Source organism: Physcomitrium patens, chromosome 6 (genome assembly GCF_059467195.1).
Source record: "Physcomitrium patens ecotype Gransden chromosome 6, ASM5946719v1, whole genome shotgun sequence".
NCBI lineage: Eukaryota > Viridiplantae > Streptophyta > Bryopsida > Funariales > Funariaceae > Physcomitrium > Physcomitrium patens.
Window position 1 is genome coordinate 9,259,523 of NC_143415.1, and position 72,089 is coordinate 9,331,611.

General features: G+C 32.8%; 4 protein-coding genes across 29 annotated transcripts; 2 read left to right on the forward strand and 2 right to left on the reverse strand.

Moving 5' to 3' along the window:
* Positions 1–16,354: 16,354 nt before the first annotated feature.
* LOC112283443 (F-box/LRR-repeat protein 4-like) lies at positions 16,355–24,225 on the reverse strand. 17 transcript variants are annotated; one of them, XM_073534599.2, is made up of 7 exons: positions 22,193–22,799; positions 21,561–21,654; positions 21,010–21,106; positions 20,645–20,786; positions 17,463–20,202; positions 17,004–17,215; positions 16,355–16,729 (listed from the first exon to the last, which is right to left on the reverse strand). In XM_073534599.2, the coding sequence occupies exons 1-3, from the start codon at positions 22,325–22,327 to the stop codon at positions 21,093–21,095; spliced, it is 243 nt and encodes an 80-aa protein (XP_073390700.1). In that variant the 5' UTR covers positions 22,328–22,799; the 3' UTR covers positions 16,355–16,729; positions 17,004–17,215; positions 17,463–20,202; positions 20,645–20,786; positions 21,010–21,092. The 17 variants fall into 17 exon arrangements, 8 of the variants coding, with proteins under 8 accessions (XP_073390700.1, XP_073390701.1, XP_073390699.1 ...); XR_012217664.2 differs by lacking the exons at positions 21,010–21,106; positions 22,193–22,799 and adding an exon at positions 22,822–24,225 and having other exon boundaries at positions 21,561–21,651; XM_073534600.2 differs by having other exon boundaries at positions 20,645–21,106; positions 21,561–21,651; positions 22,193–22,802.
* Positions 24,226–30,921: 6,696 nt separating this feature from the next.
* Positions 30,922–36,362, forward strand: LOC112283176 (uncharacterized). 9 transcript variants are annotated; one of them, XM_090251169.1, is made up of 13 exons: positions 30,933–31,362; positions 31,538–31,667; positions 31,820–31,931; positions 32,087–33,367; positions 33,484–33,587; positions 33,847–33,966; positions 34,149–34,250; positions 34,398–34,525; positions 34,744–34,806; positions 34,915–35,104; positions 35,231–35,269; positions 35,456–35,563; positions 35,799–36,362. In XM_090251169.1, exons 4-13 carry the CDS (start codon positions 32,143–32,145, stop codon positions 35,946–35,948), a joined length of 2,229 nt encoding a protein of 742 aa, XP_090107295.1. In that variant the 5' UTR covers positions 30,933–31,362; positions 31,538–31,667; positions 31,820–31,931; positions 32,087–32,142; the 3' UTR covers positions 35,949–36,362. The 9 variants fall into 9 exon arrangements, with proteins under 9 accessions (XP_024377351.1, XP_024377345.1, XP_090107295.1 ...); XM_090251171.1 differs by having other exon boundaries at positions 30,933–31,066; XM_090251168.1 differs by having other exon boundaries at positions 30,937–31,066; positions 31,318–31,667.
* Positions 36,363–41,276: 4,914 nt separating this feature from the next.
* LOC112283903 (uncharacterized) lies at positions 41,277–45,930 on the reverse strand. Of its 2 annotated transcripts, none has more exons than XM_024523248.3 (5): positions 45,750–45,930; positions 44,666–45,080; positions 44,040–44,100; positions 43,618–43,750; positions 41,277–43,456 (listed from the first exon to the last, which is right to left on the reverse strand). In XM_024523248.3, the coding sequence occupies exons 1-5, from the start codon at positions 45,892–45,894 to the stop codon at positions 41,622–41,624; spliced, it is 2,589 nt and encodes an 862-aa protein (XP_024379016.1). In that variant the 5' UTR covers positions 45,895–45,930; the 3' UTR covers positions 41,277–41,621. The 2 variants fall into 2 exon arrangements, with proteins under 2 accessions (XP_024379016.1, XP_024379017.1); XM_024523249.3 differs by having other exon boundaries at positions 44,666–45,152; positions 45,750–45,888.
* A 3,082-nt stretch (positions 45,931–49,012) lies between these two features.
* LOC112284060 (uncharacterized) lies at positions 49,013–53,355 on the forward strand. The gene is made up of 7 exons (XM_024523567.3): positions 49,013–50,392; positions 50,830–50,868; positions 51,052–51,122; positions 51,311–51,375; positions 51,537–51,626; positions 51,802–51,897; positions 52,102–53,355. Exons 1-7 carry the CDS (start codon positions 49,902–49,904, stop codon positions 52,537–52,539), a joined length of 1,290 nt encoding a protein of 429 aa, XP_024379335.1. The 5' UTR covers positions 49,013–49,901; the 3' UTR covers positions 52,540–53,355.
* The last annotated feature ends 18,734 nt before the right edge of the window (positions 53,356–72,089 follow it).

Genomic DNA, 72,089 nt, shown 5'->3' on the forward strand with positions numbered 1-72,089 from the left:
TTTTAAGATATTCGAATACATGGAGTTGTAGAATGTAGAATAATCCAAAGATTTGAATTTATGTTACATTATCAACCATTATTCTCAAACAAACTTTAACTTCAAGGATACAAGGTTGATAAAAGAATTCAATGTTTAGAAAGACAATATCATTGAATAGAAGTGTAGATTGTAATAGTTTGAAGACATAGTAGAGTATTGGTGTAGTGAAGTAGCGGTACATTATATTGTGATAGATGAGTTGTAAGGCAGGAAATTTCTTCTAAAAAACATATTGCTGAAATAATCCAAAAATATGGAGTTAATAGAAACAAAGTTTTGCTAGAATAAAAACATCTCTGACAAAAGATTAAATTGATGCATTAGAATGTAGATTGTATTGTTTTTATTTTACCTTGTATTGAAATTCATACATCAATTAATATTTTTTTATTTTTTTATTTTTGAACATATGTAACAAACTTGTTAGATATGGCAAATTGACACAAAAAAAAAGATCAAGACAAGACACAAATAAAGAAAATATAAAAATAAATAGACAAATTGGTTTTGTCACTGAATTATTTCAAGGTTGCTTTAGCTTCAGAGTTGTTCTATTCAACACCATCTACAACAATCTCACATACAGTTTGGCTAATGTTTCTTCAAGAGGGACCATATGGAATTTGCTTACTCTCCATTTTTTCCTCTTCTTTTCCTTACTACTTTATTTTGAATGTTGAAAGTTTTATCATTTATTTTTAGAAGTTAAGCTCTATCACTTATTCTACCTACTTATATGATTATACTATGGTACTACCAATACCATATTCATATACTAATTTCCGATTCTTATGTCAAACCTCTTCTTGCTTACTCTGATTGATTTACATGTTGGCTTCCAAGTCGAGTGATGTCTAGAAGTGATATATAGAATGGAGCTTCTCTATAAATCTAATATATTTGGTAGATTGGTTTTGCTTAGACTCTTTGTTTTTATAAAAGGTGTGATGTGATAAGAAAGTAATTCATTTCAATGGCATGGCAAATTTAAGTGGATTTTTTTTATTTGTCTTCTTTTATTTTTGTACCTATTTTTTTTGTTTGTGTTCTTTTATTTTTGTACCTATTTTTTTTGTGGAATTTAAATACTTCTCATGTAAGAAAATAGTTTGAGTAATATTTTATTAGTCAATAAATACATTCAAGTTATTTATAATATATAGAATATATTCCTTAAAGAACAAAATCAATAAGAAAGAGTATGAAGATTTGATAAGATTTGGTAAGAAACACAAGCATAATGATTCACCTATCAAATCATGTAATTAAAATAATGAGTTCATTAATTTGAAAAACCTCTTGAGTTTTTAATTGGATGTTTAAAAACTCCTTAATATTTATAAAAGAGATGAAACTTGTGAACTTTAATAGCTTGAAACTTCTTCTATAAGACCCTCTCATATGGCTTTGATTTGTTACAAATAAGAATGATGTTGATTTCTAGTATTATATGTCTTTTTTAATTTTTTGATTTACATAAAGTCTAAATGTTGTTATAAATTACTTACATTATTTATTTTTTTGATTGTCTAAAGAACAATATGAAGGCACCATTATATTTAAACATTTGATTCATCACTAGTAATCACTTCTTTGGAGATGTACAATAATATCTTATGCAATACAAAACTTTAAAAGCATGAACTTAGAAATGTCAAGTGTTCAACAACTAGGATTTAGTAAAAATATAATTTATTAAGCTTATATTATTCATGACTGATCCTAAAAATAAGACTAAATTCTCTCTAAGATCTAAAACCCTTCCAATCTACAAAAATATAAATTCCATCATAATGTAGAACACAGCAGATCAGAACAAAATTGAATAAAATTGAATGAAATGAAATAATTAAAAGACAGAACAAAAAAAAAGATAATAGAATAGAATAAAACAAAAAATAAATGCAAACCAAATATTATTGAGAGAAAGAGATCAAAGCCATATTTAATCAAATATCTAAATGATCTTGTCTAATCCTATTTATACTTTTTTTAATCATCTTAGAACTTTCTAAAATATTCCTAATAATAGATCCTACTAAGATAATTGCCCCTTTTAAAAGATCTAAAGGTAGATTCTACTTATATAACTATCCTAAGCCTTACTAGAATATTCTATGGTGGATCCTACATACACTACTAATCTAGTCTCAATTCTAGAAACTTCCTAAAAATGGCTCCAACAATCTATTCCTATGCTTGAATAATATGAATATCTTATTCATGCCATGTTATACTTAATCTTCTTCCACTTATATAAAACGTCTTCGTTTTGCTCCTGATAGTATCTCTAAATTATTTCTTAATAATAGGTGAGATTTTGTGTAGGTTCTCACATTCCATCATAGATAGGATAACCTTTTTAGAAGACTTTGCATTAAAATTGCAGACATCCATTGCCATCGCAAATGTAGCGATGCTCTAAAATATTATCTACTTCATACTTTTATTGGTCATGAATCAAAACTAGTGGTAGTAGTAGTAGTAGTTGGTGTTGGTTTGAGAAGCACCTTAGTTCAATATGAAACTCCTTGAGCTACAAAACATAGAAGATTGGATGAATCTGAATATGTGACAAAAGCTTGAAGTAGTATCTAACATCAAAAATCACTATAAAAATATAGAAATGTTCAAGCTATCGAGGTGCCAACTTACGAACTTGAGTTGATGTAGCAAGTGGAAGGTTGGTGATAGAGAGTAACATTTGGTCACCCTCCCAAAAGGTCTTATATTGCCGTTGGTTATCCGCATACTACTTTTGTCAATTCTATGTGGTAATGAGGTAAAGTCATGCATCTTGCAAGGCTATTATAAGCCGATGTATAAATTCCTCCATTATTAGATTGTTGATGTTGATGGAATGATGAAGAGTTGTTGGTATAATCGAATATTGACCGATATTAAGGAAGAATGATAAATGACTACTATTTGCTTAAATACTATCATTATAAGTAAATTCTAAGACCATCAAATATTGATCCTAGTCATTATTGTGAACCACCACAAATGTCCATAGCATATTTTTTCAAGGTCCAATTTGCATGCTTTGTTTGTCCATTTGTTTGAGGATTGAAGATTGTAGATATAGCAAGTCGTGTCCCTACTAGCTTGAATAAGGCTTTTCAAATACTTTCCATAAAATGCAAATCTTGATCTAAAACAATGACATGATATAATCTATGGTGACAAAAGATAGTATCAAAAAATATCCATGTAAGTATTGGGCATCAATATTAGAGTGCATCGTAGCCAAGTGAAGTTGCTTTGAGAATTGGTCTACAAAGCCAACAATTGTGGTATAATTATGAGGCATCTGCGGCAAACACATAATGAAATCCATGGTCACATACTTCCATCGTGCCATAGATAGTAGAATTGGCTGCAATAGTTGAAAAGATGCCATATTACATACTTTATTACATTGGCATGACTTGCAAGAGTATACAAAAGCTTCAATATTACAATCCAAACTTATCCAAAACCATATTCTTGAGATTTTTTTTTAGAGTCTTTTCACACACTACATAATTAGATATTGGAATGTTGTCTTTGTCTTGAAGTATGTACTTTTGGAATATAATATTGTCATGTACATAAAATATTTTTTTGAAATATAATAAGCCATCATTAAGACAATAATCTTGATATTACACATTGCCTACTTTCAACCAATTGGTAACCATATTAAAATAAGCATCCCAATGTGTAGCTTCCTTCCATTTTGCTCCTTTAGTTAGATTTGAAATGACACTACTAATGATATCAATTTTTACATTGTCTTCTAATTTGATCTTCAAGTTTGGTTTCTATAATAAGGTATCTACTACGATGTGTTATTGTCCTTGCTTGTATTCAAGTTGAATGTTGAAGAGCTGTAATTGCTCTTTGCAATCATGATATTTTGATTTTATATTTTTTAAATACAAATTATATAGCAAAGGCCAATGGTCAGTCCAAATAGTCACTAGCTTGTCCAATAGATAGTGTTGCCATATCTTTATAGCATGTATAATTGTTACTTGTTCTCGATCACATGTAGAGTAATTGTACTCTACCTAATTAAGCTTGTGTGATTCATATGCTACAAGTTGAAGGCCCCTACCAAAGTCTTATTGAAGGACTATACCAATAGCAAAGTTGGAAGCATCAATGTCAAGTGTACAAAGAAGATTGTGTTCTTACGGTTGCAATATTGGAGCAATAATGAATGCTTCTTTTAACTTATTGAAGGTACATTGATGCTTTAGTTTCTATTCAAATAAAGCATCTTTTTCTTAGAAGCTTGTTAGTGAGGCAACAATGTATATCAATCACCAAATGAAATGACAATAATATGCAGCAAGGCCTAAGAATGAACGGACTTTAAAAGCATCTTTAGTGGTTGGCTAATCTTCCATCGCTTTCATCTTATTTTGCTCCATACACATGCCTTTGGAAGACACTACATGCCTTAAAAAGGTGACTTCCAACTTTCAAAGTTTATACTTTGATTGCTTGTAATAGAAGCACCTATCTCATAGCTAACATAGCGCTTTTTATTAATATTTTTTATTCTCTACAAGGATTTTATTATAGACAAGGATATCATCAATGAAGAAAATAACATACTTATCCTAAAGATCCCAAAATAGTCTATCTATATGATCCATGAAGGAGATTAGAGCATTAATAAGGCCAAAAGGTAAAATAAGCCATTCAAAATATCCATAGTGCATAAAAAATGCTCTCTTTTTTATATCCTCTTATGCAATAGGTATCTTCCAATAGCCACTCCAAAGATCCAATTTGCTAAAGATGGTTGCACCTTGAAGTTGGTGAAGAAGATCATCCATGCATGGAAGTGGATATGCATTTTTGACAATCTACTTATTGAAGCCTTGATAGTCAATGCAAAGCCAAAGTCCACCATCATTTTTGGATACAAAGATTATAGGTGTTTCTCATAACAACATATTTTCTCAAATGAAGCCTTTCTCTAAGAGTTTGTCTAATATCTTTTGTAGCTCTTCCAATTCATTTGGTGTTAGGCAATAAATTGGTCGATTTGCCAGTTTGGCTTCAAACAATAGTTCTATTTCGAAGGAGGCACCTTAATCAAGTGACACGTTGTTGTGTTGAAAAGTAGTATAATATGTAAAAATAATATGAAATATTATAAAAGTTTAAATTATAATTAAAAATAAAATAGAATAGAAATCAAAATTAAAAAATAAATATAATAAAATAATTATCTTATTTGTTTAAGTTTATAGTTTAAATTTTGTAATCAAATATAGAAGTTGTGGATTTTTTAATAAGAAGTTAAGAAGGGCTTTCGAGTCAAAGATATAATATTTTGACTTCTAGGACATCCTATGTGCAAAAATAAGGTAAGTGATAGAAGACTTCATTTCCATTGGTTGAAAGTCATGTCCAGTAGGCTTCAAGATGTTATCTTAGATGACACTGGAATTTGAAACCACTTTAAGGCAATCCTTTTGGGGCAAGATAGACCTTTTGAGGGAAGGTGACTCATTTAAAGTTTGGAGATTGAATTCAAAAAGTTTGTATTTTGGGCTAGAATTTGGATGAAATAAATGTGAGATTTGGAGTTGTAATAGAAGAAATATGGTTGTTTGAAGTTAAGGTGTGATTTTGGTACCTACTATTATTCATTGAAGCATATAGAGAGTTATAAGAAAGCTTTAAAGAATCCAAAAGTGAGATTCAAAAGCTAACTTAAAGAATTATGTATTATGTAAAGAAATGGATACATTCCAATTCAAAACAAAGGAAGGAGAGCTATTGCAATTTAGTGTTAAAAATTGGAATTTGTAAGTAAGTTGTTTGTAATGAAGGTTTTGGATTTTGCCATATCCTAAGTTTTTAGATGAATTTTTGGCTCAAAATTTCCATAAGTGTAGATGACTATGTTGAAAAATTGTATATAAAAAATTCATTATATTTAAGCATTAGATTTTTGAGATATGATGAAATTAGTGCATAGGTACTTAGAAATTGACATGTTTAGTATCTCCTAGAGATTGGGCAATATCCAAAGACTTGTAATGAATTTATAGTTGAATTTTTGTGTGGACGTAGTCAAGGATATAAGTTAACTTGTGAAGAATTTTATATCCAACTAGATAGTAATATTGGAAGTTATTGAGTGATATATATATATATATATATATATATATATATAGAAGGAATTCCAATAGGAGTAGAAGTGATTTTAGGATATCTAGTCACATCTTAGGTACTCTTGTGCATCCTAGACTTATGTGTTTGATGTAATTGTCTTCTTAAAGACAAGCTATAAATCATATTTGTGTTTTATAATCTTACAACTTACACTTTATCATCCTTTCAAGTAAGCTTGTTTTTATTGTGCAATTTAACTCTATTGCCTTCAAAGATTTCTGACACATGTCCACAACAAAATGTGTGTATATTCAATATGTGTATTCCAAAATAAATAAGTAAATAAATAAATAAATATGTGAATAAAGCTTTGTATCTTGCATTGGATATAGTTTGTAAGTTTAAAAGGTTATTTGTAGCTATTTTTTCTTAAACCATATATCCTCAATAAAACCCTCGTTACTCCAATCACTTCTTATTCTTCTTCTTTGTCTTTGTCTTTTCTTTTTCTTTTTCTTTTTTCCTTTTTGAAAAATACAAAAAAACAAAAAATAAAAACAAAAGTCTCGTCATTCTTCATTATTGAACAAAAGTTTTCTATTTTCTGGTGTTAGTTTATAATATATTTTTCATAATGAGGATTTGTTATGATGAGCTTAGATTCTACAAAAATCTAAATTATTCACTATATCAATCAAGTGTAACAATGCCTTGGTACTAACAAGTATGAAGTCTGGGAATCATTCAACAATGCCTTTAACAGCAAAGCTGTTGGAGGATAATTTGCCTATCAATTGCAGATTTTTTCCCAAATGAATACCAATGAGTGAAGATATCCATAATTGAGGATTAACCTGATTATTTATTTAATTTTAAGTGGATATTCGAGGAGCCCTACATTTGATTGTCTACATACTTTACTATTTTCATATTTTTGTATGCGAAGTCCGAAGGACATGGAAATAGAAACCATGAATTTATTGGAGTTTGAAATGATTTGAATGCTTGAATATGTCAGAGAAGACCTTCGTAAAAAAAGACTGATGGGCATTATGGAATATTTTTGTGATTCACGGGTTTCACAGCTGCAAAATTTTTATGGGAACCCTAAAATTGAAATCTTGGGAATATGCTTATGTCAGCAGTCAGTGCTCTAACAATCAAAGTCTAAGTAGTAACACAAAAAAGTAAAAGCATCAAAAGATCTTTTGCTTTCTCCTGCACTGTGTACGTGGGAATGCCACGTTGGTCAGACTGTCTGGGAATTCGCAATTGGACCAGTGCTATATTGACATATTAAATATGCTTTTGTTTGTTTTTATTTTTTATTTTTACATTTATATTTTAACTTTTTGTTGTGTTTTTGCTTGCACAGTCTGAATAAGAATGATGGTGTATTCATCCTTATATTGGTAGTTTAGTTTGAGAGAAAAACAATCATAATGTTTTTGGATAGCATTTGTGAATGGAAGAGATCTCGCAAACTTGATGCAAGCATCAAGTCTTTTATCACTGTCCATATTGTATACATTTTATTACTTTATTATAGAAATTTTTTATCACATTAAAAAAAAATAATAATCATAATAAAAACTAACTGTTTCAATTCCAAAAATTGATGCAATTTATGCTAGATGCATCTTTAAAAGGTATGCAAATAATGTATATATTACAAAATTAAAATAAATTATACACGAATCTAATTTTATAATTATTTTCAAAATCACTCATTGTAATAATAATACATGTTATTAGATATCATTTTAAAATTATTTTATTGTAATAAATATTTTAGATATTGTAATTGTTTAAGAATAAAATTTGGATTGTGCAATACGTAAAAGATATTGGAAACATCATGTACATTAGACTATTTCATAGATGTAAAGGTCTGTAAAAAATTAAGTGAATACTTAGTAGCCTCTGAAAGTTAGATTACTATTGGGTAATTATTTGAGATGTGTGAAGTAAATGGTTAGTTAAAAATCAAAATTAAATTAAATAATTTTAATACAAATCATATTTTATCCAAATACAAGTGATTTAATGATTGGTCTTAAATTTTAAAGATATTAATGTAAAGCATGTATATATTTTTTTTGTTTCTTTATTCTGGTATCTTATAAACTTAGAAATATTTAATTTTGAGAAAATATAAAAAATATTTATTACAATTTCAAGATTTGTTATCTCAAATTCTTTACCATTATCAATATCAACAAAAATAGTGGTAATTGCTTTCATTTTGGAGTGTTGACTATTTCATAAAATTTAATGAAGTAAATATTAAAATGTAAAGAAATACTTATTAATTTTAGTAATTAAAAAATACACACTTATATATATATATATATATATATGCATATATTACCTTTGATAGTCTATATTACCAATAAGACCATTATTAAATTGCTGAAGTAGAGGGTGTCTTTCCATGTTGTGCAAAAAGACATAAACCACACTCCATTCCCATCACGCTCCCACATTCCCACATGGCGTCAGGATGATCTGTTTAACTAACTTGTTTTTAAATAGTAATAGTTCTTTAAACATTAATAGATGAATAACATAAAAACTGTAATTTAGTCCTTTTTCTTGACCTGTGATATAGTGTTGAAATTAGTTTTTTTAGTTTAAAAAAACTAAAACAACTTTTTCTTTGTATAAAATTACATACATCCACACATATACTCTTAACACTATCTTTTATATATATATATATATATATATATATATAAACCTATAATAAATCAGAAAATACCATTTTTTTAATAGGTTATGTATTTAAGAATATGCATAGTTTTCTTGATTGTCCTTGACATATAATAATTATAATTGAAAAATACATTATTTGGTTTGTATCACAATCATAATTTGGCTAAATTGAGGTATTTGTAATTTTGCCAAAATTATTCCTAAAATATATAATTTAGTCATATGGAGCTTTCTACCAGAGGTCCTGAAAGCTTCATAATGTCTTACAAGTTTAAATAACCAAATAGGATTTTGGTTGGTTATACAAAGTTATGGAAAATTCTAAAAACATGTGAAAGATTTTAAAATTTGATGAAAGATTCTAAAAGATTCTACAAAATTTTAATATGTGTATACACACACACACATATATATATATATATATATGAGTTTGGAAATTTCAGAATATTCTTAAAGTTGCATTTATTAATTTTAATTTTAATTTTATATTATTAATATCATTATTGTTGTTCATCTAGAACTACATTTTTTTTTTTAGAAATTTGTATAGTTACATAAGTATTAGCTGCATAGTTTATTGAAATTATTGGTTTGCTTATCTATTTGAACACGAATATTTTGTAATCAAATGATTATGTTATTACTATTAATTTTTTATGTAAAAATACAGTAAAATCTTATTACTGTGTAACTTTTTTGATATTTAAAATATTATCAATATTTATTTAAAATATATTATTACTAACTCCTACTGTATATTAATTTCTTACATTGCTTATGTATATGAAACTTGTTTGGATGCTATTATGTATTATTATATCTTACTTTTTTAAAAAAATCCTCTAAATTTTTGACAAGCACTTTATTTAATGAAATATATTATATTTTACAACATATATCTTGAGAATCTTAAGTGCATAGGTAATATATTCTTTTAATAGATTTTTATTGAATATTTTTTTAATTTTATGTGTTAGTTTTATTTACTAAAAAATTAGTAAGGTAAATAATATATAAAACTTAATTTTATCACATAATTTTTTCATGCCTGTTAAAAAATCTCGTAAATTTTTTAAAACAACATTTTACAAATAAAAGTTCAAATATATATAATTGAAAGGTTTATTTTTTATAAATAAATTATATATTATGTATATTTGTTATTTTATAGATAATAATTTTATATTATTTTTAAATAGTATATTTTTAGGCGTACAAACACACACACACACACACATATATATATATATATATATATATATGATTTTTCAAATTAAAAAATTCATTAATAATACAAGATGACAAAAATTAAGGACATAAAATCTAATTATATACATATAATCAATTGTATAGATTTACGTCCAACCAAAATATTAACTTCTATTGTTTGTTTTTAAAAAGAAAGAAAGATGCATTTTGTTATTTTTATCACATTCATGACATTACTGCTTATCCCAATAACCAAATAATAAAATAACAGAGAGGGACGCATACATCTTCATTATTTGTCAAGTTGACAATGTTGAAGCCATACGTCTGAATCCAACATTTTATAATGAAGGAGATTTTTCCATGCTCACAATTTCATGCCCTCATCACATACTTTGGGCTATGCATCCCATGTAATGATTTAAAGCAAATAAAGAGTGCATTTCTAGCACAACCAAATGAGATTTTAGATTGTGTTTTACATGGGATGATATTTCAATATAAGTTTTGTAGTATGGGTTTGGATGAAACACATTTATTTCTCTAAGACTTCTGAAATATTTTGGATAAGCTCCCATGGTTCAAAAGTGTATAAATTTTCCATGTATATTTATACATTGAGTTGTTTATAACCTACAAATGGACTATGTAGAGAAGTAGTAGATATAAAGAGATTTTAAATGATAAGAGCATATAATGAAGAATTTTAGTGGACATTGTCATGGTTGTTTGAATCAACAGGGACCAAAATAAAGGTGTGAGAAAGTTCTTATGTGTAAAGTTTCTTTTGGAATGGAATAGGCTTACAATCCTATTCATTGATCTCAAATTTTTAATCTTACAATTGATTTATTTTATTTTATTTATAAATACTTTTTTAAAAATAAACAAGGTCCCTCTTTTATAGTTTCCACATGATTATGTAGAAAATAAATTACAAAAAATTATTCCTTCTTATTTGTGTAAGATATACCTCACTTATTGGATTTTGGGTCATCTTGCAATTGCCATTCAATTAAGTATTCAAATGTATTGCAACAATTTTTGTGGACATTCTCAATGGTATTTCCATACAAATGGGTCTTGATAAATTTTAGTTTACTTGCAATTTAGAAAGGTTGGTGGTGTAGTCTCTGCTTACCATGTTTCAAGAATGGATAGCAAGGTCCCACCCCATGATTTGCTATGGCTACAATTTGCACATATGTATGTATTGTCAACTACAACAAACATTGTCTTTGTAATCATGTATTTATATCCTTACAAGATGGTCTTAATCTTAAGAATATAGTTTTCTTAGGTTGGACAATATCAACTCCTTGTTGAAAATGATGTCACACTTACATTTAAATCTAAGAAGAAGAATGAGAAAAAAAAAAAAATATGTTTGCAACAAAACCACACACTGAAGATTGATAAAATCTTTTATTTAGAAATATAATGTATAATAATAGATAATTTTTTGGTGTATGTTATCATAAGTATATTCTAGATATTATATATTAGATTGATAAAAGTTCTACTAATTGTGCAATAAATACTAATACTTTCTTTCAATTGTTATAATGTAGAATTTTGCAAGTTATATCTATATCTTACAAATCTTTTTTGACAGTAAAAATCTAATGGACACATCTCAAAAGTATATTTTAATTGTACTAGAAAAATGTGTTTAGAAAAAATAATATTCTCTAACATCTATTGAATACACAATATTTGCATTGAAGACAAAGTACACAAACTATACTTAAGACTAATACAAGGACAAAATTTGTGATAGATGTTGACTTAGATTGTGATGAAATTATCATATTAAACTATTCTAGAATTTAAAAACTAATTAAATTTCTACATCAAAAATTATTACTCTAACAAAAAACAAAACATTGATATATGTAAGAACTAAAATTGAATTAAAATATTAATTTCTGAATGATTATATCAAAAGAAACACAAAATCCAAGAAATGCATATTTTGTTTTGAATATCCTATAAATAATATATATTTTGAAAATATTTTTTGAGACTGAAAACATTTGTTCAATTCTTATGATGCTCCTAAAAATCAATTTATAAACACATAAATTTGGTTTAGATCAAAATTATCCATCATATAAGAGCTTATAGATTCTCTAGTATATTTCTATTGTTACTTGAATTTTTCTTTCTGGAAATGACATTCTATTTACTTCTTGCATAAGATTGTTAATAAATTTTGTTTATTCTCTAATAAAAACGTAATGCTTCTCAACATGTAAATATCTTCAAGATACCTACAAGTTCATGGAAAATTGTCTTAATTGCCAAGTAAAATAATTACAATATTGTAATATATGAACACAATCTTGTAAATTATTATATTAATGTTTAATTGTGTATTTTTAAAATATATGTTTTTTACCATTGCTAATGATGTGATATTTTTTGCACTGATAATTATGCCAAAGAAGTTGATTACTTGTTATATATATTGATCACTTGTGATACAAATTAGATATGTGATGCACATATAAAAAACTTACCATGCAAATTAAATACATGTCAGATATTCTATAGAATGTGGTTATATAGCTCTTAGTTAGATAATATAAAAAGATGCAAAAGTGAGGCCTTCTTCACTCTTGTCAATTCTTTTTTTATCTACTTTCAAGAGTCTCTAGTTTATTAGTCTTTGCCAATTGTCATTCCAATTTTTTTTTTAATATCTTTATATATATATATATATATATATATATCCACATATTTTATCTTTCTTTGAAAAATATCTTATTTGTTCATTTCATTTCTCCAATTCTTGTCTTTGAAAAATTGATAAAAATCTACTTACAATATTAGAGCTTTGTCTTGTCTTGATAACACATAAGCATATTAAAAGTTATAAATTACCTACTTCTAAATTGATATTATTTATATAATTTCCTTTGTTCTTGGATCCTCTCTTTTACTTATATTAAATGATATATATATATATATATATATATATATATATATATTTCTATTGTATTATCATGACAAAGGTTGTATAAATATAGAGTTTAGTAATACAAATGCAACAAAAAATAATAAAATTAATGCTTGCAATGCATCAATTAATTTTTTTACCACAAAGAACAATAAGATTGATAGAATGTAAAGATATAGAATATTTGACAAATATAATTTTTTGCATTTTGGACTTGTTTAACATGTAATTATTTCTTTTTATTGAACTTGTTCTTAAAAAAAAAAAAAAAAAAAAAAAAAAAGAAAAAAAAAGAGGGAGATAATATCAAAGTCATACATATTTACTCTACTAATTATTTAGATTATTTGAATATATAAAAGTAAGTAAAAGTAGGAAAATTTAATAATATCTTATGGAGTAGCTTCTTAAAAGCTTCATAGATACAAATTTGACTTTATACGTGTTTGTAGGTGATTGATAGGTTAAAATCTAGGCCAATATATTAGACATGTAATAGACATACAAGAAACTTACTGTGCAAATTAGATACATTTTTGTGTTATATGAAACTCATACAAAAATATTTTAGATATTTGAATGTGAAAGAATTTAAATTTACCTTGAAGTTTGATTTATAATTCAAATAAATACATAAGATATTTAAAAATATCTTTAAGCAACCTTGAATAACTTATGTAAACTTCTAATTATCTTAAGTACATCCTATCAATCTTAAAATAATCCTAGATATATCTTGTCATATTCTAATTAATTCCAAATAAATCCTAAATAATCTTTAATATACTTTAAACAAATTCTCATCTAATTCCAATCAATTATTAATCAAATATTAATCAAATTTTAATCAAATTCTAAAAAAACCTAAATAAAACCATAATAAAATCCTAAATTCCAAATACTAAGCAAATCCTAAATCTTAACTCTAATCAAATCTTAATAAAATATTAATCAAATATTGAATTCTAAATCTTAATTAAATCTTATTTAAATCATAAATCCTAAATTTTAATCAAATTCTAATCAATTTCTAACAAAATCTTAATTAAATCGTAGGTATTTTAACTAAGCCTATATCAAATTCTAAAGTAAATAAAAATCTCAATAATTAATAATTTAATTTTTTATTTCAATTCAAAATTTACATACATCTAAATTTTTTAGTTGAAAACAAGTACAAAAAATTTAGAGAAGATTGAACTTACAAAATGAGAGATAAACCTCATAATCAGCTCAAGTATTAATTGACTTCCTTTTCCAACATTAATAATGATTTTTGAGCACTAATATCTCTTGATTTTAATTTCCAATCACTCTAAAATTTTACTTAGTTATTGGAAATCAAGTCTATTATTATTTTTTTTTAAAATCATCTCAATCTAATTGAAAATTTGCTACAAATCTTATAATTTTGAGATTCCAATCTGCTTGAGTTTTAATAACCTTCAAATAAACCTTTTGATCAAGCTCAAATTTACAAAAAAAAATTAATTAAATTTAATCAATAATCTACAAATTTTAAGATTCACTACAAATTTCATGAAATGGTTTAAAGTATGAGTTTTTATTTTTTATTTTTATTTTTTATTTCTCAAATACTTAAGTCATTTCAAAACTACCTTAAATTTGAAAAGCCCTTATAAAGTCTTTACAAACTCAATTCAATCAAAATCAATGCCCAAAGAATCTTTCTCTTCTTTGTTCTTGAATTTTATTCTCTAAACAATAATAAAACCTGACATTTAATGTCCCATACGAGTTTGTATCTTGAAATTCGGTTTTAATCCTAATTCAAAATTAATCCTCCTTAAGTATAAAACTAATATTTTTCTAAGAAATATTTGCCACAAGCTACTTTTTACTAACACCTTAAGATTTTCGTAATATTATTTTTTCTAATTTATTTTTTTTTATCTTGTTTATGATCTAACAAAGTAATAAGAAGTATTTTTTTATAAACAAATGGTATTAATACTAATTAATTTTACTACCTCCTTAACTATTATCTACATTTCTAAAATAATTTGTTATAATATTTTTCAAAAAACTTCTATAATGTGATATTTTCTTCTTTTTTTTATCTATTACATATATTATAACATGTCCTACAAATTGGACATGAATTAGAGTTTCTATAGAATGTTACTATATAGCTCTTAGTTAGATAGTATACATAAAGAACTCAAATGAAGCTTTCTTTACTCTTGTAAATTCCTTTCTTGCTTCTAGTCTAGTTTCAAGAGACTCTAGATTACTAGTCTTTGACAATAATCATTCTAATTTCTTATATATATATATTTACTTCTTCTTTTTGTCATCTTTCTTTAAGAAACATCTAACTTTGTTATTTACATTCTTTAAGTTCTTATCTTTAATACAAGATTATACATATACCATACTTATTCTATTACAATATTTGAAGCTTATAATGGAATTATATTTTTATTTATACCACAAAAGAAAAGGTATTTTAATTAAATACCTAATTAATTTTATTAATCTATGCATATGTTGCCTTTGTATTCATATGTAGATTTAAATAGCATGTGGATGATCTTTTGTATTATAAAAAAATATTTTTAAAGCTCAAAAAAAATAAAAGAAGCAAACATTGTTTAAATTATTATAAAATTTGAACTTTTGTTGCAACCAAACTACAAATAATAGAAGTATAGTAGGTCACAAGAAAAGTAATAATTTTTTTTAAAAAAACTACTTAAACACATCCAATTCTGTGTAACATCATCTAAATTGATTTTAGTTCAAAAATATAATATAGCTTTAGATCATGTGCATACATGTTTTAATTATTGAATGCTTTCATGTATAAACATGTTTATAAAGGATCCAAAACAGGTAGATAGTGTAACAAACATTCATATCCTTATAATGCAAATATTATTTGAGCAAAAAAATTCAGTTTCTTTCACTCAAATCTTTGGGACACAATCATCAAATCTATAATTTGTGTTTAGAACTTAATTGCATCAAAACAACAAGACCAAATCCACAATGTTCTTTTGGACTCTGGTCTCTACTTCATCAAGGTTATGCCTACTATATTTTAGAGAGTATTAGAGATTGAAATGATGTATTGCCTAGCAACTAAGAATGATGAGTTCATACAGCTTCACCAACTCAGGATAACAATCACCTAAGAAACTGATTTACTTTGATGAAACATGAGAATCACCTAAGACATCATGACATTGTTGAGAGAAAATGAGAAGCATATTTTATGGAGTGGAGACTTCTGGAGCCCAAGCACTTCTTAGCATTCGCAAATTAATTTCTGCCAGTATCAGTAGGCACGCTGATTGTTAACCTTTGAAGCGGCTAACATAATTATGTGCTCTTCGTGCAAATGTTTCCTTTCTTTGGGTGCACAGCCGTGAATAAGTTTCACCATGAAATGAATAAATTTCACCAACACTATTGATAACAATGGTCATTTTCCAGCTCTTCTTCTCAAGTGTGCAACGATACGAAACATGTCCCTACTTTTTTGGATAAGTGGTGTCTGGACTAAGAAAATGCATACCGCAGAGAATCAACTGTCGAAGCTTCTACCAGGATTCTCCTTCTAGTCTTATTTACCGATGAACCATATAGTAGCCTTGAGTTCGAGCTTGGGTTCTTCCTCGAGCTCTTCTCTAGTTTGAACATTGTTGCGGAATTCTGCACGAAACTTCCCAAATAGTCAGGATTCTGTTTCAAACAATGATCCAAATAAACCTGGTCATCAAAACAATGCAGCTCATTTGAAATAGACCCCTCACTGCGTCAACTCCAAGTCACATTTCACGACACTCAAGCAGATAGAATATATATATATATATATATATATATATATATGAGCAAAGCATATTGTTTGTGCATTGAAATTGGCGGGATTATCAGAAAGCACTAGTTGTCTAAGGACTAAGGGGCTTAAAAGTTGAGGAGTTCCTACTTTTGCACAGCATCAAACATGGATGCACAAAGATAGTCTCGGTTACAATCGTAACATCTCCGCTGCTCCTTTCTATCCCACTTCCTCGTCACTAACTTACTGAAACTCACGAGGGAAACATACCCGACTCAGTTCCTCAGCAATCATGAAGAGACTCGCTGCAAGCGGACATGCTTACTCTGCATACATGCCACTGTTCGGGTCTGCGGTATCTATCAAGAAGAGCATTTCGTGAGTCAACAAAATCTGACCAGGAATAGTGAACACATTCAGTACATCCAGGAGATAGGTTAAGATTTTCATCTGGATTGTGAAGGTCTTTAATTCCACCGCGCTATATGGTAGTTGAAAAATTGTTATGATAATTCAATGACACAATAAGCCGGAGTAATTCTACATATTCGACCACTGTTGGGTTGCATTCTTACATCTCCTTCTCTTTGGATTCCCAGAGCTTACCAATTTGAGCAACAGCTTTGCTGGAGCAGGACTCCTAGGCCCTTCCTCTACCTTTCCATTCTTCGGTTCCAATGTGGCACTCTTCTTCCTGCATGCTTACTTCCCCTCCACGCACGCTCCAACAGATTCAGCACATTCGTAACACACGATCAGGGCCTTCCTCCTAATCAGAATTGCAGTCCATGCATCACAACTCCGTCCGTCTCCTACGCTTCTGCAACATAAAGCTCGTTGACGCCAACACTTGACCACGATGCATCAAACTTTGTCTCCTAGTGGAGTCTGAATGCCTCTACAACTCCAGGATAGGCAATTTAGAGGTCACAAAGCGCCGCACACATCGGCCATTCCACGATGCACGATGAGCATATGAATTCCACGATGCAAGCACAGTCCGAATTAAAAGTAAAAGTAAAATAAAATACGAAACAATGTACAACCAAAACTTTCTAGAGTACAAATTGCAGTACAACATGATTGAAGCACACAAGTTTAAAATTTCAGTGTTAGACTCTTCATCACTTTTATATCCTTTAGACATGAAAAATAAAATAAAGAAAAACACTGTGAATTTCTATATCAAAAATATATCTTCTAAAAATATCATTCAAATCCAAAATTAAGCAAACATCATACTCTTGTTATAAAGCACAACCTAATTCATACGTCATATCAAGTAGACCATTTATTTCTAATTCTTATTTTGATACTAAATTCTTCTTCTTCTTCTTTATTCTTTTTCTATCTTTTTCTTTTTCCTTCCTAGAGTTTTGAGTTAAAAGTCTAACTCCATTTTTTAATAAAGGGATCATTGGCACTAACATCTAATTTTGGTGCATATCATCAACAAATAATTACTAATCCAATGTGGTGGAGTAGAATAAGATTCCTACAAAAAAAAATTGTACTCATGTTATGTAGAATAATATTCTATGAGAATGTGATTGTGATTAAGAAATGCCATCCCATTGTACTTTTTAATTCCCATCATACAAGTACCCATGTCCTTAACAAAGTACAAATTTCAAGGCATTCAAAACTAGTATCACATTATTAAATTAAATTCCCACATGATATCATGATTGTATAATTCTTTGGTATCCATGCTCAGTTTGTACAATGTGAAAAGATGGGTTGTCTTTTTAGTGCATTATTCATCTTTCTATTTGTACAAAATGCTTGAATTTGTTACACATGTCTCTAGTAAATAAACCCTACTCACTAAACTAATTACTTTAGTTTGAAAAAAACTTAAAATGAGTATGCTTTCAAAAAAAAATAAAAAAATTGTTTGATTGTATTCTAATGTAATGGGAAATACTTGATTCTCCATGTGTTTCTTATTTTCTTTTCATGTTTTTAATATTTTTAATATTATTAATTTTTTTTAATTTGATGAGAAACAAATGTGTGTAGGTAATTTGAATGGTATTTGAGGGGGGAAAAAAACTAAAATAAGGACTGCATATGCAAAAAAGACAGAAAGAAAGAAAGAAAGAAAGAAAAAAAAAAAAAAAAAAAGAATGTTCAAAATGGCAAGAAATTTAAATGTTTTTATAAAAGTGTGTATCTGCAAATTAAGGATATTTCACATTTGATAAACAGTTATATGCATAGATACTGTTTATATTGCACATAAAACATATATAATAATAATTTTTAAATTTTAAACTAAAATTTCATCCTTGAAAATTACTGTATGTGTATGTAACACACATTTAAAGTTTGAAAACATCTTAACAACTTACATAAAAAAAATAAAAATAAGTGTGAGACTAATTATTTATTAATAATTTATTTTTTTAATTGATTATATATATCTATATATGTATGTGTATGCATGTGTATGTTTGATGGGTGTATGTTCGTTTGTGTTGTGTTTCATAATACGTTTAACTTCAGTGGATAGAAATTTTATCAATTATGTAAGAAGTATTAATTATAAGATCTAAGTTTATGAACTCAGAACAACCTCCATTCCAACAAATATTATCAAGTAAGAAAGAAATATTAGTTAATGGGTAAAAAATAACATATATATATATACACATATATACACACACTAGTTGTAGCCTATGTAGGACGCTAAATAAAATAATTATGCATTCTATTGTTATTTGATTCCAGTGTTTGCAATCTTATTCAGTTATCTATCTATCTTTAAGCAATTTTCTTCTTATTTTGTATTAAAAATATTAATAAAAATACACATTTCAAAAATTAAAAATTAGTAAATTATTCTATTTTTGTAACATAATTCATGTTGTTATATTTTATAACTCCTCAAATGTAAACACGGAGTGGGTCCAGCATGAGGTTGTGGTGTAAAAGTGGTTGTAGTATGAACAAAGAAACTCTATGAAGAGAGTTGTTTTCGTCTTGTATGAGGTTGCAGTATGAAACCCTTAATCAACTGCAAAACATCTCTTGGAAGTATCAACCATTAGTAATCATCGCTTCATTATAAATTGATGTAAGTCTGAACCTCAACATACGGCATGAGGAATTGAAATATTTTGCGGTGTCACTATATCGTGAAAGAAATTTTTGCTACCGGCAAGAACGGCCCACAGCCTGAAGCCATGCAGTTCCAATGTTATGACAGCGGTTTATTTCCAGTGCTTCAAGTTGGAGACAACCCCCATCAATGGCAACTAGGCTGCGGTCACCCACATAGCATGAGTCACTCAATGTGACTTTTCTTAACTTTTTGTATCCTCCCCCAATAGCAAGCAGACTTCTGTAGATAAAAAATGTATGAATCAGTAAAGGGTATTATGACTGCATAAATAGACCTCGTTCATGAGCATAGATCACTCTGCACTTCTTTTTTAAAATTTAGGTTCTCATGCAAAAGTGATATATTTACATAAAAATATGCATGATAGGAATTTTTGCTATGATTTGTAATTTTTTTAAACTAAGAAATTCAATATCACAAGTGAACAAACTTCTATTCACAATGTTATGCTCTAAAGGAAAATGACTCCTCCAAGAAAGCGTCAAGACATGGCTAAATAGAATAAAATTATATAAACTGTCGAAAAAAAAAATTGTTGATGCATTATGTTAATTGTATGACAAATTGTGTGAATAGGAAACTTGTCGATCTGTAAATTTTTGAAAGCCGTGTAAAGCTAAGGTCTCTAATAAAGGACAATTATGGCCGACTACTTGCAAACCTTCCTTGCACACATTGACACATTATAGTCGAAGCATTTGTAGTTGTACGCAACCTCGGCCTATCACCAGCACACCATCCATCTCAATATACTCGGAGTCTAAAGTGAACTTCTTGAGCATGTTATAGTTGGTCTCCACAGCCTACAGTCGGAAGCAAACGATGACGAGGTGGTCAACTATCAAAATCAAACAATGTGCTTGAGGAGCATTTGTATCATCAACATGCAATCCAAAACTTAATACATCTGGACTTTTATAGACTCTACAATTTCAAGGCTGTGCCAGACAGCTTACCAATTGCGATGAACTAGGTTGAGAAAGCAGGAAATTTTTAGAAAATGATTTAGGTAAAGAGTTGAATGACCTTCAATACTACATTTGTTATACGAGCACAAGCTGCAATTCTAAGTGATTGAAGCAATTTTCCACATCCTTCAGTAATTCCTACTATGTCGATATTGCTAATTCATTCACAAAAATAAAAATTTAGCTCTTCCAGCTATTTACAATATATGCCTATGGCCTTCAAACCTTGGTCCTGATATAGCAGTCTTACAGCAATTCCACCTAATAAATACATCTTTATATAGCTAAAAATTTAATCATGATCATTTACTACACAAACATGAAGAAAAACCAGCCACAAATAAGCATAGGAAACAAAAATTAGAGATCACGACCTTGTTTTGAATTGGGATGATACAACAGCAACATATATAGATAGAAACATTGAAGTTTGGTTGTAGACATGATTATATACATATAAGTCCAAGACCTTTAAACCACTGCAAGCATTTGCTAGATTGACAAGGTCGTGACTTAACACTGCAGAGCACCACATGAGAGACAGACTCTCTAATCTTAGACATCCCTTCGCTAGAAATCAAAGTCCCATATCTAAAAAATTACTCAAACCATTGTCATTGCTGTCATCTTCACAATTCATTATCACGCGGTGCCCACTTCTTCTCGTCTTCGAGAGCAATGTCATACCTACAGCTTTACCCTGCTACAAATATCCAACAAAGAAACATTCGCAATAATTTAGCCATTTAACTAATAGTTCATGCTCAAAATCCTCCAAAGAAAGATTACATTCAATAAAGAACGTTCAAAGTAAAGATCGAGGCATTAAAGAACATTAACAACCTTCTTTATCAGATTCTACTATGTTGTTGAGTGTACCATTCTCAATTCTTTACATATCATTGAAATCTCGAAAGTTTCTCAATTATCACAATAAATGAAATTAGCTACAAAGAAAACTTCAAAAGTGGCTAAAATTGCATTACGTTTGAATTGAAGGGACCATAACTTATCATGAAGTGAACTACAACACAAATTTGATATATGGAGCTAATAAGAAATGGCCGCATCATATGAAGATAATGTATTCAACGATGTAAGAGCCGGCCATTGATAGATACAAGAACAAGTAATTTCTTATCTACACAAACTTGTCGTAGGTTTGGAAATCTTTGAACCATCTTTGCTAAATATGCATCTGACTGCCACATCATGCCTAAGATTAGGGATTGGCGACATACACTCTCCAGCATCCTCCATCTTTTACAGACCAACAAGCAAGCATCTCGGTCGTTGCCTCTTCCATCGACATATTTCATGATTTCTATTAGCTTCTCGTCTGGCAACAAGTTTATCAGATCTTGCCCCTTCACCATGCTCGATGTTCCAACAGTGCGACAAAAAATAACTATAAAGAATATTCAATCAGCATAACAGTGGTTGCATTGTCCTTTCAATTTGCACATATGCCTTTCCTAGCTTTGGTACTAAGCTCAAGTCAAAAATTCACCAAAACATCGAGCCAAATTAACACTCATAAAAGTAGCCATTTTTACATCCTACAAAAAAAAAAAAAAAAAAAAAAAAAAACTAGCCAGAATTTGCAAAACATGAATCCACTACACCGCCAACACACTCTGCCCAAATCTTTCAGCAATCAGGAGCCCAGATTCGGTCTAACAACACGAATCATTTGTCGATCCACAAAGACACATTGCGCCTACCACCCAATACACTTCAAATCCTTACTACTGCACCTTACAAGGACGTAATGCATCGATTCAATCTGCATTTCGGCTCTCGAGTTACCATAGCACCAGAAGTGAGTCATCCCAAATCAACAAGACGTTGGACCTGTTACCACGGTTACCTTGGAAAAGATTTCCATAATCTCTAGTCTTGTGTAACCACCTGCCTAATCTTCCCTAACCCACTCCTTTCAATGTCCACATTATGAACCTCCGCTGGTTAATCCAACTCATGGACTTGCTCCTCCTACTCATTGCCGTGTCACCAAACCATTTTCAGAAGGAACTATCTCCCTGAGCAGCAACAACCAGTCTTCCTCACTACAACGTCCTCCTCATGCCCAAAACCAACCCCCTGCCCCATCATAGCACACGATGCTTTCACCTATCATACACATCTTCTCACTGAGAAGATTGTCACTTCCATTGCATTCACCATTGTCCTGAGCTGAAATCCAAATTGCATCCATGATCGAGTTCCGTAGTGTATGTTGTGATCGATGACTATTGATTTCACGAAAGTTTGATGCACAACATATGCGATGACCGTTTCTCTTGCATGTATCTTAAGTCGGATGCAGAAATGCTCTCAATAGGAACTTAGTCATTGAGATTATTATAGGGCTCCTAAATTTTGAGTGAGTGAATGAGTGTGTGTGTATGTATGTGTGTCATAGAAATAACAGATTGATCAACTGTGGTTTGACTATGACAAAATGGAGAAAAGATGTGTTCGCAATCCACGCCATGAACGAATGCCATGGCATTAAGCTACATTCACACTTTGGCTCCCATGTTTCCATCCACAAGGATATGGCTTTCATGGAGTGTTGTTGTCGTACTCGTTGTCTTATTGCACCCAAAGTGGAGACGATGCATCTTTGAATTGTGGAATTTTTTTGTATCCACAAATGTGGCAATTTTTTCCAAGATCCACTGTCAAAAAGCACACCAAACTTTCACTGTCATACTGCCGTACTTTACGACTCAAAAATATTACATTAATTTCAGAATATAAGTACAAGTACATGCACAAATCAACACACACACACACACACTCTAACACTCTTTTCATTTTGATTCCTTTGATAATATATAAATCTATGTCAACTATCAATGTATGTTGAAATTATATTATATTGTAATGATAATAGTTCAAGAGCTTCTAAAGCAAAATGATTAAAAAATATCTAATATTTCCAATGTTAAAAAGATTCATTCAAGATCTAATAGTGTGTATATTTGCAATTCAAATAAAGCTCAATCATTTCACCGACATTTCATTTAACAAACAAAAAACAATAATGCAGTAGTCTGTAATTAATAAAATTATTCTATTGTTTTGATAATGTTTTAACGATCAATATTTTCTAAATAAAGTTTTTAAGATTTGTGAGGTTAAATCTTGTAACAAATGTAGCCAAATTATCTACAACAAATATAGCATAGATATGAAAAGTACAAACTTAAACATTATTAGAATAAAGTAAGAATATTATTATTATTAATATTATTCTATAAAAATATTAGGAATATATAAATATCCCTTACATATATATATATATATATATATATATACAAATAAAATGGCTAAGTACCAATTTCATGTATTATATATTACATATCACATGCATAAAATACATACACATATAAAAATAATGTAGTAAGAATGTTGAAATAATGAGTATAAAAAGAAGGGCAAGGCCAATTATTTCTTAGTAATTTGGTATTACTAAAATGAAGAAAAAAAACACATTTCAATGATTTTGGACATTTGTGACTTATTCCTTTATAGGATTTAAGTCATGGAGTTTCTAATTGGATATACTATTTCATTAAATGGTAAGCATAAAACAATCTCCATGTTAGAGTTAAATGACTATCAGTACTGATCCTAATTCTTTTAGTACTTATGTCATGTATTCACTTAAAATCACATTGGAATCTTAATTCAATTAATTTCTATTGAACCATATTACACACCAATATGTAATATGTAGAGTAACATTTCACTCCATTTACATGAATTTCTTTATTTCTCTTTTAATATCTTTAGCTTGAACAATAATTACAGCTTTATTCAACTCACTAACTTCATTAGGAACAAATAAAATTTAAAAATGTCATCTGACTATATAAGATAAAATATATATATATATATATATATATATATCAATTTATTATCCAAGACACTACTTTGTATAAAATCCAAAGAATTTGTTTAGTGGGTGCATCATTAAAAAAATAAATAAAATAAAATAAAAAATGTACCAAATTAAGATATTATCTCAAAAACCATATATTAGTTTCTCCAAATTTCTTAATTTTCTTATTAATATTATTATTAGTATTTTTTTTCACAAAAGAAAGTCTTATTCCAAAGAATGTTTCAAAACACACTTACGAGAGAATCCAATATCCCAATTCTACTTAACCCTAATTCTTCAACATATCTCCAAATCAAGAGAGAAAGAAGTTGTTTTCTAGAAGGTGTTATAAATGGATGAAAGGTTGTACATATTGGATGCTTGAAACAACCACAGTTGTATTCCAGGCATTATTCTTCAAAAGTAAAATGTGATGTTATTTGTTACTTTTCTTAGGCATTCGTGGTACTGAGCTCCTACGAAAAAATTTCATGCAGTGGTTCATATGTCATCCTTTTTATTATGATTAATTAGTGATACTAGAGAAATTTCTCATCTTTAGGCAGTTGGTGGGAAGCTTTTGAATAACAAGCCCAATGATGCTTGATGGAAGGTTGCCAAATCTGAAGACGATGTTCTTTTGATAGTTCAATCAAGAGCATTGCAAGTAGAGTAGAATGATGTTTGAGGATTTGAACTTATGCAAATGACATAAGATTTTTAATAAATAGATTATGGTTAACATATACTCAAATTTTATCTTAGGTGATTCGAGCAAATTGATACAATATTATTGGATAGGATTGGATAAGATGTATCTTTTTGAGGCATGTGATTGTAAGCGCTATGAATCTAGGAATGTGGAAAGCATCGACTTATTGTAGCAAAGGTGTGAAGCACTGAATTGGTCCAATAATAGTGAACAACTTGCCTCAGTGGTAATTTGTTTGCAAGAGTTGAAGTACAATTGAAATTGACATACGATAGCAAAGTGAGAGGACTACATTGAAGTGCCAAAAATTAGTAGCTAAGTAATTCAATTCAATAAGGATGACAACAAAGTAAGTTAATGTGAGCAAACTAATAGCAACAATTAAAAGAACACAACAAAAAGGATGAAGTGAAAATAAGTGAATAAGATCAAACTAAAATTTTGTAGGTGAGGTACCAAGGTGAACTAGATTCAAAAGTGAAATGTAATCAAGGATGAGGTATCAAGGTGAACTAGATTTAAAAGTGAAATGTAATCAAATGGCAAACAAAAAACAAACTAGAAAACAGAACAAGGGTTTTTTCTTATGCTTGTGGAATAATAAGTTGTATTCCAACTAATTTGAGTAAGAAGCATGCTAGAAGCATTTTATACTTCATAAGTTTAGATTGAAAATGAAAGAACTAAATACAACAATGATGGATTCTATGAAAGCAACAAATAAAAACAAAATTGTGAATCAAAAAGAGTAATAAAAAAAGTGAAGTAAGGATACAATAAAAGAACAAATATAAGAACAAAAGACAGTAATTTATTATTGTAGAAAGACAATTATGAAGCAAGAAGAAGTTTGGCACAAAAAAAATACAACAAGAGTGATAATAAGAGCACCAAGTAGAATACAACAATAAAAAATTTGTGTGATACTATCGAAGGTAGCCAAAAGTGTGATTGAAGAATGGTAGAATTTGCAATAGAACTATGATTAAAGAAGAAGAAGAGGATAATGAGGTGTGTAGGACTTTAATTGTTGTCAAAAAAACTAGAGTAGAGAAACTATCAACAAGAATAACATCACATCAATATAAAGGTTTGGTAAGTGGGCAAGTACAACATAGTGTGTATTATAATTATAGTGTATTAGTTTTAAAACAAAAATTACAACTGATGCAAACTAGCAACCTTGTGAAAAAAGGATAATAATATTAGTTGATGAATCAAAAGAATTACCAAATAGATTTGAACAAAAGTTATGTTTATTGTGCATTTTTATACAAAATTGAATAATGTGCTATATAAGAGCTTGAAAGATAGATAAGAATAAATATACATGATTCAAAGACGTATAAGCTGCAGCAAAATAGATGTTTTGAGGTGAAATTAACAAACCCAAAAATAGTTAAAAATATATTAGAATGTATAAGGTTATAATTTTTTTTTCAAATGCATTAGATTTCTTTGAATTTTGTTGTAAGATCCTCCTTTGAATAAACAAATATTTTATTATTGAAAAAAATTTATATTTTTTGTTTTTTTTATTTTAATTATTTATTTTAATTATTTACTTTATTTTATTTTTTAAAAAAAAACATATAAGTTGTAGCAAATAGTTTTGTATTAGTCAAAGAGGTTCTTCTTCACAAAATTGTCATGTCTGTCCTAAAACCATCACACAATCATTATTATTTTTCAAATATCTTTTTAAAACTACTATGTTTATTTAGGTTTCTAATTTTGTTATTACATCATTATAACCTACTATTAGACTTAAGAAGTGAATTGCAATTGAATTTTTTTTAATATAAATCTGTAATTTATATTAAAAAAATAAATTTTCTTTACTAAATCCAAAAAATGATTTCTCTTAAACTTATTATTATATTACTAAAGTGAAAAAAACTAGTCTTTAAGTTATATATCTTTCTTCAAATATTTCTCTAAAACTCTTAAAAGTTTTACTTCTATTTCTTTTATATTTTAGATACAAATCAAGGATATATCATACTTATTAAAAAATATTTTTTCAAATTGGTTATACTTAAAATTTCAATCTTAATTGATATATATATATATATATATATAGATAGATATTTATATATGTTAGACAAGGTATATTACCAGACACTTTTATTTTCGTATTTATGATGTATTCTTATCCTAAAGCTAATTCTAAGCTTAAGATAATACATGAATAAAAATATTAAAACTATAATCTTTTCAAATTCTATTATATTCTTATAAGAAATATTTTTATACTATATTTTAAAATAATTTAATTCTTTATTACAAGGCTTGAAATTATTAAAAATAATTATTTAAAAAAATAAAAACAAAAAAAATAATTTTAAATTATAATTTTAAATAAATATTTATTTTATTTTATTTTTATTTATATTTTATTATTATTTTAACCAATTAAATGAGAATTCTATATTTAATTATATTGATCTAAGTTAGAACCTACTTGATTTTAGTAAGTATTGTCGTTTTTAAGCTGCTTAGTAACTATTTCAAGTGTAATAAGAAAAAATTGATTAAGGCTATTATTTATAAATTTGGAAAAAAAAGATAAAATTTTCTGCCCAAGATAATGACTTATACTAATCATTAAATAATATAAGTGGTTTTTATATTAATTTTTAAATCTTATATTTTTTTAACCTTTAAAATATTACGATCATTTTTTATATTATAATGGCTCTTAGTATAATAATTGTACAAAATAAGGTCAGATTCATAAAGATTTCAAATGATAAAAATAACCAAATATTTATAACAATTGTACTAATAATTTCAACTCTAAAAATTAAGTATGCCAATGTATTCTTTTGATTTCTTCTAAATAAATTGAATTAAAAATAATCAAATTTAGACTCCATATGCACTAGAAGTAAACTTCCAAATTTGACACTTAAGAATTTTAGATAATGTATTTTTTTATTTTTTTATTTTTTTAAATATTAGATCTTATAATTAAATAATAGATCTATGATTATAGATCTATCATCATAGTCCTAAGATTGTAAAAATCCTATCACTATGAGAACCATGTCATTGTGCACCTTGTACCATATCATTGTAAATCGACTCTTTGAATTATAAGCAAATGTCACATGTCATCATTAACTACTATTTGCTACGAAAAATCTTTTTTGTTTTTTTTGCAACTTATATCAAATCCTTGCACTACATTACCTTATGCAATGCACATTGCTGAGCAACTTCGAGATTGATCCCAATACCAAAAACCACTCGATAAAAAAAAAAAAAAAAAAAAAAATCAATATTATACTATCACAGCTCTGCCTTGCCACCTTGTTGTACTACCTTGCACTGTTTTTTGCAACCATGTTCGACAATCTGAATTAGCCACCTATACAATTTGCAACCTCATATTGGAACTATGCCTTTCTTACAATCCTCTTGTATAACATTGCAATCTTGTATTGTGACTACCCCTCTTCTACAACCTTCTTGTATAGCACTATGATCTTGTGTTCTATTATTGCCTTGCATTGTTGCAACCTTGAGGTCTTGTATTGCTATCTTATATTGTCTTGTATTCCATTATAATATTATTTTAATATTACAGTACATATTTCAATGTAATATCGTTGGTTCCAACGCCTAGCACCTAGTGCCTCATTCCAATGTTGCAATAGTAATTCACCTAGTTTTAGTATCCAATAGTGCTCAAAACCTAGCAACAAAAATAAAAACCAAATTATAATTTTATTTTATTTATTTATTTTGATATACTTCATTCTAACTTGCTATACTACAAATTAAAGAAAATGAGAGATTCTTATTAAGTAAAAGATTAGAAATCTACACAAAACTAAATCAAGCTATCTTTTGTGCTACAAAGGAGGATCCCAAGAATGCAAGTGTGAAAATAAGAGAAATTATAAAGCTTTATTAAAATAGCTAAAACACCATAGCTAAGCAATTCCTTACAACAAGTTCTCTCACTCTCAAAATCACTCACAAGACTTGACTTGACAAGAATGTCAAGTTAAGGATTTTTTTCCACTTAAGTACTCAAATCTTAATTGATATAAATAATTCAACTAACAAAAAAACTATTAATGGATAAAAAACCACTATCCAAACTAAATCATATAGATTCAACAAAATTTGGTATCCAATGCCATATCACGCAACAACTTTCTTTAAGAGAGCTATCATTGGTATTAAAAGAATAATTCATCATATTTTCTTAAGCTTTCTTTATATTTGTAGTTCTTCTCTTTTTATTCAAGGTAGTATAAAATAAAAGAATATCACACCTATATAGATTCAAATCTTTGTGCAAGAAGAATCTAAATTGTTCCATCTTTAATCCAAATTAAGGAACTAAAAAAAGAAGGCACTAAAAAGAATATTTGTAATTACAACAATAACTCTTATGATTGAATTTAAGAAAGGTGATTACCAACCATTTTGAAAATCTCTCAACAATTGAATATTATACTTGAGAGACTTCTTGTAAGTAAAAAATAAAAATAAAATATTCTCAAGCATAGTTAGACATGACCATATAAGCCACAATGTGATATCATTAAAAAGGACTGAGATCAAAATGTCCAAGACTGCACTTGGAAGGAAGCGCTACCATCTAAATAGTATTATCTACTATCTTTGAGTGAATTGTAAGAGCACTTGTATACCCATCTTTGAATCAATAACAAATAAGATTATAATTCAAGAAAGCACAAAAAAAACTAGACCAATAAAAAAATAAAAATAAAAATAAATCTTTATTTGCATACAAGGACTATACATGCCATGTTAAGATTTTAGAAGGATTTCAGCTTTGGAAGAAGCTTCATCTTATTCAAATTGAGAAACTTACAAGATTGAATCAGCCAAAATGATAGAATATGGAGATTATCACATCCTTGCCATTGTTTCAGGACCTTGCCAAATGTGCTATTATGAAACTAGACATTGCAAAGCAATAATATCACAAGACATGAGGGAGAGCATTGGGGCAAACCATTTTTAAACACCTTATGGTAAAAAAGGTATTTTTTATTCTAAGTAGAAGTCAAGTGGCTTCAAGTGGGCCACAATAGCCTTACACTTCTTGAAGGCCTTGCACTTCTTTACACTAGTAAATAAGAATCCATGTAATAGATTAGCTAGAATTAAACTGCAACTATTGATCTGCAAAAATTTCTCTTCTAATGGAAACGATTAGATATTTTGAATCAGAAAACGTATGTACACTAAAAAAATGTACTGTTTGTATTGTAGTAATTTTGTTCCTTGATCTTTATCGATTCTGTCTCAATAATTTCAAAGTGAGATCAACCTCTCCGTAGCGAATGAGAACAGAACACTTGTCGGAACGTGACTGGTGCGTTGAGTTACTGGCCATGCTTCAGCCCTAATCGTAGTCAGCTCTCTCGCCTAAAGAAGTGTTGCAGTTTTCCTGCGCCTCCTTGGATTGAGATCCTTTGCACGCATTTTAGCCTTTTCTCGAGGAAGTCCCTGAGTTGGAAGGTGTGCTACCTTGAAGTGTTCTAGGCTTTCAAGGGTTTAACACGTTCAAATCGCGATATAGCTTCGGTTGTTGCAAAAGATTGTGAGCAGTTTTGCAAACGTGTTAGTGCAGGGAAGGAATTTTTATCAGCGGTGTTGATATCCATGACAGATTCTGCCTGACATGGGGTTTCATTCCTTGTGTTGAGATGCGACTTGGTTATTGCTAATTTTACTACATGGATGTACACGATGGTTTTTCTTGTTTGTAGGTCATCCGAATTCGATAGGTGGCTGGAGCTGATGCGTTGAATGAGGTCTCAGGATGGTTTTGTTTTGCATTTCCAAATGTCTACATGGTTGCGAATTCCATCTGTGGTTTTGGAGTCGGCATGGGGAAGAAGCGCTCTGGATGCCAATGATACAGATGTGATTAACTATATTTTCACGGGTGTCGTGTTTAGTGAAGGACTGTGTGTGTGTTTATTTCAGGTTACGAGATTGATAGGCCCTCTGGATCTTTGTAGCTTTGAGATGGAGTAGCAGATGTTCTCCTGGTTGCGACTCGTTAATTTTTTCAATCAGGAAGCTGGGCTTATATTTCACATTGGATAATTGAAGAGTATGTGTGTTCCATTTCTTCACCAAATAATTTCGAAAATCATTTCCGTTCGATGAAGTTTCTTTAACGTCATTACAATACATTAAAGACCTGATAACAAGATTATAGGGCTAAAAGCTTTGTCGGATCTGGTGAATTATGTGTTCCATCAGCCATGCATTACGTGTTCATGACGGCAGACGCATCGCTGAAACCATCGCTCCTCCCGAAACTGCACTTGTGTGCTCTACGGTCATGCAGTGGGGGTGACCACTGCAATTGCAAGTTAAACACTTCTGCAACTTTTCTTGATGTAATTATTAAGTTCTATAACTCTGAAACACTTTATACAGATTCTCTTCACCCCACGCTTACTGTGTAATGCCAATTTTTTTTATCGATAGTCTAACCCTAATCTCGTTACATGTTATACACCGCAGAAGTGAATTGAGGATTTTAAGAATTTTCAAACCGGTCAAATCTTGCAACTGAACATATGTCACGAAGTACAGGACAAACATTTCAACCAAAACAAAGTAATCATGGACATAAGCGCAAAGGAAAGCCTGTGGAGGCGTGGATGTTGGAGCTTGAGAAAGCTCAAGATCAGGAAAATGGATCACAAAGCCTGGACCTGACTGCCATCAAGCAAATTGCCGATGGGGTCGAACAAATGGTCTTCTCTTGGGGACTGGATAAGCAAGAGATGGGCTACGAGTATGCTAAACTATCCAAGTCACTGGCGAAAGAAAATCGTCACGTGGTGCTTCCCTGGAGCTTAGACAAAACAGAGGAAGGTATGAATTCTGCTTCTGAGATGGATGTACTGGCATTAAGAAATGACATGAAGGAAATCTTAGAAAATCCATCTCCCACATCAACACAACCGCAGTTGCCTACGGAATGTGCTGTTATTGAGACCAGAAGTGCATCTTCGAAGTTGGCAGAGGTGAAAAAAAGAGAGAATACATGGCTAGACAACTTTGGCAGTTGCAGGGACAGATCTCTATCGCTTGAGTCAGCTTCAGAGGATCCTCAGCCATGGAAAACAAGAAAAGAACATGCAGAAGCCAAGACGTACAACAGGTTCAAATGTGAGACTGATTCTTGCATGAACGCTACGGATGGAGTAGGAAGCTGCAATGTTCAGATTAGCACAGGCGAAAATCTGCTCGGTTTTGAGACCAGAGCGAGGGAGAACAGCTGTCAGAAAATGACACCCGAACACTGGAATATCATATGTGAATCTATCGATGGGGGAATTGGGGAAAGCAATGTTGCGAGCGATTTTTGCACAGACGCTTCAAAAAGAGGAGACAATCCATCACATGCTAATGAAACTGAACTCAGGCCCTGCCTTGGAGAAGGATCTCCTATTTGGATAGAAGAGGTTGCTCCACCAACACCGGAAGGAATATGTCAACAACCAATAACGAATCAAACAAGAAATCATTATCTTCCATCAATGTTGACTCATGAATCAGCCGGGAACGCTTCTTCCTTGTTGAGCCAATCTCTATCGTGTGCGCAGTCACCCTTACCGCAACCTGAGATAGTCCAGTGTAGCGAGGCATCCAATGAGCGTGATAGGCTCCCGTCAAGTACAGATCCTCAAATGTGCTCGCCGATCAATGCGAACGAACCAAAGGGCTCACCTCCGCCACTGCACTTTTCGGCCTCAAATTTAAGTTGCAGAGAAGATACTGAATCGGTTGAAGTTGGTGCGTCCATGAACCCCTCCGCACTCTGTTTCCAAGATTTCGTGTTTCAATACATGTCTATGTAACCGGTTTGAAACTTAACACTGCACTACTATTTAAGAGGTTGTTGCGAGCAGGAGGGCATACCATCAAAATGACAGCATTGCGAGGTGACAATGATATTCTTGAGAACAAGTTCCAGACACTAGTTAACATTAATGCCGGTTCGCTTGGCGTCCAGGTGCAAATCATGTCATCCTTCTCCATAGTTGGGTGGTTCCTTGCCTTGACAATTAGATCAAACCAACTGAAACTACAGAATAAATACAGTTTCGTCCAAGAAATGGGCTTGCGGATGACCTCTTAGGATTTGACTTATTTATATGAGAGAAACTCTATTGTAACTATGGTGCTCAAAGTATGTTAATAATTAGTTCGTTAGGCAATTAACTTCATATATGATATGATTTGAAATTATTGAAAAAGATGGAACACCGCAGTTTTATAATCGATCAGCAACGTTAAAGCAGGAGCACAATCAATTAAAACCCTCTCCGACAACAGATGTTGAAGAACTTCAAATAGCTCTTCTCGAGTGTGCGATGGAGTATGAAATCAAGGTTGGTAACCACAAGTTTTTAAATTGAGACATGATCTTCCGAGTGTGTTGCTTAGAGGTTTCTTTGTTACTTTTGAATCAAGAATTGGCACTCTTCCTGAGGTGAAACATTCTAAACATTCTGTACACTAATTTCATGCTTTTTGTCGAACTCACGTTTCCCACTTTTGTTCCAACAAGCAGAACATAGAAGCCAAGATGAAGATGCAGGAGCTGAAATTAAAGGGACACCAGAATGTGGCGGTTGCAAAAAGCGAGCAACTCTGCCCTAAAAAAGCTATCGAGGTTGGATATACCAGAAACACGAGTCTGAGACCATCTTCACGTATTCACTAGCAAGCAGCATGATTCAAGATACCAATTCCTGTCTATACTCTTGAATAGTCAAGGACATAGAATTTGGATTCTATTAATGTATCAGTCTAATTGCAGCCATCGTCAACTCAAGAAGTGACGATAGATAGTCAAAGATCGCAGCAACTGAAGAAACAAATGGCGAAGCTGCAGCATGAGAAAAGCACTCTGGGCAACGAACTCAATGCGTTGAAGAAGAAAGAGAGGTTTCAAAATCCTACATGTCTCAATCGACAATTGTTTTTCTTCGAAGGTCCAATACGGATTTCTTCTAAGAGTGAAATTGAATTTCAATCTTCGTGTATGAACTTCGACGTGTTATTGTGCAATGCACGACGTTTCCAAGTGTGATTCCCTTCAAGTCCAGCACTTGTGAAATGACAAAATTTTACAGGGTCACTTAACGTTGAATAATGACTTGTAGGCAATTTGAGATGCAGAAAAGAAGTCTAGAAGAAGCTCTGCTTCGAGTTAATCGACTCCAGAGGTTAGAGTACAATTCCAAGAGCTGATCAGATAGTCTTTGATATAAATATATTACACATGCTTGCCCTCACTCTACAGTATGGAAATTCATTGATCTTTTCTTATTTAGAGAGGTCTTGAAGAAGGAGCAAGAAGTTGTGGAGTGGCAACTAAAAGAGAAGGAAACCAAAGCTCAACTACAAGAGGTAGACGAAAGACTGAAAAGAGAACGTCATGCACAGATGTCTCAGCCTTTGGAGCCAAAGAAGCTTCTCTCTCTGCTTCCAGCGCTACGTGACTGGTTGCGCTCTTTGAAGAAGGTTCGTTGTAACGCTGCTCGAATAGGAGTCAAGCATCGAAGGCTTCTGAACTTTGATGTGGTTCATAGTTGCGAATTATGAGGATACTAAGCTGTTCCTTTGACACTCAAGGCAACTTCCTTGCAGGTGGGAATGACGAAGGCTGCTGAGCGTCGAATATTTCAGGTACAATCAGAACACCCTCCGTGCCTCACATCTCTCCTGTCTCAATATCGACTTTTTCCGAGGAACACTCCAGTAGATCAATATGCAAGTTCTAAAATTCATTACCACCCGTAAACTTTATTAAGAGGCAGCAACTCAACTGATCATTCAGAAGACATCTATGATAATCGATCGTTTCCAATGCAGGACAAAGAGGAATTAGGTAGAAATTATCCTAACTTAAGGGATGGTTCTCCTTTGCAAGCACATGCTAATTTTCACAGCAGAGACAAAGGATTTAGCCCACGTATACCGGTAAAAATTATTATTTTCTTGCATTTCACACGATTTGAGCATAGAAATTTAATCCGTTTGGTTTAATTATTTGATTATGCAGCTCAGAGTTTTGGTTGTCTGGTGTTTTTAAAGCAGCATTTACTAGGATTGTTGCTGGACAGACAATAAACTAAGTATTTATGATGGAATATGGCTCATTTAAATGAGAAAAGTCCTGGCAGAAACAAACTGATAGCATTCTTCATCGTTTCAGGCACATCTGGATACGCTAGGACAGCTTGGTGAACTGGCAAAGCAGTCAAATCGGAATCTTAGTGTAAATCAAGTCGATGTGATCATCTGCTGTCTGTCCAAGGAGATTCATGCCCTGCAAATGGAGCTTACAAAATTAGCGAGAAGTTAAAGCAAAGATCCCTGTGCTTTGCTATTCTAATAATGGGACAATGGCAGAAAGATTTTGAATCTCAATACAACCACCTCAACTGTTTGATTGAATAATAACTTACCTTTCTTGCCAACACTTGATCTCGATTTATTCAATGCCTCACAAGAACACTAATCAAAGAATTCACACTGAACAGACACAGGCATAAGAATGAAAAATTAAACTGTTCTATCTAATCAGCTCTGGATTGTGGTGATGTGGCTTTTGGACAACAATCTTTAATTATCACGTTTTAGACTGTGGGAATGGTCACTTTATCTTGCTGAGAACATAGAACTCTGGAAAATCTGATGTTGAAAATTTAAAGAACAAGTGGTTCAATGCATTTGATTTAGAATTATAATAGATTTGTTAGTGTCCTAATAGTCAAAACTTGATTTTGTTTTACTTTATTTTGAAACAAAAGCAGGTAAAACCCGTATGCTTCACCCAAAGCTTGGCACTTTGATTGAGGAGTTTTGTTCAATTAATTATTTACATTTTATGCTTTAGATGGAGCAATTTAAGTTGGCAATGCTAAACTTATCTTAGGAAGAGGGGTGTAGCTCCATCTTAGAGAAGGATTTTCACCTCTTAGAGCTAGCCTATTATCGCTAATCTATAAAATTTACAATCTTTAGGAGCTTAATTTTGTTTTGGAGTCTTGTAAAAATCATAGCTAAGATTTTTCTCTAGCACATTTTTTCCTAGTCAATTATCCTATGCCAAAAAATAAACAAATTCTTATTGTGAGGCCAAGATTCTCATTTCAAAATGATGTCATTTCTTTATTTTCATATGTTCTAAAAGAAAACTCTTTTAATTAACAAATACAAAAAGTTTGTGTCTTTTGATTTCATAAGAGTCACCAAATATGGCTTGATATAGAGACAAGATTGTCTTTGGAAGAGATCTTGGTCGTGAATTTTGATTACTTAAGGAATATAAGATTATTCTATCATATTTCCAAATGATTTGAACAACCCTACATTTTTTTTAAATAAATATAAAATAGTTTCAAAAGTATTGAAAAAACATAAGAAGCAAGTATTTTTATTTATTACTTTTTATTTTTTTATTTTTTATTTTTATTGATAATATCTTTATATCAAATGAACCAAATCAAAGTGAATTTATTTTTGGCTTTAATTTTGTACCAAAATTTCTTCAATTGAATTTAAATTTTGTAAATTGTAAGATAATTGATCAGATACAATTTTAAAGGATTATTTTGTTATATTTTTGCATTATATTTTCTAAAGATGCACAAATCATTTAAACTTAAGTCATTAGGATCAAAGTCCAAATTAACTATCTTTCTAAATTAAAATAATTTTATTCTTCAAATCCTTGTCCAATAGTAATTCTACATCTGCATATAAAATAAAAATAACTTATAATTGGATCTAAAGTTGTATAAAAGTAGGTGAGTGTAAATAACCACCAATCTTTCTTAATATAAAAGTGATTTTACTAGCTATGTAGAAAGGTTTTTTTACATTAGAGAATATAGTTTTTAAAAAAATCATTTATTTTATATTTTTCTTTTGATTTTTTTAATAAAAATAAAGGCTATTTAATATTTTATTAATAAATAAGACAATCTAATCTTTACTTACAAAGGTCTTTAGAATTTCGAGTAGAATTTTTGCCTATTATTGAGAACTTTATTCAAGCATGAAATCCCACGAGTGATAGTCAATTCAAAAAAGAGAATTTTTTGTTTTTGCTTCTTTCTTAAAAAGTCATTGATTGATATATTTTCTTTACAAATCTTTGATTTGATGTAGTCTAATTTTATAAATTTTGATTGTTATTATTTAATTAATAATGGTTTCAATAAGATACACTTTAGTTATTCTATAAGAGATAGTTGAGTATAAAATAAAAATTACTTGGCTTAATAAGCTCAAAGTCTTTGATTGAAATTTTCCTTACTTTACAAATTATTTTCTGTATTTTAGAACCTAGTTCATATTTGAGAGTTGATTTTATTATCCAATAGAAATTTAGACTCTATTTAATAATTACTTAAAAGATTTTGTATAAAGAGTTTTGTATAAGATGAGATTTTTTTATCAAAAATTTTTTGGGTCATAAATGATTCTATTATCTATCTTGTTATTCAAATATATATTATTATTTTTTGATTAATTAAATTTTATTCAAATTTTTACACGCATGAGTTGTTATTTTATCATAAAACATGAATACATATATTGGTGTCTTTACTAGGTCTTAAAACATTTCTGGCAATCATTTTTAGCCCTTAAAACATTTGTTTTATAGTATTCATAGCCTAAATTGTACCATTTCAAACTATTATAAATTAAATAATGAAAGCTAAGATAAAAATATTTTTTAATTAGAAAGCAATCGACTTGATTAAGTTTGGTGGAATACCACTATCTTAATTTTTTTGTACATATGTATAATAATAAATAAATAAATAAATAAATAAAATTATAGTAAAAGAATCTATTTCAAAATCAAAAAAGGTTTTAAGAATCAAACTTATTTCTTGTAAATCTGTCTGAGATTATAATTATTTATTTATTCATTGAAGTTAGGTTTAATTGGTGCATCACAGTGCTATTGTCTTTACTTAGTTTATGTGTGAGTCCCACCAATGAATCTTAATTGGTAGATTGATTAAAAACATAATTTCAAGTCATTTACTTATATAAATATTAAGATTAAAAATTATTTTTATTATTTAAGTATTTATTAAAATTTAGAAGTATTTATGAGTTTAAAAGTCTTATTAGAAAAAATATATATAGAATTGGGTCTTAGTAAGTCTTTGATGCAATTATCTTAGTTGGTTTAGTAATTTTGTGTATTATTAAATATTAATATTTAATTATTAAGACTAATATCTATATTAGTTTTTTTATCTACATATATCACTTATTAATCTATAAATGTTAGTTGGTAGTTAAAAGAAGCATGAGAAAGAACCTCATATCTATTGAATTATTTATATAAAAAATATGATTTTTAATTGATTAAAATTAATTTTATGACTATAAAAATAAAAATAAAGTATATAAATATAGTTTTTAATTTATTTTAGAATTATTAAAATATTTAAAATTTATAAAATTTATTTAAAAATTATTAGAGAAATTTTTAATATTTTGATAAAACTAAGTATTATCACCTTGGGAGCTATTATAAAGAAATGGACCAAGATTTGAAGGCTTTTCAAGGCTCTTAGGCTAATTGGGTGTTTCTAAACACTCTGGTTAAGTTAGAATTTCAAAAAAAATAGTTCTACTAGCAGAAAATAAGAAGACTAGTAGCTAATCTAGTCTTTGTAGGAAGAAAGGTTCACAAGTCCCATGTGAGTTCTAGCACTTTAGATGTAGGTAAAAAGATAAGACTAAGGCTTCAAAGACTCTCTAAGATACTTTTTTACATTTTATGTGAGCCTTGGAAAGATTCAAATGTTTAATCTATAAGAAAAATACTCTTGAAGTAAAATATTTTTATTTAATTTTTTAATTATTTACTTCCTATTTTTAAATCTTCATAACTTATTTATAATAAATTGGATTAAGATATATATATATATATATATATATATATATATATATATATATATATATATATATATATATATATATATATATATATATATATATATATATGTATATATATATATATATGATTGGAAAGATAATAAAATTAAACATCTTAAAATATATTTTTTCATTATTTTTTTATTAGATAAAAATCTAATAAACAGGTTGTCATTAAGTTTTGAAGGGTCTTATTCCTTAAATACATTCATTTTACTTATTCTATATTTATTCTTCTTTTTTTCTTATTATTTGCTTGTCTCACTTTACATCACTAATTACAAGCAACTCTTAATTGATGTCATCTTATAATTTGGATTGAAAGGTGAATTTTATCCTTACAATATGTAGATCTAAATAATTATTAAAAAATATATATAATAGTAATAATTTTGTTCACATTGAATTCTTTGTCATTAAAAAATAGAAATAAAAATTATCTATATATTTATTATTAATTACTTATTTTATGATTTATAGAAATCCAAGTCTTTTGATTTTAGTATGTTGAAAGTATATCTTAAGATTGGATTCAAGAAACTGTTTTATCTAGTTATTTTGTAAGTTGGCCATGTGGCACATATATTAAAAACTTGCCTTACAAATTAGATACATGATTTATAAGTTGGATACAAGTTCAATGATCTATAAAACATAGCAATATAGCTTTTTAGTTAGATATTATATAAAAAATCAAAAGTGAGTCCTTCTTTATTTTTATCAATAGTTCTCTTATTTTTATCATTGTTTCAAGAGTCTCTAGTCTTCTTATTTTTGGCATTAGTTATTCTAATTTTAGTATTATAATTATGTTTAAGTAAATATTTATTCTTTTCTAGTGATACAAGAGTTTATTGACTCTTTGGTTGTTTTATGTTGTTTTCATGTCTTTAATAATATATTTTTTAACTTTTGTTCTACAAAGAAATTCAAAAAATATTTAAATTAATTTGATAGAAAGTCTTCAATTCAACCTAAAGTCAAAAAAACCAGTATTGATATAAATGGCTTTAAGAAACAATTTTAGTTTTTAAAGATTGTTCTAATAAAGTTGTAATTACTTGAATTCAATACCATAAAATTGTACAATTGTATGATATCTACATAAAATACCTTGTTGATTAGTTATAAGAACTTGACTACATTGATCATATTATATACTTTCCAAAATATATTACAACCATCCAAAGAAGTTTATAGCAAAGTGATAATAACTATGTAGTCTTTGGCAAGTAACTGATCTACTTTTGATTTTACTCAAGATAATTAGAATCAAAGTCTTTAACATTTAATAAGCTACAAATGAACATAAATAATTTTGAAATGTGGTTACTAAAATCTAATCAAAATCACTTTTCAATTAAATTATAGAAGTATTGAAGTAAGAATCAAAACAATTTATGTACTATTTATGCATGATTTATTTACAAATTATGTACAAATTATTGCTAATTTAAATAAAAGTACCAATAAATAAATAAATAAATAAACAAAATCGTCTAATTATCTTTAATTTAGCCTTTGAATACCAATAGAAACATGGTCCAAATTATTCAGAAGATCATTATATTTTCACTTGAAATCGATGCTCACTTTTTTTCAATTCCAATGATCATGAACAATTTCTATCATATGATGCAACCATGCATATTGAAATCTGCATCTCTACTCAGAAGTGCTACCTGTTTCTTGGCAGATGAGAGAATTGGACGACTGCAGGGACTGCATTAACTTTCACCTCACCTTCGATAATTTTATACACAAGTCGGTGCATCGTAAAGGTGCCACCAATAGTTCTCAGATAGGAATTTAGCTGGTCAAAAAATTATGCACAGATATGGCAAAAACCAGAATCGAGTCATTCAATGCAGAAAATGACGTGCACTGAGCTGAAATGATTCTGCCAGCAACATGTGCTCTTCATAACCCACAAACAACAATCTATCTTCATGGGGAATATGAAGTACGTGCTACAATCCATAGCCAAAAAAACAAAATCTTGTGCACTCCTGGAGGACCATGAAAACAACGTGAACTCAACGTGAACTCAGCGTCAGTTAATGAGGTATCATATGTCCATCACGTTCGACGGTTGCCGCTGCAAACTTGGGGACCAAGATACCACGTATCCATGTGGTCGGTACAGTTTGCTCACTGGCCAAGTGTCTTCTACAACAAATCCTCGACTCACTTCCAACCATGCACCCATTGGGGGCACACCCTCTCCTGATGCACTCGCAAGGCCGGGTGAGCTTACACTCTCGAGGCAAGGATCCCAATTATCAGTCCAACAGACCTCGGCAACTAGAAACCGACGCTTCCTGGGCATGTGCAACCTAGCAGCCTCGTCAGCAACTTGAGCAGCAGTGGTAACGAAATCAGATAAAGAGAGCACATGGGCACATCGGGCTGCGTCTGACCGAGGGATGACGACTGGCGAAAGCCACTCCAGCTTTGGGATTATATACCATTTGCTGTGCTTGTGGAGTGGTAAGTCCGCAAATTCCATAATGTCACGCGTCCACCAACCAATCCAATGGTTCGTGCTCAAGCTGGCTTTTTCAGGGGGCTCATTTTGTTCCATGTCACTAATTAGCGGTGCAGAAGGAACCGTTTTACGCAGTCCCTGAGTTTCTAAGTAACGCCATAGCTTGTATTCATAAAATAGATAACCTTTTAACAAAGCGCTAGGAACAATAGTCAAGTTTTTAATTCCTTCGCTATTTTCAGCCTCAGAATCCTTCATTGTTTCACTTTGTGGAGTGCGTTCCGCAGCGGTTGATACCCCGCCTTCCACCACGCTTAGGTCCAACATTTGAATGGATACTGGAGGGATACCAGTCAGGCCCTCGATACTTCTTTCCTTGGAAATCTTATCACTGTCAACAGTTTGCAGCCTTTCGTCCCGAAGCTCGTCCAAACAGTTACTAGAATCATCAGGCCCCTTGTCTATATAAAGATCACGGAGCATTAAAGCGGCACAAGGATTAGCCGAGAGTGCCAACTGGTTAACTAGTCGGGCTTTGCGATCAAGTAAAGTTTCCCCAACATGAGGTCCTAGAAAAGACCCAAGAAAATTGTCTACCTCTCTTGGACTGTCTTGAACAGTCCATCTGGCCTCATCCAAATCTTCCACAAATAATTGTTTGTTATCCTCAGAGGCATTGTCCTGGCACCGGTCTTCTTCAGATCTGCTGAGAGTTCCTTCGCTAAATCCCATGTCTAAGTTGCGTCGACTAGATGAATCAAGCTTTGGATTAGTATCCTCTGTGTCAGAGTTCCTCCAAGCAGCATAAATTGGAGTCTGAACTCCAAATACTTCCCAGGGACCCGCATACAATAAATACTTCACAGAGACCTCCCAATGATGAAACTCCTTTCCTTTTGAAGCATCACCAGTAGGTTCCAATTGACTATGTACAGAAGGAAGTTCAAATAAGAAATCAAACTCTCCAATGGTGGTAGTCTTCCCCTTGCGCAGCCGTATCCGTTCTAATTTTTTCAGCAATTTACGTCTCCGCTTACCCACTTTTTCTTGAATGGTATTCCCCACCATCCTCGAGTTCTTATTAGTAAGTTCCATAGATTCCAAAAGTTCAATAGATTCATCAAGTGAGGTAGGCGCACTTTTAGCTGACACCTGCTGCTGCTTATCCTGTAACGGTACCACGCAAGGACTAATAGATGATTGCAGATCATCTGAGACAGGCCCCACTAGCATGGAAGCCACACTCAAGCTGCTGCTACTTAGATTCAATTTTGATTCCAACGCTTTCAGGGTTTTGCTACTTCGAATGGGCTCTGTAACCATTTGAAGTACTTGCTGCGATGTGTGCAACTGCTGCACCTCCACATGTGGGGAATGTCGAAGTACATACTCGATGCAGAGTGCAAAATGATCTCCTGCAATATAACCTCTAAATCGTCAACGAAGACCAACCTTAGACCGTTACAAACACTAATGATAGGATTATTTGCTTCTAATTCAAACTGATTGATAATTAGAAATGACTTAGAGGTGCATTAAATGTCGCAAAGTGAAGAGGATAGTGCAGAGTGCAAACCAAGCCTTTGGCTCGACCTGTGGGATGTAAACCATGCCTCGAGAGCAGGAATTGGTAGTTGCTGTAGCCAAACTTTTGTACAGGGCCACTGTTTATTACTCCCTCCTAACATTGACGTGCTTACAGTTGGCAGCTTCAATGGCGACAACGTCGACATCAGTTGGCAATCTGATACATCATCCTTAGCAGAGCTATCGCACTCATACACCAAACAGCGACCTAACGTGGAGGATTCAAAAGTGATCATAAGCTGGAAAAGACTATTATCTACCTGAAGTTCAATGAATGTCGCAAAACAACGCTGAGGGTTTGAAGTTTGCAGAATGCTAGCCGTTCGTATGATCAAACTATGAAACAGATAATGTAATGAAGACACAGGCCGTGATGGTTTAGATGTAGTTAAGAATAAAAAGGGAGATTACCTCTTTGGAAGTCGACAAGAGGGACGGACCCACAATGATATATCCGATATCTCGTAAAAGCCTGGTACATAATAACAATAAATAATAATAACAACAGCAACAATAATAATAAGCATAAACATAACCACAGGCTTAAATATAACTTATACCATTTTAAAGTACAACTTTATAATAGAAAAATCAAATAATATAAATATTCGTAGTACATTGATACCAGCATGCAACAGTAGTACTCAACACCGAGAACGATATCCTTTGAATCAAATGCTATATTATTTATAAAAGATCATCTCTATCCTTTCTTCATATGACAAGTATTACAGTGATATTGTGAAGCCAATACTTACTTTGGGCAAGAATGCACTGATAAATGTTTTTGGTTTATCAAATAAGCTTGATGTATTCTGAACTCTTTCTTAACTTCTTAACAAATATCATACTTGAATATATTCGTACATACATGCACGCACGAAGAGGTGTAATTTAACAGTTTTGCTCTGTCACCTACACATCGTCCTTTCGAGATTAAAAGTAAATAGACATACATATTTGACGTAACGAAACTTGATTTGGCAAAGCGACGAACATCATATTATGATTCTTCAAGGGTTACAGGAGAAACATACTTGTGAGGTAGACGTTTTAAAAATTCCCACCGCTCCATCAGCTCCTTGTAAGAAATTTCCTCATGCCAGCCCTGAACCTGTGCATCTAACAACTGATCTGTTTCCATAATTGCTACGTTGCGTTTTCCACCAAAATTGTCCATCCTAGATGCGACTTGAGAAGACTTGGATATTTCTCCAGGCTCTATACAAGAATTTTCAACTGCACACATGTCGCCTTCATCCTCATTTGCCGAAGATTGAACTACTCGCCTTCTACTGCCATTTACTTTACGAGGAAAACTCCAACTTTGCATGCTGCCGATGCCTAAGGCAGTTTCCCATGAAAACGAAAGTCTACACAAACTACAAAGTCCTCCGCTGTCGATCGACACATGTCTCCCTTTCGAGTTCACCTCAATTTTTTTATGAGCCACTGCAAACATACGAGATTTAAGCATGATGATTATTGTTATTGATGCCGAATCTAAATGTTATGAAACAGACCCTGCAATACACACAGCACAACAGTTCCCAAACCCAAAATAGAGTCAGACACAGGGAACTTTAATATTGCCATGAACATTGAACCTGATCATCTGCGACCTGATCCCCCATACACAACCCATAGTAATTTACAAGCTATTGCCCAAGACCTAATTTGATTCGAACCTAGGATCAGTCAATTGTGTCCTTCGGACATTCACTTTGAAACTCTTCAAAGAAAAGCTATTTAATTCAGCATCCACAATACTATGGGCTAAGCCGAAAGACGACAACCGAAAACTCTAACTTGTTAGTTTAAAGCAATTAAAAACGATAGAGAAGATGCGAGCACGCTGCTGCAATTCTTCAATTTCCGAATCGGTGTTCCCATGAAACTAGAGCCCCATAAATCCTAAAGCTATTCCTCAGGCACTCTTCGAAAGTGCATCACTTTCCAGACAATAAGATTCTCCTCGTAAAACAATTTGCAAAATCCAAAATCCTTCGGTGCTTACTCACAAAGCTCACTTGCATACATTGACTCACAGACTCTACAGCGACGCCGAGGCTAAGGCAAATGCGCATTCACACCCTGTTCAGAACTGGTTTCGAAACTTACACGACAAACTGCATCTCACTCCAAACCCGAGATCCCATGTGCTGCAGAAGAAGCACGGGCACCGTGGTGGACTGCGAAGGAGAAGACCCCATGCTGCAATAAGGGAAACGATGCTCAACAAGGAGAAGATGAATTGGCATGTCATCCCACGGAGGAGGAGGAAGCGAAGCGATGAGAAAGTAGTGGGGGGTGTGCCAGCTTCAATGGTGCCCCTTCTATACCCGCCAGCCTAATACCGGGTATCAATACATGTCACCCTTAGAATTGTGTGTATAAGATTATATTTAGGGGAATGTTAAATAGACCCATACTTTTATTAAATGTATCCATTCTTGATGAAGAATATGGTAATCATTATGAATGTGGTTGGTATTTTATTGGTTGCAAATCCAATTGTGGAGAAATGAATGTAGAGGTCATCTTTTTTGTTCATGGTGGTTAGGATAGGTGGATTGATTTAGTAAAAACTCAGGTCTATGTAACATTATCCCATATTTATTTATCTGTATATTTATTTTTTTTATATTTTTATATATATCTACATATCACCTTTGTTTAATACCTTTCAAACCAATCAAAATTTTTTAGTTCAAAACCTCTCACTTATTTGATTAAACAAAGAAGTATCAAGTAATTCACAAATTGTGGTGGTAATAGCAAAACTGAGGTAAAGTTAGCAATGCAATATATATATATATATATATATATATATATATATATTGTGTGTATATGAGAGTTTTGAGACTTTGATTCTTAAAAAAATTATGACTGATTTTTTACTATTTATTCTATTTAATTATTTTTTTAATTTGAAAATTTGATAGAAACAAGAGCTTCTTACAATTTAAAGTTTTACAGTGATATTATACAAGTGAGGCAGAAAAATATTGTTGAAACTAATTATAAATTTGAGATTAATGCTTGTGTATTATAATCTTTTGTAGAAAAAATGTGCAAAACTTTCAAATTTGTGATGAGGTAGAAAAATATTGTTGAAACTAATTATAAATTTGGTATTAATGCTTGTGTATGGTAATATTTTGTAGAAAAAATATATAAAACTTTCAAATTCGTGATGTGCTTTTTTATATATATATATATATATATATATATATGTATTTTTATTCACAACTAATGGAAGGAACTTATATAGGGAGTTGTTAAAGCCACACCCCACATTACCATCTCATGATTGATTTTGTCCATTTCTATCTTTGTCCTTTGTTCTATGTTCCCCATCCCCCATTTCCAATCCCCATGCCATGTTCCCTATCCCATCCCTCATTCCCTATCTCTCAAAATTAATCATTACATGGTTTGGAGATGTGGCTTCAACAACTCCCTTTATACATACGGCAATGATAAAGTGACCCAAGCTTTTACAAAATCAACCCACATGTTTAAATCATCATTGTATCCTTGTAATCCCATTCCCAATCATAGTCATTTTCCTATTCCCAACTGTCACCCCATTCCCAGTTCCCTTATTTCCAACTCTTGCTCCATGTTCCCAATGTTTCTAACTCTTTGCTCCCATCCTTAGCAATGGTTGGGAATGGAGAATGGTTGGGAACAAGGATTGAAATTGCAAAATTGCAATGATGGTGAAAATAGAGTGGGTCACTTTAATAAAAATTTGGATTGCTTCATCATTCCCCATGTATATATATATATATATATATATATATATTCCAATTTTAGTACATCATGAAAGACTTTAAACTATTACAAATTGTTGTGGACTTAGAGCTGTATTTATTTTATGTGATGTTTCTCTAAGAGTTTAAACTAAATAGGATATAACAGTAAACATAATGTTGACATTGTGTTAGAGAATCAACTGATACTATTTGCACATTTGTTTGGAAATAAATTTAAGTATCTGAATAGATTTCCATAAAATCAAGAATTGGGCATTTTAAAATAATACAAAGAAAATTGCAAACAATTCAGTTTTGTGACATTAAAAAATCAGGTGCATATTTGGAAACCACGACTAATTCAAAAAATATAAATCTAAAGACAACTTCAAAAATTTCATAAATATATTCATTATGAATTTTAAGACTGAAAAAGGTTGTGAATGCATAAAAACTGACATAAAGATTCTGTCAATTTGTGAAATTTCAACAACTACATCATGAAACAATTGTCACATGCATGTGCATGTGATTGTCTCTCCCTACATAAATAAATAATTTAACATGTATGGTATTATTAATGACACTGCATATAGTTTCTAATTATAAATTAAAAATCATGGAAATGCATCTATTTTACAATGAATAACCTTCCCTGCTACCCATTTTCTAGACAACGTGGGAACAGAAACTTCAAATAATAGCAACGCTTCTGTACATCATTTCATTTACTGTTCACTTTGATTCCTATTGGTAAACAATTTTTTAAAAAAGGAGCAAACCACACAGGTTGTTGTTCGTGAGAAATGTTAATTTGTTTTAGAAAATTATGATTGTGGACTGTGATATGCGTTCAAAATATTACATAATTTCTTTCAACAATGATTTTACAAAACAAGAATTAATAATTATTTGGCTTTCAACCTCTTGAATTGCATTAGATCCCAAAATTGTCTATAGAAAATTAGGTTACAATGTATCAAAAAAGAGATTGTCCAAATATCGTAAGTTCCCACCCTATCCTTATGCAGAAACACGTTCATCCATCTTGTGCACCATGATGCCACTACATTCATCCATTCATCCATCCACCATCCATCCACCATCCATCCAATACAATAATCGGTCCTCACACATACTATCATCTATCTAAAATCACATTCGTCTACGACTATTCATCCACACAAAGCGCCCATCCGCAATCCTGCATCCATCCACACGACTTCCTCTTCAACGAACACACCAATTCATCCACTTATTCATTTGCTTGCAAAGTAAAACGTCGTCCACTGATTTCAGGAACTCCCACTCAGAGTCCCACCAATCCCTAAGCGAGTTCGAACGCACGGTCACGGGCGTCCATTAATTGTGCCAATTCTGAACCATCAGTGTTGGGCCACAAAGAACGGCCAACCATCCATCCCCGCGCAGGTCTTCATCCACTGCGAGCACGGTGAAGGGAGAAGATGAACCATCATCCGCCGGGTGTCGGCCCCTGAGTGGGTGGGGCTTGCGGGGACGGGTGCCCCCGAGTAGTGAAGAGATGTAGAGGCAGGCGGAGCTGCGCAGGGGATGTCCCGTCGCCAAGACAGTTCCGCACCGAATTCGGGGGATCCGCGCTGGGGCTTCGGATGCGAAGAAGAATGAATCCCCCTTGCAACAGCCTGTTGCACCTCCTCTTCCTAATCGTCGTCGTCGTCTTTTGAAGCCTCCCTCCCTCGCTCTCTCGCCGTGCATACTACTCACCATGAGAAACTGTGCAGTTGATGCGGAAGGGTTGTTGTTGTAGTTGTGACGGGGTTCGCAATTGCATTTACGAACTGGGTTTTTGTTTCAAGAGGCTTTAGCGAAAGCATTTCATTTTTGTGGGGGTGTCGTTTGGTGTCGTTTGGAGCATTATCTGTGTTGATGTTAATGAGCGGAAGAGGATTAGGAAGAGGAAGCGGAGGAGGAGGAGGAGGGAGAGGAGGAAGGAGAGGAGGAAGGGATTTGGGTTCCATTTCAAACTTCTCGTGATGAATGCATGAGACGTGAGGTGGTACCGAGACGAGAGTGGTGCATTGTGTGTGTGTGTGAGAGAGAGAGAGCGAGAGAGAGAGAGAGAGAGAGAGAGAGAGAGAGAGAGTAGTGGTGCATTTGATCGTGTGGGAAGTGGTTGATGGGTGTGGGGCAAAGGAGATTGTTGTAGTTCTCTTGAATTTTGGTTGAATTTGCGAGTTTTTTTTGAGTGGGGGTGTGGGATTTTAGGGGTTCTTTCTTTGGTGGCTTCTCTGTGGATCTTTTGGGTTGGGCGATCTTTTTTGAATTGGCGGGCGTTTTGAGAATGTGGTGGTTCGCTTGCAAAGGAGAATTCGAGATTGGGTTGGAGTTATGGTTTTGGATTGAGCTAGTAAGGAGTTGAAGGCGGGGTAGCCGGTGGAGGAGACGGCTTTTTGAGGTGTTGCAGTTGGGGTTTCGAGTGATTGTGACATTTTTGGTACTTTACATAGGGTTGTAGCGGGTTGTGGGATCCATGTCCTTCATGGCGGCTCCGAGGACTTTGTATGCGCACAATCCAGCTGTAGACAGTGCGATTAGAATGGAGAAACAGCCACCGGCGTCGGTGCTGCACTATTTTAGCCCATTTATTTTGGGCTCGTTCCCTCTGCGGGCGTTACGCCGTCTGGCGATGGCCTTTAATTCACTCTCCGCTATGGCGCCCACTTCTTTTCATCTCAATTCCATTCGGTTAGCTACACTGAAAAAAGACGAGGGTGATGAATCTCAGAGTGCTGAGGATGGAGAAAGCTCAGCGCCTCAACCCAGGCTGCCCCTAATCTGGTTTCCAAGGTTTGGTCGCAGTGTGAAGGAGATCAACGAAGTGCAGACGCGAAGAGATATTGCAATGGCGCGGATCACTGACGGTGAAGAGACAGAGAGAAAGGTTGTGCCTTTCACGAATTCTCGAGGCCAAACTATCTTTACGCAGTCATGGACTCCTGCTAACCCTGAAGTTGATTTGAAGTACGTCCTTTTCTCTTGCCATTCCTCCCAGGTTGAAATGTCAATCTTTCAGCTCGAAATTCTTAAACCCCTAAAAATTGATGATTTGGTTGAGGTATCTCACTGGATGACTGACTGCTAAGACTTTCGAATAGTTACCGATGATGCGCACACGGAGACTGCTGTAGATGGTAATTTTGATATGTTAATTGGCCTAAGCTTTCAACGGTGTTGAGACATTAGAACTTTCTAGAAGTTAAGCGGAAGACAGTTTAAGAACAAGAAACGGAAGTCCGATCAGGGTATGCAGGCGCTAATGTCATCCAGTCGTGTTTGAAACGTGTTATTCTATTTTAATCTATTTTACTATATATATATTTTCCTGGTCATCTTTCACGTTATCTTGATCATAAATGCTAGAAATCCTGATGTCGAATTATTCTGATTTCGTTCTGCAGAGCACTGGTGATCCTGCTACATGGTCTCAACGAGCACAGGTTCTGGACTTTGGTTAAAATTCTACTGTTCGCAAACTTGATGCTATTAAATTAAAATTAAAAATTTGCAATTTTTTGGGGGGTGCTATTTGATAAAACTATTTTTTGATTTTTTTTGTAACATGTAGACTTGCTCTCAATATAATAGTGCAGTGTATTCACTTGTTTACTTACATTGGACAGTGGGCGTTATGCGGAATTTGCAATGCATCTCAATAGTCAAGGTTACGGAGTGTTTGGGATGGATTGGATCGGTAATAAGTTTTTTCGCCTCTTGAATTTCCAGATTTCACAATGTATGATGCCCAACTCTTCTCTGGGATGTTGTATGTACTTTGTCATCAATTTTTAGCTAGCTTTGTTGCCTCGATGCTCTGATCGGTTTACAATGGTAGTTATTTCAGGACATTTGTTAAATGCTTCAGAGTTTATTTCGATACAGGACATGGAGGAAGTGACGGATTGCATGGATATGTGGAGTCGCTTGATCATGTTGTCGCCGACACAGTACGTCACTTTCATTTATGCGCATAAAGGCGCTGAAACTCATGCATGAATATTCTTAAAAATTTCAGTTGTGCTTGCATCTTTTCAGTTCTGATTCGTGGTTTCTGAAGCAGAGAAGATATTTTTGAATAACAGTTAATTGCCATTTTGCATTTTCACAGCAAGAGTATCTTCAAAGGGTAAGAGCTGAATATCCAGGCCTTCCCTGCTTCATATATGGACACTCCACCGGTGGTGCAGTTGCTTTAAAGGTGACCTTCGCTCTTGTTGATTGAAATAAGATGTTTTTCTCCTCTTGCAACGTGTATGACAATGATTGTAGTATAGAGCTGCTTTCAGTGAACTTGCACACACCAGTAAAAATTATATTAACATATCTGGTTTCGGGTTTTGACATCTTTCTTTTCATGGTTGATCATTTTGTAGGCCGCATTGCATCATGAAGTACTCGAGTCATTGGAGGGAGGAATTATACTAACATCGCCAGCTGTGCGAGTCAAGCCTGCGCATCCGGTGATCGGGGTATTGAAGCTACCATAACTTTCTCATTTATAAATTCCCATAAAATTGACAATTTTAGGATATTCCTCGCCATCTTTACTTGTCACTTGTACAGTTCTGAATCTCCATCCTTAACTTAGTCTGTTCGTAGTCTGCCACTAGCAATCTATTGTTTCTTCATGATATGAGTTGAATTTTCTCAACTATGAATTTTTTTTTCTTCAGGCTGTGGCCCCTCTTTTCTCTGTCCTGTTGCCAAGGTACCAGTTTCGAGGTGCAAATAGAAAGCTTGCCGTTTGTCGCGATCCGGCTGCTCTCGTCGCGAAGTATACCGACCCATTAGTTTATACAGGATCTATTCGTGTCAGGACAGGGACTGAAATTTTGCGATTGAGTTACTTCTTGCTCAAGAATCTAAAGAGTGTGAATATCCCCTTTTTGGTCCTCCACGGGTCTGATGACCAGGTAACCGAGCCCATGGGTTCCCAAGAGCTTTATGATCAAGCATCATCTTTGCACAAAAATATCAAGCTCTACACAGGTCTTTTGCACGATATTTTGTTTGAGCCAGAGAAGTTTGAAATTATTCGAGACATTGTGGAGTGGATGGACGACAGGCTAGCATTAATTAATACCAGGGAGGATTTGACAGGAGACGTTTGAAGGTACATTTGACAATAAAAGATGCAGCAGACATAGCATTCGCCACTAGAAGTGTATGCAGAAGGCATTATAGAAGCTTTGGTTCTGGGAGGTATGCCAGTCCTGCTCACCAGATGAGGCTTTACTCGGCACATGCCGCTGGCATAGCACTGTTAGAAGACCAAGTAGGTAAACCGGCAGGCATGGTCTCTCAACATCACTTTAGACTGGGCTGCATATGCGGCGACTGCGTCCTTCATAATCGAAGTAGGACGTGTTGGGCACAGATAGCTTAAGGCATCAAACCAATTCTTGAGAAGTACATATACTATTTGAGGCAGAGTCTATTGGAATATCGAAAGGGGTGTTATATCAGACGTGGGTTCCTGCACAAATACAGAAGATTGGGAAGCAGTAGTCATAAAGAGGAATATAAACTAACTTTTTAGAGCGGGAGGAGGATTCCCGATCTCAAAACTGCACTCATTTTGTCAGCATGATCATCCCTCAATTACAATTGTGATATATGCACATTCATTTAGGAGTGTGAGCTGATGCTTATCACTGCTGCAATCCTACGATTTTAAAGAGGGTTGCCATCTGCTCCATGCCAAAATTGGATAATGACGTTACTGATGTAGCATCGTTCTCTATTTAAGCGGGAGTGGGTTCTATTTTGTCCGAGGTCTGCTTAGTTACTCGTGTATGGAAGAATCCCCCTGAAGTTGCAACCTAACTGTGAGTGCAATTGTGCTCTCAGTTGCACTTAGCTGTGTAGCGATTTATTGCTTTGATTGACGATAATTAGTATGATGATACGAGAATTTCATTTGCCAATGGATTATGATAAAAACTTTATATATATATATATATATATATACATACATGTGTGTGTGTGTGTGTGTGTACATGGCCGAATTTTGATAGCAGGAAGTGTCTGGAATGGGAAAAGCTTTGGATCTGTATTGAGACCATTGCTTATGCTGACATATGAGCATCATTCGTTCTGCCACATGTACTCAGCCTGCGATACTCAATGTTGGTCTATGTTATTTAGAGTTTTGTAAAGTGATATATTGTGTCGATAGTTCGCAGGGCTTGGCTCGTAGCACTTAGCCTGTGAACACCACCAGCAACTTGCTTTCGAATCTGTATTTCTTTTCCAATCCAAATTTTGGATGCGGGGGTCTTTCCATTCTCCATTTGATGAATTTACAGTCTAGAGTAAAGTCGAGCGGGAGGTATTGATGATGGCATGGAATTGCCAACTGGTAGTAGACAATGTCCTTGTTACTGTGCGCATGAGCCTCTCTTTCATTAATCTCACTGAAATCTCTCATTCCTATCTGGTTAAAACGTCGTCGACACTGTTGTACCCAAAACCTCATAAACTATCGTCTAACAAATGTGGTGTTTGAAAGAGGGACTGGTTTGGAATAATTCCGAACTATTTTGTTGACCCCCGAGTTGATTTTTATTTAAATTAATGTAAGCGTGTAATTTGTGTAATATGTAAACCATATACATTACAATTTTTACAACTTTTTAGCAAGGCAAACTCCTTTTTGTGTGTATATATATATATGAACAAATTGATACAAATAGTAGTGTAAATCTTAAATCTTAAACAAGGTTTCATCAAGCATGCCTTGTCAACCTTTTTGTTGCTATTTTTCAATCTTTTGTGCAATTTGCTATCCTTTAGTTTTTTGAAGTCATTTTAGACATAGATCTATTAAATTTAAATAGATAATATTGAAACATCATAAAAATGGATGTGTTTTGAGATAATGAAAAGAATTGAAGAGATAGATTTGGAAGAAAGTCATTTTTAATAGGATCCAATTTTATATCTTAAAAGATAGTTAATAAACTCTATTAATATAGGACATTGATAAACTTGTCATACATTAAGTAACATAGGACACAACTTTCTCTACTTGTGTTATATTGAGTTTAATATAGAACACAAATAAATGTGGAGAATGTGAATGTGAATAGAGCTATACACAAGAGGGGCATCTTTAGATTTAACACTCAATAACTATCTTTTGCCATCTCATAATTGTTGTCTTATAACTAAGAGTTTAAAAAAAATTCTTTGATTTTCTTAATATATGATAAATTTTTTGATGTTTTCATGACAAATGCCATACATTAAATAAATTGTCTTATATTATATGGTATGGTAATGAAGGTTCTTAACTAATACAAGCATAATTGATTTTTTGTATTTTTATTCTTGCAACTAACATTGTATTTCATAATATGAATATTTGATTTATTGTTTAAAAAAATTGATATTTATGAAAATATGTTGCAATTATTAACGTGTGATATGGAATTCAAAAATAAAAATAAATTACAAAAATAAAAATAAAAATAAAAATCTTAAATGAAGAAATTAAATCAAAGTTTTTTAAAAGAATATTTAAAATTTTATATTAGGATAAATATAAAAGAATATTAAATCAACCCCACTAGTCATTAATTTGACCTATTTATTATTAAAATCACAAAAAGTAAATTATTATTTGATTATAGCAATATCCATATGAATACAAAATTAAAAAATAGATTGTCAATGTGCAATGTGTCACTATAAACATTATTAAAAGTTTGATTGGATTAATCATGGCTAATATGTGTGTGAAAATAGTACATCCATATAAACATGATTAAAGAAATATTTTAAATTTGATGGCTATAATAAACAATAACAATTGAATGCTATATATTTGTAATATTCATGTTACTCACTTCATCAATGCTTTAAATTTACAAAATTTTCTTTGACCTTGTTATAATTTCACAATCTTGGTTTTTTAATTTTTTATTATTCTATCTTTAATGTAGACAAGGAGGTAGTAGCTACTTTGTTCCATTATCAATTGTTTATTCTATTCTCAATTAAAAAACATACTCAATATAGACCTTCCAATAGGTGAGTCATTTGATACATACAAAGACATAAAGAGATGCTTAGATTGATTTATACATGTCTAAAGGTATGCAGTTTTTTGAGGTTGCTCCGACAAAGAATACATCATCTTCATATATAACAAAGGTTATATTTTCAATAGGTCAAACAATTTTACTTTGTCAGCAAAGTTTAACTTCATAGTTGACAAGCTATCCATTTGAATTGTATACTTGTTATTTGTATATAGACAAATGTTGGTACTTATCAATTCAAAATAGAAGTCATAATGATAATCTATTGATGTTGCTAGGAAGACATTTAATTTCTCATTGCCTCTAAGCTACACAAAAGGTATAAACTCTTCAAATGCTTACTGTAGAGATAGCTCCAAGGAATGTTGTCATTGTATTGTACCAAGAAGATTCTACAAGTTAATGGTTGTGTGTACATTTATAATAAGAATCAATATTTTTGTTATATTCATCTTTATAGTTGTTTGCCTATTTATATTTTAATGAAAAATCTTTATAAAGATGCATATTATTATGTATACAAATGCGATGAGATAAACAAAGTTATTTGTCTATTTTTTATTCATATTTAATATATAAAACTTACAAAAAGTTATTTATATATTATAATTATGGATTGTATATGTAAAATAAATAAATAAATAAATAAATTAATAATATCTATGTTGTATATCTTGAATGTCACAAGTTTCAACACATCTTTCATAATAGCGATTGCATTTTGCCAAGAAAAAACACAACTATTCTTGTATTTGGCATTAACACAACTTATTCTATATGGAGCATTGCAATCTATCTACATTGGTGCTAACATGGACTTGATACTCATAAATGCCATTGAAGATATTTTTTTCATATCCAAGATTTTTCTTCATGTTTGGGACATTAAAAAAATGTATTAGCAAATTTTAAGAAATATTTTCTATAAAAAAAAATGGTAGTTGATCTGATTTTCTTGCAAAATGGACTAAGGTGATGAATTACTCTTTGAAAGAGGTTTTTAACATGGAGTATATGAACTTATGTGCCATGTTTTGTTTTGTTTTTTTTTTTTTTTTTCTTTTCTTACAGATGAAGCTGTTGGATATCTTCAAAAAAATTATATTTCTTACAAGGAATAATTTATCAAATTTTGGACAAATAGTATACTTTCAGGTTGCAAAAAGGTAGTACTTTGCTTTAAAGTCATACTTCAAAGTCCCCACATAAGATCTTTGAGATGTTTAGATTTTCTTATCTTTTTTTTTTTCTTTTTTTTCTTTTTTTTAATAATATAATCAAAACAATTAAAGCACAAGAAAGCTTTGAGTATTTGTATATACTTCACCATCATAACATCAATTTTTTCAAGGATGTTATTACAAAGGTGTCAATGCATGATCTTAATCTTAAGTTTGAGTAGTTTTAATTTGCTATAATATCCTTGAATATCAATTGCAATCTAGGTTCAAGCACATTTACAACAACACTTTGACTTCATAGTCAATATTGAATTATGATGATGTTGTATCATAGAGAAGTCTTGATGGTCAATGATTTTGATAAATAATACCACTTGGTGAGTTTGTCACTTTTTATAGCTAAGTCCACTTCAAGAAAAATTGTTGTTGCCATGGAACTAAACCTTGTTGTTGAAGAAGTTGATCAAACATATATTGCACTCGACCAAAAATAAAAGGTATGTAAAAGGCTCTTAAAGTTGACAACAGTGACCATGGATTTAGAGAAACATCTAATAAGTCATCCAAAAAGTTATCAATGCAGCTCAAAAAATATGAAAAATCCATATTATACATGATAATTTTTCTCACAATTTGAACATGTTGAAAGAATAAGTGAAATTGTGTACTATTGCATTAATTATAAAGCCATTGCACATAACATTTGCACTTGTCCTTTTTTGTGGTGTTTATGCTTTACAATCTTTTGCTGCTATATTGTTGACTGGATTGGATTTATTACCAATCAACTTGGATTCATCCTTGATCAACTTAGGTTTATTATAGTTGACTTGAATTTATTATCAATTATGACAGACATATACACTTACCTCAATAGTTACTTATATGATTAAGTAGAAGTAGAAAAATATAGAATAATTCCATAAAGTCTTTTAGAAAAGCTTCTTAGAAGCTTCATAGACGCAGTTTTGACTTTAGATATGTTTGTAGGTTCAAAATTTGGACAAAAAGCTAATCATGTATTGGTAGCTTGTAGAAAAAGTTATCTCCGTGTAGTAGCTTGTGGAACAAGTCAACTATGTGGTGCATACATAGATACCTTGCCTTGCAAGATAAGACATGTGGCTAGTAAAGTCAAAACATGTTGGAGGTCTTATAGGACATCGCCACGTAGCTCTTGATTAGATAGTATACATGGAGGCAAAAGTAAAGCCTTCTTCACTCTTTTCAACGCCTTTTTAATCTTAGTCTTGATTCAAGACTTTTTAGACTTCTTGTTTTTGGCAATAGCCATTATAGTTAATATTATATCACCTTTTGAGTAACTTTCTAATTCTTTTCAGAGATAGAAGAGTGTACTGAAGATTCTCTTTCTTCGAGATTCATGTCCTTGATAGTTTGACAAGAGTACTAATATATTGTTTCTGTCTTATTTTAGAAGTGAGTGGATTATCCCACTTCTATTGTTGTATTTTGAAGGTTGTGGACTACCCCTCTTTAAATAAAAAATCTTGTTTTCTAATACTGATCTTTTCCTTAAAGAAAGTGGATTATCTCTCTTTGTGGGACTTATTTTTAGAGATTGTGGATTATCTTCTTTTATCACGGACATAATCATGTAAGCTAGTAATTATATATACAAATAGGTAGAAGTAAGTAAAAGTAGATAAAAGTAAGTTAATTCTATAGTATTTAATATGGAAGCTTCCTAGAAGCTTCATAGATGCTGCTTTGACTTCATAGGTGTCTTTAATTGACTTTTTGGATTAGAAACGTGGTCAACAAGTTGGCCATGTGCCACACATGTTGTTAGCTTGAAGATCAAGCTAACTATGTGGCCTAAACATAGAAAAACTTACCTTGTAAGTCAATGCATGTGTCCTACAAAGTCAACACATATTGGAGGTCCTATAGAACGTCGTCACGTAGCCCCTAGTTAGATAGTATATATAGAGACAAGAGTGAAGGCTTCTTCACTCTTGTCAACTCCTTTCTTGTTTCTAGTCTAGTTTCAAAGGTCTCTACTTTTCTTGTCTTTTGGCAATAGCCATTCTAGTTTTTCCTTCAATATATATACTTGTTTATATATATTTTGTTACCTCTCTTTGAGTGAAGGCTCACTTGTCTGAATTGTTTTTTTATCGAGTTCTTGTCCTTGACAGATTGATAAGAGTATACCTACAATATCAGAGTTTTGTCTAATCTTGATTAAGAGTGGATTACCCCTTTTTCTTGATAAGATATAAGCATATTAGAAGTTGCGGATTACCCTCTTTTAAACTGATATTGTCCTAAGTATTTTCTTTGTTCTCAAGTCCTCTCTTCTATTTGTCTTGAGCGATATTAGACATCTTCACTCTTCTAAGTATTATCATGGCAGAACTTCTTGAAATGAAGAGTGCAATGGCACAAATGCAAGAGCAATTGAGGGAGTTAATGCTTGCGATGCATCAACTCAATTTACCACCACAAGGAGCAACAAGATTGACAGGAAGTGAAGATATAGAAATGGTTGGAGCTGCTTCAATATCTGCACCAAACCATGTCTTTTTTCCTATGGTAGAACGTCCTTCACATGTTAGAGAACCAAGAATTGCCCTACCCGAGAAGTTTGATGGCACCAAATCTAAGTTTCGAGGATTTATCAATCAAGTGTAACTTGTGATTGAACTTCAATCCCAAAGCTATCCAACTCCAGGATTGGAAGTTAGATTCATTGGTACGCTTCTTTCAGGTTCAGCACTATCGTGGTTTTGATCTTTTCTTGAATGACGAGATCCAATATTGGATAACCTAGAGGCTTTTTTGACGGAATTTCGATCCATGTATGGAGAACAGGATGCAATTCGTGTTACAACGAATAAGATCCGTATTTTACGATAAGGCAATCGATCAATAACGTTATATGCTTCACAATTTTGACAACTTGCAATTGATATCAAGTGGGATGATGCTGCACTTATTAGCCAATTTCTTTATGGATTACAATATGAGGTAAAAACATTAATGCTCAACTTACCTGATCCTCAAACATTGAGTCAAGCAATTGACTTTACTATTTAGTGCGACAATCATCTTTTTGAATTCCGATCTGAGAACCGTACAAGTGGACCTCAACGTTACTATAATTCAATGGCAACACCAACATCTCTTCAACACATACATTTGAAAGTCGAGGATATGCAAATTGATGCTGTACGTTTTAAACCTCTTACTGAGCAAGAAAAGACTCGTCATCGTCAAGAAGGATTATGTTTATATTGTGGAGAACCAAAGTACACTGCTCAACATTGTCCAAAGAAATGACGCTGTCGTGTTGTGGTTCGGCTACTATATGAAAATAATGTAATTATGTACTTAATATATAATTTATTAAGTAACATGGTAAGAGCCATGTTAATAGATTTTAGTTGGTTGTAGGATATAATTTGATTATTACTTTGAGAAGAGGTTGTTTAAAAAGATTACTATAGAATTTGTATAACTTTAATTTCTTTTTGATAGTGGCTTTTAAGATTGGTTTTGGTTGATAGTAACTTCTAAATATTTAGAGTCACCTTTGTTAGACATTGGTGACATTTAAAAACTTATTTTGATCCTTTTATTTGGTGTTTAGAGCATACATTATGTAAATCTTATAAGAAAAAGGATTGAAGAAGGATTTTGGTAGCAAAGGGAGTAATTAGGGCACCAATATAGATGAATGGAGATGAATGATGAAAATCTCCATTCCTATTGGTCAAAAATCATGACCAATGGGCTTTGAGGAGGCTGCCCGAGGCCATATTAGAAATTAGGGTTAGTTTCTCGAGGCCATTCGAACTTTGAAGGCTAAGGTCAGAAGGTTTAGGTTTTTGGTTAAGGTTTTAGTGCGAGTTTTGTATCATTTGAGGTTTTTATGAAGAAGTTATAGGCGCTCAAAGTTAAGGAGTTAGTTTTGGACCTACTGTCACTCTTTTGAAAATAACGCACGCGTACGGACGGCAATTGAGGATCGGCGACCGCGACTGGAGAGAACACCTTTGCGGCTATACTTTTCACATCCTGCTTACTAGATTCCAAGTTGGGATGAAGGAGTTATTGGATTTTGAAGTCAGCACATGCAATCTACGGGTAGTAAGTAAACCGATTTATTAGTGTTTGTCTCTTGAGCTATATCTTGAGCAATTTTGTGAGGTTTTGGCTCAAAATTTCAAGGAATGAGTAATTTAATGTTAGTAAAATTTTTGCATAAGTTTTATAACATTTGGAGTTCGGGTTTTTGAGATATAAGGAAAATAGTTTTCGGGTGTTTGTAAATTAGGGTTTGGAGTGTCTGCTACGGTTTCTTAGATTCCACAAGATCAGGAGTGAATTTACGGTTGGTTTTTTTTGTGGTACAAGTTAAGCGTCAATTCTACCTATCTTGTAAATTTGAAACAAACTGAACGGTTAGATCAATAGTTATGATTTTCTAAAGTTTGGGGCAAAAAAAAACCCTTCACGGGAAAAATATGTTTTGAAGGGATTTTGTTATATTTGGAGTTTTATACAAAAATAAAGGAGTTTTGGAAGCCAAGAAAAGAATCAAAAAAAGGTTTAAGGTACACTCTCTACAGTTAGATATCCATTGTATTCCTAGATAGCAAATCACGCCATACGAGAACGCAATCACAAAATGAGTAGTATGGTTGTGAAAGAAGACAATATGTCAGAAAACGAGTTTGTCCAGCTACAATAGGGACTGTGCGGCTTGAACCTTGCACAACATCTAGTAAAGGTCCTATTCTCTCCTCTGAGCCCTCTCCTTGTTTTACATTAAATGTTATTTTAGGACCAAAATATTACAAAGTCTCTGCCTTGTTAGATTCAGGAGCCTCAACGTATGTTTTAGATGAAGAATTTACTAAAAGACATAGCATATCTTTAGTAAAGAAAACTAAACCTGTTCATGTAGAAGTCATAGATGGTCGTCCATTGTCTTCTGGAGATATTACTCATGAAACCCTTCCTATAGAAGTAATAATCAATGGTCATAATAGTTTTGTAGTATTTAATATCATTAGATCTCCCTTTAATCCATTCATTTTAGGTTTATCAAGGTTAGAAAAATACAACCGTCAAATAGATTAGATTTCCCGAAATCTTACTTTCTCTAAAAGTATAACTAACAGTGTAGTTAATCAAGTAGAGAGTCATAAGTCCAGTTCAATTAAACCCGTATTTATAGGTGCAAAAGCTTTCTTGCATGCTGCTATGAAAGAATCACCATATATTATTTATGCCACACCCGTTTTTACTAATGAAAAGACTTCAAGTGACATTCCAAATCAATATCAAGAATTTCAAGATGTATTTGAAAAAAGGAATGCGGATACACTCCCAGAACATCGTCCCTATGATTGCTCAATTGACCTTCAAGAAGGAGCACAATTGCCATTTGGACCAATCTACAGTTTATCACAAAATGAGTTAGCTGAACTCAAGGAGTATATTGAAGAAAATCTAGCCAAGAATTTCATACGCCATTCTAAATCTCCGGCAGAAGCTCCAATTCTATTTATGAAGAAAAAAGATAGATCATTGCGGATGTGTATTGATTATCGAAGACTCAATAAGATTACCATCAAAAACAGGTATCCACTACCTTTAATATCCGGACTTCTTGATCAACTGAATGAAGCTAAGATCTATACAAAAATAGATCTTCGAGGAGCATACAATCTAGTACGCATCAAAGAAAGAGATGAATGGAAGACTGCGTTTCGAACTAGGTATGGACATTTTGAATACAACGTCATGCCTTTTGGACTTACAAATACACCAGCAGCTTTTCAACATCTAATGAATGATGTTTTTCGAGAGTTTTTGGACGATTTTAAGTATGTTATCTAGACGACATCTTGATCTATTCTAAGAATCCAAAAGAACATGAACTTCATGTTTGTCGTGTGTTACAAAAATTAAGAGATGTAGGACTCTATGCCAAGATAGAAAAGTGTGTATTCTACACTACTCAAGTGGATTTCTTAGGTTACATCATTTCAAATGATGGACTTCTGATGGATCCTAAGAAAGTTCAAACTATTATAGACTGGAAGTTTCCAAAAACGATAACAGATGTCCAATGTTTTTTGGGATTTGACAACTACTATCGGATCTTCATCAAAGACTTCTCTCAAGTTGCAGCTCCACTTACACGTTTGACTTGTAAAGACAAACTCCAATGGAATCAAGAAGTGGAAGTTGCTTTTGAATCTTTGAAGACAGCATTTGTTTCTGCACCAATCTTGTATCGTGTTGATTTTTCCAAAGCATTCTTCATGGAAACAGATGCATCAGACTTTGGTCTAGGTGCGGTTTTATCACAAATGGGAACAGATGACAAACTTCATCCAGTAGCCTGTTAGGGACATATTCCTTAGAACTTTCTAGAGAGAGGTTTCTAGAACCTTCTAGAAAACAAGCCTCTGGAACCTTCTAGAAGAGAAGCCTCTGGAACCTTTTAGAGAGAAGTTTCTAGAAGCTTCTAGAAAGGAAGTCTTTGGAACCTTCTAGAAGAGAAGTTTCTAGAAGCTTCTAGAAAGGAATCCCCTGAAACTTTCTAGAAGCTTCCTAGTTAATAAAAGTAGCTCGAGAAGTTTCTAGAACCTTCTAGAAAGGAAGCCTCTGGAACCTTCTAGAAAGGAAGCCTCTGGAACCTTCTAAAAGCTTCCTAGTTAATAGAAGTAGCTCGAGAAGCTTCCTAAGTAGGAGTATATATAGGAATCGAGGCTGAAGAGTTCTTCAGTCTCGACAACACATCTCTTGGAGTTCTAGCTCACCTTTCTGGTGTTGTTCTTGTACTCATCTGTTTAATCTAGTTCTGCCACTTCTTCTTGAACTTCTTGTTAGATTTCAAGTCTGTATTTTGTGTCCGTGATAGTTTGTCGAGACTACACTAACTTGAGATATCAGAGCTAGTTCTTTCTTAGTAGAGTGTGGATTACCCCTCTACTTGAAGGTATACTAGCATTTTTTAGAAGTTGCGGATTACCCTCATCTAAACTGATACTTCTTCTGTTACAATATTGGAGTCTTATTCTTCTTGGAGAGAGTGGATTACCCCTCTTCTTGAAATTCTTAAGGCATTTTATAGGTTGTGGATTACCCTCCTATAAACCAATATTGTCTCTTATAGGGTCATTTTTGTCCTTCTTTTAGAATGGCCGGAGGTCAAGACATTAGTATGACAGAAAGTTCGGAGTCTAAGTTAGATGCTATTATGAATGCCCTCACTACGTTATCACAAAGAACTGCAGAGATTGAAGGAGTGGTGGCAAGGCTTCATAATGATGGAGTATCTGGGATAGCACAATCTAAACTACACCAGCCTCAAATTTTGATACTTGGAGAAACAATTTTACCTCAGGTTCGACAAGAACCACTAGTTCTACAACATAAGGAGCCTCGAGTTAGCCTTCCAGATAAGTTTGATGGAACACATTCCAAGTTTCGAGGATTCGTCAATCAAATCAGGTTGATAACAGTTTTACAGCCCGAACGATATCCAACGGAGGAGTCACGTGTTGGGCTTGTTGGAACCTTACTTACGGGTCAAGCTCTATCATGGTTTTCTCCTTTGTTTGAGAAACGATCATCCATATTAAACAACTTCGAAACCTTTTTGGAAGCATTTGCGAAAGCATTTGGTGAACACGATAAGGTTCGATGGACTACAACAAAGATCCGGTCGCTACGACAGGGGATGCGTTCTACATCAGTCTATGCTTCGGATTTCAGGCAATTAGTATGCGACATCAATTGGGATGAAGAAGCGTTGATGAGTCAATTCTATTGGAATTTAAGAGATGATGTGAAGGATTTGCTGTTAACTCTTCCTGATCCACGAACGCTCAATGAAGCCATTAGCCAAGCTGTGAAGTGTGATAATCGCCTATTCCAACGTCGCCAAGACCAACGCTCAAGACAACATACAATTCGCCATGCTCCAACTATGTCGGCAAGCAGTGTGAATTTGCATTCAGAGGTGGAAGACATGCAAATTGATGCGGTACGTATCAAATCTCTTACTATAGAAGAAGAAAAGCGACGTATGGAGGAAAATTTATGCTTGTATTGCGATGGAGAAGGCCACAAAGTCGGCAACTGCCCCAAAAAGCAAAATCGAGGCATAGTCAAGACTAGGGGAGTATTTGTTCAGGAAAACGAGGATGCCCAGCCACAGTAGGAACCGTGCGGCTGGACCATGAAATATCCCAACAACAATCAGGTTCCTTTCTTTCTGCCCAACCTGCCCTTTGTTTTACAATCCCTCTGTTTATCGGCCCTCAAAAACTGAGAACCTTAGCACTACTAGACTCAGGAGCATCTGCTTGTTTTTTAGACGAAGAATTTGCAAAGCGTCATAAGATCCCTTTAGTACAAAAATCAAAACCTGTTCATGTTGAGGTCATAGATGGGCGACCTTTATTGTCTGGTAGCATCACCCATGAATCAAAACCTATAGAAGTAACGTTTAAAGACCATAGTAGTCATATTATTTTTAATATTATTAGAACCCCATCAAATCCTATTATTCTTGGTCTTTCTTGGTTGGAAAAACATAATCCATTGATAGATTGGAGGTTGCGAAAGATGACTTTTCCCACAAAACCACCCAAGAAAAAACCTAGTAAAAAACCTCGAAAAAAAAAATCCTTATTCATTGGAGCAAGAGCATTTATAAGATCATCTAAGGAAGGCACTCCATTTGTCATTTATGCGGCTCCAACTACCGAGGAGAAGATCTCAACAGCAAGTATACCGGAGCAATATAAAGATTTTGAAGACGTGTTTCAAAAGAAAAACACCGACATACTACCGGAACACCGACCATATGATTGTGCCATAGACTTGCAAGAAGGAGCACAACCACCTTTTGGCCCAATCTACAATCTATCGCAAACGGAGTTGGCAGAGTTACGAAAGTACATCGACGAGAATCTAGCCAAGAACTTCATTCGTCATTCAAAATCATCAGTTGGAGCACCCATCTTATTTGTGAAGAAGAAAGATGGATCATTACGGATGTGTGTGGACTATCGAGGCCTCAACAAGGTAACAAAGAAAAATCGTTACCCATTACCCTTGATTTCTAGTCTCTTAGAACAACTTGGACGTGCGAAGATCTTTACAAAAATTGATCTAAGGGGAGCTTATAATCTCGTACGAATCAAGGAAGGAGATGAGTGGAAGACAACATTCCGTACAAGGTATGGTCATTTCGAATATAATGTCATGCCTTTTGGTTTTACCAATGCTCCAGCGATTTTCCAACATATGATGAATGACATCTTTCGAGAACACCTCGATGATTTTGTTGTCATCTACTTGGACGATATTCTAATATTCTCTAAAAATGAGGAAGACCATGAGGAGCATGTTCGTTTGGTCTTGGAGAAACTACGCAAGCGAGGACTATATGCCAAATTAGAAAAGTGTTTATTTCACCAGACGGAGATGGAATTTTTGGGGTTCATTGCGACTACAGAAGGTTTGAAGATGGATCCCAAGAAAGTAGAAGCAATCATGACTTGGGAGGTTCCGAAGACGGTTAGAGACGTACAATGCTTTCTTGGTTTTGCTAACTTCTATCGGATCTTCATCAAGAATTATTCTCAAGTTGCTGCTCCTCTCACTCAATTAACATGCAAAGATAAGTTGGAATGGGGACCTTTGGCGGAGAAGGCGTTTCAAGATTTGAAGACAGCATTTACTACAGCTCCAATTTTGGTACATCCAGACTTTACAAAGGCCTTCTATTTAGAAACTGATGCTTCAGATTTTGCTTTGGGAGTTGTGCTTTCATAAATGAGTGAAGATAAGAAGCTCCATCCAGTTGTATTCTATTCTCGGAAGTTCTCTGCTGCTGAAATTAATTATGAGATCCACGATAAGGAACTTCTTGCTATAGTGGATTCTTTCGAAGAATGGCGTCACTTTCTTGAAAGAGCTGCACATCCAGTAACCGTATATACGGATCACAAGAATTTGGAGTATTTCATGATGGCTCGAGTTTTAAATCGGCGTTAAGCTCGGTGGAATATGTCGCTATCTAGATTCGATTTTGTTATCACTTATCGACCTAGAAGGCAACAAGGACTATCTGATGCTTTATCAAGGAGATCGTATCTTGCACCAAAGGCTGGAGAAGTAGCGTTTGATCAACAATGTACAACGTTATTGAAGCCAGAGAGATTTCAACTTTGTGCTACTATTGTATCATTTGATGCTGAATTTCTAAACCAGGTACGTGCTATGACCATTAAAGATTCAGTAGCCATTGATATCAAGCAACGTACCAATGACGACAAGTTCAAGGTGGAGGGAGATCTTTTATACTTTGAAGAGCGATTGTACATTCCAAAAGGACTAGCACGACTCCAAGTTCTTCAATCTCGCCATGATTTTCGAGCTGCGGGACATTTTGGATTCAATAAGACCTTGGAGCTTATTTCTCGAGATTTTTGGTGGCCCCAAATGTGGAAGGATGTGAAAGATTTTGTCCTCTCTTGTGACATCTGTTCAAGATCTAAGAATCCTCGGCATCGCCCTTATGGACTTCTACAGCCATTGCCAATTCCACGTCGACCATGGTCTTCAATTTCTATGGACTTCATCACGGACTTGCCATCATCAAACTCATTTGACAGCATCTTTGTCATGGTAGATCGGCTTACGAAGATGGCATACTTTGTTCCTTGTAAGAAGACATCGTCTAGTGAAGTCACAGCAAGACTCTTTCTCGATAATGTATATCGATATCATGGACTACCAGATGATATCATATCAGATCGAGGTACCCAATTCGTGTCAAAGTTTTGGAAATCTCTCTTTGGGATATTGAAGGTGGATATCAAGCTTTCTTCAGCTTTTCATCCTCAAACTGATGGCCAAACGGAACGGGTGAACCAAGTCTTGGAGCAGTACTTACGATGCAGCATCAACTATCAGCAAGACGATTGGACTGCATATCTATCACTAGCCGAGTTTGCATATAACAACACCCTCCATGCGTCGATTCAACAAACACCATTCTTTTCCAACTATGGGTATCATCCGAAGCTTGATTTATTGAGTTCGTCAACAAATTTCAATCCAGCAGCTGAAGGATTTGTGAAGCAACTATCAGAGCTTCAAACTATGTTAAAGCTTCAATTACAATCCGCTCAAGAATCCTATAAGATGTCTGCAGATAGATTTCAGAATCCAGCACCTACTTTCAAAGTTGGAGACAAAGCCTGACTTCTTCGACGAAATATCAAGACCAAGCGACCATGTGATAAGTTGGACTATCGAAGATTGGGACCATTTATCATCCAGAAGCAAATTAATCCAGTGGCATACCGGCTGGAGTTACCGGCTTCTATGAAGGTACATCCAGTCTTTCATGTTTCTCTGTTGGAACCTTATCGAGAGTCATCTTTTCGTGGAAGAGTACAATGTCCGCCACCTAGTATTGAAATCGAGAACCACGAAGAATACGAGGTTGAAAAGGTATTGGATTCACGGCGAAGGTGAGGAAAGTTAGAATATCTTGTTCATTGGTGCGGCTATGACATTAATGAGCGAACGTGGGAGCCAGCTGAAAATCTTGCGAATGCGCCACAAAAGGTACAGGAGTTTCATCAACGACATCCCGATAAACCTAAATCAATTCGATGATAGCTTCTTTCTGAAGCTTGTTCTCCCAACAATATAAGAAAAGGGGAGAGCACCAGCAAAATTCATAGTTGATGTAGTTATTTTCTCCAAGATAGATCGTAGTTTGGTCTTTTGATATGGATAGCCAAGAGATAGATACTATGCCAGTCAGAGTATCGCAACCGAGTAGCTCACAAAGGCGACCCCGAGATGAAGAACTACATGTACCACGACGATGACGGAGGATACCGAGTAACCGATCACTGGTGATCGTATTTGAGATCGAGCCTGCTTACGATGGTCAACCAAAAGGCGTGTTTGCAGGACAATTTCACAATGAGGACACGGAAGTTCATGCTTGGTCAGAAGTCGAAGGCGTGGGCCACTACCGTTGGCTTCAAGGGTCGATGAACCACTTGCCTCGTGAACAACAGTTGGAGTTCATAGCAGAAGTTATGCGACAGATTTTCATTTTCTTGCGTTGGTACTGATCAACAACATTGCTTCTCAGAGACCTCGAAGCTAAAGAAAGGGATGATGTTAGGGACATATTCCTTAGAACTTTCTAGAGAGAGGTTTCTAGAACCTTCTAGAAAACAAGCCTCTGGAACCTTCTAGAAGAGAAGCCTCTGGAACCTTTTAGAGAGAAGTTTCTAGAAGCTTCTAGAAAGGAAGTCTTTGGAACCTTCTAGAAGAGAAGTTTCTAGAAGCTTCTAGAAAGGAATCCCCTGAAACTTTCTAGAAGCTTCCTAGTTAATAAACGTAGCTCGAGAAGTTTCTAGAACCTTCTAGAAAAGAAGCCTCTGGAATCTTCTAGAAGCTTCCTAGTTAATAGAAGTAGCTCGAGAAGCTTCCTAAGTAGGAGTATATATAGGGATCGAGGCTGAAGAGTTCTTCAGTCTCGACAACACATCTCTTAGAGTTCTAGCTCACCTTTCTGGTGTTGTTCTTGTACTCATCTGTTTAATCTAGTTCTGGAACTTCTTGTTAGATTTCAAGTCTGTATTTTGTGTCCGTGACATAGCCTTTCATTCAAGAAAATTCTCAGCAGCAGAAATCAATTATGAGATCCACGACAAAGAACTTCTTGTAATTGTGGATTCTTTTCAAGAATGGCAGCATTATCTAAAAGGTGCTTCCAATCTAGTCACTGTGTATACGGATCACAAGAACTTCGAATATTTTATGTCAACACGTGTATTAAATTATCGCCAAGCTCGTTGGAGCATGTCTTTATCAAGATTCGAGTTCATCATCACTTATCGGCTAGAAAAACAACAAGATTTGTCCGATGCCTTGTCTAGACATTCTTATCTTGCATCAAAAGAAAGAGATGTAGCTTTTGAGCAACAAAGAACGGTTCTCTTGAAGCCGGAGCAATTTCATCTTCGAGCAATAAAATCAATATTGATTTTTGACTTAACTTTTCTTAAGCAAGTCCATTTAAGTATGTCTTCAGACCCTCTTGTTCATGATATCAAGAATAATTCTTCTAAATCTCATGATCCCTCTAAATTTGAATTTAAAAACAACCTATTCTATTTCAAAGCACGTCTATATGTTCTAGAAGGAAAAGCACGTTGTCGTGTTGTTACACGAGTATATTGTGAAAATATAAAAAAAGAGGACTTTTATTAGTGTTCAGTTACTTCGAATATTGGGAGCAACGACCAATTCCAGTGCAAATACTGAGAGGCTAGGTTCAGTCACCCCGTTACAGTCAGCCGAGGCTTACTGAAATGCTCCGTTCGATTCCAATAACGAGAGTCAACAGAAAGGAAAAGGACCAATTCAATGACGAGTGAGCCTAGTTCGAATAGCCAATTGGATCCAATTTCAAGACATTCAATCCAGGTCTTCTTACTCAATATGAGACCTGAATTGGTCGAGCAGCCCAATGTAGTCCAATTGCGGGAACATCCAAGTCTTACTACGGGTCTCTTATCTACTATGAAACCTAAATTGGTCGGGCAACTCAATGTTGTCCCGATTACGGGGCTCCGATTCAGTTTCAGGCTGTTCCGGGGACGTCCTTTCGGTAAAAGGATCTCTTAAAGGTGAAAACGGAGGAGAAAGCTCTGACAACGGAGCGAATTCCGGATCCAAGATGGAAGATTGAAGAAATTCAGAGGCTAGGATTTGAAAGAGGAAAGAATTAGGATTAAAGGGGAGGAAGGTTAAGAAATGAGAGGGTTTTTTTTCAGATCGGGATTTTTGGATCGAAGAGCTAGCTTCAAGCTCTTTTCAAGGTCACTAGTTTGGTTTCATTAGGGTTTGTGAAGGGGGTTTTTTTTCAGATTGGAATTTTTGGATCGAAGAGCTAGCTTCAAGCTCTTTTCAAGGTCCTTAGTTTGGTTTCATTAGGATTTGTGAGGGGAGAGCAATCGCTGCTCAAAGTCAGTGTTTATTTTGGTATTTCGGATTTTATATAAAACATTGATGGTTTGCATTCTCAATCGGTTTGTGCAAGTCGTGTAGCATCTATGGATCAAAATTTGGTATTGTCTGGATACTTGGGTGTGCTAAGTGTATATAAAAATTTGTATTAATCTAACGATGCAATCAAGAGATATCTGGGTTTTAGTACAAAGGGTTGTTGGAAGTTGGTAGTCTAGGGTTGGATAGGGTTTCTATGATATCTGAAGATCTACCAGTTGGATCGACGTAATTTTTGGCTTGGTAATAGAAGATTTGGAGATCAAGCGGCTATTCAATTTTGAGCTGGAGTTAACAGTCGACAAAGGAGAAATCACTTCTGAAGTTTCTACATCAAATTTCAAGGTTGCGGCCAAGTGTCATCAGTGCGGTTTTTGGGCGTTTTCTTGCAATCTGTAAGTTGGATTGGGCTGAAATTTTCTAAGCATATAGAAGGCTTATACTGGTATTTGAGTGCAAAATTTCATACTAAGTGGACGGTTGGATCAAAAGTTACAGCTTGTCAAAGCTCACTGGCTAGGATTAGGGCTTGTTAAGAAAAACAAAAAAAACTTAATTATAAAAGAAATAAAGCAATTGGAATATTGTATGGTTAAAATGACTATGAGGAGTGTCTTTAAATACTTGGAAATTGATATTTCAATTATATTCTTCATACATGGATAAAATCTATTAGGGTTTCTTTGTTATTTGCAAAAACAACTATAACTTCCACAGCCAAATACCCAGTGTAGTCCCGAACAAGACAACACGTAATACGACAACGTTTACGTGTTCTTCAAGCGCGTCACGACTTCCCTGCAGTAGGATATTTTGGATATAATAAGACTTTGGAGCTGATATCTAGGGATTTTTGGTGGCCTCAAATGTGGAAGGCAGTTAAAGATTTTGTACAATCATTTGATGTTTGCTGAAGATCGAAAACTCCTCGTCATCGATCTTTTGGACTTCTTCAGCCATTACCCATTCCAGAACAACCATGGTCTTCTGTTTCTATGGACTTCATCACGGATCTTCCAATTTCAAGTTCTTATAACTCTATATTCATGATAGTAGATCGTTTTACCAAGATGGCACATTTTATACCATGTACAAAATCTATCACAGGTGAAGAAACAGCTAAACTCTTTCTTGACAATATCTATTGCTATCATGGATTATCCAAGGATATTATATCAGATAGGGGAACTCAATTTGTATCAAGATTTTGGTGGATTCTTTTCAAGATTCTTAAAGTGGATATAAAACTATCTTCGGCATTCCATCCTCAAACTGATGGACAAACGGGGCGTGATAATCAAGTTTTGGAGCAATATTTAAGATGTACCATTAATT

Excerpts from the sequence above, each read along its gene's own strand:
- LOC112283443 (XM_073534593.2), bottom strand. The coding sequence starts at position 22,327 with ATGGTGAAGGGGCAAGATCTGATAAACTTGTTGCCAGACGAGAAGCTA. Across the intron at positions 21,652-22,192 it reads GATGGAGGATGCTGGAGAGT|GGTAAAGCTGTAGGTATGAC; the intron begins GTATGTCGCCAA and ends TATTTGTAGCAG.
- LOC112283176 (XM_024521577.3), top strand. The coding sequence starts at position 32,143 with ATGTCACGAAGTACAGGACAAACATTTCAACCAAAACAAAGTAATCAT. Across the intron at positions 34,251-34,397 it reads GCCCTAAAAAAGCTATCGAG|CCATCGTCAACTCAAGAAGT; the intron begins GTTGGATATACC and ends GTCTAATTGCAG. Across the intron at positions 34,526-34,743 it reads GCGTTGAAGAAGAAAGAGAG|GCAATTTGAGATGCAGAAAA; the intron begins GTTTCAAAATCC and ends AATGACTTGTAG.
- LOC112283903 (XM_024523248.3), bottom strand. The coding sequence starts at position 45,894 with ATGACATGCCAATTCATCTTCTCCTTGTTGAGCATCGTTTCCCTTATT. Across the intron at positions 45,081-45,749 it reads AGTGAGATGCAGTTTGTCGT|TGGCTCATAAAAAAATTGAG; the intron begins GTAAGTTTCGAA and ends GTATGTTTGCAG. Across the intron at positions 43,751-44,039 it reads TCTTGTCGACTTCCAAAGAG|CTGCCAACTGTAAGCACGTC; the intron begins GTAATCTCCCTT and ends TCGCCATTGAAG.
- LOC112284060 (XM_024523567.3), top strand. The coding sequence starts at position 49,902 with ATGTCCTTCATGGCGGCTCCGAGGACTTTGTATGCGCACAATCCAGCT. Across the intron at positions 50,869-51,051 it reads CATGGTCTCAACGAGCACAG|TGGGCGTTATGCGGAATTTG; the intron begins GTTCTGGACTTT and ends TACATTGGACAG. Across the intron at positions 51,376-51,536 it reads ATCATGTTGTCGCCGACACA|CAAGAGTATCTTCAAAGGGT; the intron begins GTACGTCACTTT and ends GCATTTTCACAG.